The 72,089-nt window shown below is 33.1% G+C and overlaps 1 protein-coding gene across 1 annotated transcript; it reads left to right on the forward strand.

Annotated features, from left to right (window-relative positions):
- Window positions 1–8,224: 8,224 nt before the first annotated feature.
- On the forward strand, window positions 8,225–36,415 carry LOC124365169 (roundabout homolog 1-like). The gene is made up of 10 exons (XM_046821124.1): window positions 8,225–8,333; window positions 13,517–13,717; window positions 15,607–15,728; window positions 17,757–17,895; window positions 21,527–21,624; window positions 25,844–26,018; window positions 30,709–30,836; window positions 31,989–32,202; window positions 33,784–33,892; window positions 36,007–36,415. The coding sequence occupies exons 1-9, from the start codon at window positions 8,291–8,293 to the stop codon at window positions 33,873–33,875; spliced, it is 1,212 nt and encodes a 403-aa protein (XP_046677080.1). The 5' UTR covers window positions 8,225–8,290; the 3' UTR covers window positions 33,876–33,892; window positions 36,007–36,415.
- The last annotated feature ends 35,674 nt before the right edge of the window (window positions 36,416–72,089 follow it).

The raw sequence follows: 72,089 nt of genomic DNA on the forward strand, positions 1-72,089 counted from the left end.
TGCTTTCCTCTACTTTGCATTTCCCTTTTAAGTTAGAGGTCATTAAAATTTATAATAATATATTGTTATTAAATTAATGTATACAATTTTATCGAAACCAGAGTTTATTAGCAGAAGGAAGATTAATTTATAGCTATGAATATCTTGATTATAGGTTTAAAGGGAATGACTGTTTACACTTATAAAAATGTAGCTATTTTTAATATAAATTTTACATATATTTTTACTTACTTATATGATATACCTTAATGGAATCTAATATTCTAACTAATTAAATTCACTTTATGTTTAGATATTAAATACACCATCACGACGTCCATTAAAAAAAATTGTATGATTATGGATAGACGAATTGTTACATTGAATGTTAAAATGCTGCTGATTTAGAGCTACAATTAGATGCCAAAAAGGTCAGTTTAAAAATTGTTATTTTCAATCTATTACTTTTTAATGCAGATCATATAATAAAGTAAAAATATTTTATTTTGATTTTTAGAAGCAACTTCCAAATTGAGCATATGAACTGAGACGAATTCTGAATAACCATAAGTGTTTTTAAAACAGTTAGGGATCCAATCGCTGCACTAATAAATACCAATTGTAAAATTAATTTATAGGTACCAAGTAAAAATAAAATTCCACACAAATATTAAATTTATAACTTGGTTATAATGGGTGTGTGAGATTAAGTACAGGATTGCTATAACAAGTACGCTCGTTTGAAAGTGTCATTAAACAAAGCAGTTTTTAAAGCCTAAAATAGTTATTTTTAAACAATACCATACTATAAAACATTGTAATTGTAGGTTAGCTTGAAATATCTAGTAGGGTAATACTTGTAAAACCTGTAGACCGTATACAGACGAGAAGAAACATTATTAGTTTAAAAAGTAGTTGTAGCTGTAAATGAGTATAATGCAAACTTCAGACATAATTTTCCTTCTTTCAAATTCCTTTTGAGATTACTCCACAAGAAATAGTTTACTATGACTTATAACCTGTATTCAAGTATGCATTTATTAACTCCCAACTTTTATGCACTAGGGTAACAAACAGTACACTATTGAAGTAATTTACTACAATATTATGACGTAATAAGTTCAATATTGGAGGTGGTTTTAAATACTTATCTCTTAAACACTATTGTCAATGATGACAAGATGTGTGTCATAATTATATATATATTATAATATATATATATATATATTAAATTGTATAAATGGCAATAGCCTTATTTAATTTCAATAAAAATTGAATCGCAAAAAGTACTTGCTCCGCCGGGACTCGAACCCGGATCTCTCACTTGCCGGGTGAATGTGCTACCATTACACCACAGAGCGCTTACTTTTTCAGATTCAATTATTTTGTATCTGTCACATATGCGTTTAAATAAGCAAACTAACATATGATCGGAAGACCAAATACCTGTAAAAATGACTTTTATTTACATTAAATTGTATAAATTGCAATACCCTATGTATATTTTGTCAAGACAAAATTGCCAAACAATAATTTGTTAGAGCAACGTGTTTCCAGTAGACTGCCTCAAATGCCAAAACTGCCGTGGAGGGGGGAATGATTTGACGAGATTGTGGAGCAATCTACCGGCAAGCGCAAGAACTCGTGTGTGAAAACACCAACGCACTCTAACCTAAATAACCGCATTGCTTTAGCTTTCACAAACTACGATTAACCAGCCACAACCGAGCGCTTTTCAAAAGTTGCGGTAAACATTGTTATTCATGTGAATGACACTTGTCATAAAAGGATGAATGAAAAGAATAATCCATGGAGAACCGTGAATATACATGTTTACGTACAAGGATATTTTATACATTACTGTCATGCAGAGCGATTGACGCCGCAGCGTAGGAGTATGGCTGAGCTCCCTAACCGAGAGGTCACGGGTTCGAGTCTCGTAAAAGTCAATACATTTTTGTAAGTGGGTTTGGACCGTTTTCCGGTTTAACGTTTAGTATGATAATTTGAAATGCCAATGGATTAGTAATAACACCCTTAAAAAAGAAAAAAGTAATTTAAATAAAAACTGAGAATGGTTCAATACAATAAATCTGACCAATATGAAGTATGAACAGTTACCACTACACGCATATAAAAGAAAAATACAGGCTGTTAAAATGTACTCACCTACACAATAACTTTAGAAATGAAAATAACACATATGATAAGCTGGGGTTTAAAAAAAAAAGAATAGACCATATATTATTTTTTAATCACAACAAGAAATGAGAACATTTACTAAAAAATTCCTTACATCATATGAGGGAATATTAACATATATTTGTAAGACATGATGAATTTTACGTTTTAAAGACAATCAATCATAACTATCACAAACTGGTTTATAGCACGATTCTCGAGGGATTCACTCAAATCTTTACTTTTCATTAATAATAATAACTATAAAACCAATTTGCAGTTGAAAAGTTTACGTACAGGCCTATATATGTCTTGTTAAACACGGTGAATGTATTCCAATAAGGCTTGACGAAATGAAAAATATATGCGATTATGGAGCTGAAATTTCCAACAAATGTGCTCAACTGAATAAACACAATGTTTTATTTTTGTAATATTTCCAAACTAATTAAAAGTATCACTGAAGCGAAACTATAATTTAAGGTTTCAGATTCGTGGAAGTTCTGAGGAAAAGAAGTGGAATTACAGTTTCAGGACAGGTTTGAAAACTATTTCAACAAAATGCAAGTCAAGCTGATGTCGAAAGAGCACGTGGCTCGTAAAAGTTTAATCCCTTGCTTTAACTGCAATTCATTCGTTGATCTGCAACCGATAGATTTGATATTTACTGCGATATATATTTTATATATATATATATATATATATATATATATATATATATATATATATATGGATTTATTATTTATATTACGTCAAAAAAGATCTGGTTGGTAATATAGGTAATACATAAACCTGGTTATATTCTGTAAAAGGTTTTAGAGCCAGTCAAATAAAGCCGATTTACCATTGATGTAATTTATCCATACTGTAATACTGTAGTATTTAAAACTAGTGTAATTATTTAAATAATTCTATTTGAAACATTAATCTTTATTGATAGTGATCATGGCGTAACATTCACACAACGATACATAAAGAATTTTTTGTGATCTTTTAAACAAATCCCATTTTACGACAGCCATAAGAAATGGCTGGGGGTGAGGAGGGGAGCGAAGCTCTTCTGCACGTATTGTCTACAATCACGGAGTTGGAACGTGCTGGAATTTCAAAACATTCCGCTGAGTACTGAAAATCTTTCACTAAATATATTACAGTGCTGCAGATATTTTATTGTTATTGGTACAAGTATTCTCTTTTTTATTTTGGATAGTACTTGTAATTATTACACGTAAATTAGTACTTGTAAATTTTCACGTCCTGGTGAAATGCTTAAGATACTTCGGATATATTCCTCATTATCTCTAAGATGCAATGTGGCTATCGATATTCGTGTCAAGGATTCATGCTCTCAGAAACACACAACTTAATATACTTTGGATATATTACTTATTATCTGTAGGGTTAAATGTGGATGTGGCTCTCGTTATTCGGGTTTTGGATACATGCTTTCAGAAAACACACAACTTAGGATACTTCGGATATATTGTCCATTATTTGTAAGGTTCAATGTGGCTATCGATGAATAATAATAAGGATCCATGTTCAGAAACGATACTTGGTGACTATCGATATTAATATCAAGGATTCATGCTTTCAGAAACACACAACTTAGGATACTTCGGATACATTGCTCATTATTTGTAAGGTTCAATGTGGCTATCACCAATGAATAATAATAGTTCTGTTATCCATCGATGGTGACTATCGATATTAATATCAAGGATTCATGCTTTCAGAAACACACAAGTAAGGATACTTCGGATATATTGCTCATTATCTGTAAGGTTCAATGTGGCTATCACCGATGAATAATAATAGTTCTGTTATCCATCGATGGTGACTATCGATATTAATATCAAGGATTCATGCTTTAAGAAACGCACAAGTAAGGATATTTCGGATATATTGCTCATTATCTGTAAGATTCAATGTGGCTATCGATATTTGTGTCTAGGACTCATTATTCGTGTCTAGGACTGTTTCAGAGTTGATAAGGCAGGAAAGGATAGTTCAGGGACGTTATAAATGAAGTTGGGTATTGGACATTTTCTACAGATACAAATTATTCCGCACCACCCATCTAACACAAATCCGAAGGTTACAGGAGTACAGAAGGCAGGAAAGCAGACGCCGAAGGTCTTGGAAAACGATCAAGCTGTATAGGCTATGCAGATAAACGTGAGTCTTAAGGAAATACATAACTATCAATGGAGAGATTTTAGGATTACAGAATGGGAAAGGAGCCCGAGGAACGTGTAAAAGTATGTACGTATTTTTACTGGTAAATGTCATTATTAGTGTTACTGTAGAGAGAGAGTTGAGGTTCCTGATGCAGGAAAAGTGAATATAAGCTGACATGAGGGAAATGTGACAATAACTTTATTATTTATCATATTATGAATTAGATTTAAAATAATGCCGATAAAGATTACAACAGACAGCTCACACACAATTATCATTGTGCTTTAATTAATCTTTTAATGCGTGTAACAAAGCAGATTTATATAAGCCTATAAGTATGAAATATATTAAAATAAACATATTATTAACGAATGTTTACTAATATTTCATTAAATATGCTGTTAAATAATTATTGATAGAGTATCATAGATAATGTTACTGTGACAAATATGTACCCTATGTTATAATATCCATACCAAAATATAAATAAATTTTCTACTAGCAGTTACTCGCGGCTTCACTCGTAATTTTCAAAATCGAAGGTCACGGTTTATAAAGGTATTTATGATGTAATATTTTGTAGCCCTACAATTTTTTATCATAAGTAGATATATCAGGTATATATTATGTCAGTTGAGAGTTTCTAAACGTAAATGCAATTTTGACTGGTTCTATTTTGAGTTTTTTTTTGTATGAAGACTAATTTTATATCCAAGGTATTTCAAGTGCCATAGTTGAGTTTAACCTTTGCCCCGATCAAGAAAATATATAAAAAATCCGATTAAAAAGCGTCTACTTTCAGCTGTTTTAATTATATTCTGTCTAAGATTTTCAAGTGCCTTAGTGATAGTTTGCTTTTTTGTCCCGATAAAGGATATATATATATATATATAATATATATATATATATATATATATACTAATGTATGACTGAAAAGTTACTGCGGTCACAAAGAGATACGACCAATTAAATTTACTTCCACCCCAATTTATTTACGGCCCCACAGTTGTTTATATTGTTGCACTGAACAAGAAAATAAACAAATATGTGTTTTGGAATCCAACTTACATTTAAATGTGTTTATTTGCGCTCTTTCGATGTTTATACTGCTATAAATAATATTGATTTTTACCACGTTTGTGCATATGTAAGCCTGAAACCACTACTCTAGTCAAAATGCATCTAATTCTGCCGCTTATATTCTGTTTCTGGTGTAGGGGGAAGATTGTACATGCTTTTCCTTTAACTACAGAGTCATTTTTAAGGGAGAACCCCAGTTTCGATAACCTTATTTACAAAACATACACACCTTTGTTCATCAAGGTGGGTTTTAGAACATTGTTTAAATATTATTTTTAATGCTTTAGATAGTTTATTCGTCACTGGTGCAGTCTAAAATACAAAATTAGATAGTAACTTTGTGTTTGAAATCTGCATAGCACTATTGATCAAGCGCTGTTCAATTATGCAATATTTTCTAAAATGTAAATGTAAATAAACGTTTCTGTCAATTTGGTGAACTTTCAACAGCTTCCTTGGTTAACTTTGGATTACGTGTCGTAAACATTATAAATATTTTCCAGAATTATTAAATATTTCGAGAAATTTTCCAATGTTTCTCAATTTTTAAACCTTCCTTGGACTTCTACAAATATTTTAAAACAAAACAAAATTAGCCAGAATGATCCAGCATTTATCGAGTTTTAGTGAGAATAAAAAATATCATTTAATTTTTATATATTAAGATTATTGTCTAAGGCAGTTAATACACTTCGAAAATCATACATTTATAGTTTTTATAAAGAAACAATACTTTTAACCACCGATGATGTGGAATGAAACATATTTACTTGTGTAAGTAGATTAACGCCGTTTATTAGATGAGGATGAAAATATCAATCGCGTTCCTAAACAGTCTCAGTTAAAAATATCATACACATGGAGTATCATTGAAGACATCTAGCTTATGCAATTAAGATAGAAAAATAAATTTCATGGCCAAATTTCTTCTATTGGTAAGAGATGTAGGAGTACAATAATTAAGGTGGTACAGAAGACACAAGAGATGAAACATGGAAAAATTGAAACGAGTTCTAAATCAATTTTACAAAAGTCACTCCTACTAACTGAAACTCCTGTCGATGTGAATTTTAAGGTGGACTACTTTTCAACCGTGGTGGAATTTTAGGTAACTGATAGTAAAGGGAGACTTTAAAATCAACGAGTAGTAAAATAAAAAACCGGATGCAAGGAGTTGAAGTAATAAACTAAATTTCCAGTGCGTGCAGTAAAACTGTAGTGATATTATTTAATAGTAAATAATGGATGTAAATCATAAACATTAAATTTAGTATTTGGGTTTGGTTCGTTTTCTAGACTCTTAAAAAATACACGAATTCTTAAAACATTTCCTTTTCATTTTATTTTCTTCTTTGGGGCAATAGTACTCAGCATAATTTCCAAAATTATGTAGCAGCATATCAAGACACGAATAGGAGATAATTAGGGGTTACGATTTATGTCAACCATTAGCAAACATTTCATTGATATAAAGTTTTGATGGTTAAAACAGTTCCATCAATCTCTGTCAAGAAATTGCATGTCCCTTAAAATACATATGTCTAAATATTACAGCCGTGTATAGTGAACGAATCATCAGTTTGTGAGTAAGGAGTGTTTAGTCTTGGAGACAAGAGGAAATTTGCATTATTCAACCTGGTACTGAAGGAGAAATCCGGTTTCCTTCACAATCCTTTGATCATTAAAAAAATCAAACAAAGAACCTGGTACTTCTTGGAAACGGTGACGAATTTCTCCTAAGAATTAAATCGATCGTCATTAGCTTTGGTGGAAGTCAAAGTGGGTGAGTTTCGGGAGGATTAAAAATATTGAGCATTCATATTTTCTCAGAATACTTCTACCTTGACACGTATAATATTACATAAAATTACATATCAATTTACATAGAGATTGAAAGGAGCTATTTTTACTCAAAGGGTTGGTTTATCTAATTAAATAACACTAATTTAACATATATTTATGTTTCTAACTTCTGATTTCAGTGTATAAAGCTAAGTAAAATATTTACGTCGAAAAATTTTGATTTTATTGTTTTAAACCATTTTGATAGTCCTACATTTCGATCCCCACCAAAAATATTGAGGCTGACGAACAATTTCTTTTTTTTTTGAGAATTTGTTTATTAATTTCAAGAAAAACAAGGTTCTGTGCTTGTAGTTAGTTCTCGGTTGATGGAATAATAGGCTTTCACGCCAGACGCATTAGATTCTTCTGAATATATTGAAATATAATTTCAAACGTTGCATTTTTAAAGTATAAAAGTAGACGATTTTGGAATGAACATAAACCGAAATGTTGCAGGGTTTGCAGAGTGTACAGACACAACTGCAAACTGCGTGACTTGAATGACACGATTATTAGTGTCATAGGAGGAATACAGCATTCTGTAGAACGTATTTGCAGCATAAACTTAAAATGTTATTGAGATACACAGTCTAGGAACATAAACCTGATATTCTTGACTTAAATTCCAGAAGTATTAAAGTGTGGTTGGAGAAATACAGCATTCTGTAGAACGCATTTCAACATAATGCAATATGACCTTAAAACTTTACAGGCATGCGGAATGTAGAACCAGAACCGCCAAGATTCGCTACTAAAATTCCAGGAGTATTAGAGTGTCAAGGGAGAAATACAGTATTCTGAATAATGCACTTTAACTTGAATCTTAAATGTTGCAGGGCTACAGAGTGTAGGAACTGAGCCGCCGAGGTTCGTGACGAAGGGACAGGAGTATCAGGCTGTCATGGTAGAAATACAGTATTCTGTATAATGCACTTTAAATTGAATCTGAAATGTTGCAGGGCTGCAGAGCGTAGGAACCGAGCCGCCGAGGTTCGTGACGAAGGGACAGGAGTATCAGGCTGTCATGGGAGAGACAATAGTGTTACCTTGCTCCGTAGATCACCTTGGTAAGCAATATATATATATATATATATATATATATATATAAAATAAAATAAAAATAACAACATATATATACTAACTTAAAATAATTAAAACTTCACTGACTACATAAATAAACAAAATTTAACAATGTTAACAAGACGACTCAAAGAATACAACTTTTCTGTGTTTGTCTTTTTTATTTTAAATAAACCTTTATCTATTCTGTTATACACAAACTAATGTATGTGTATGTGTTATACTCAATCACGTAAAATCTACTGGATCTATTGTACTGTTAACAAAAATGTCTGTTAAACATTGTTTTATGATAGCAAAACCTTTTGTTTAATTAGTTTAACCACTATTTTAAATTTTGTAACATTTACAGCCTTGGAAGCATACAGTAAGCTTGATAGTATGAACATTTTTTATTTCAACCTTTTCTGCAACCACTGTTGAGCACAAAGTAAGAAAATATCGGGATAAGAAAAATAAAAGACTTTTCCTTAAATATTCTTTTAACTGTACATTTGAGCAAATATGAAGTATGCAGTGCTTGGTCAGTACTGTAATGCAGATATGAAAGACAACGTTACTATCTACTATTTACTATAAATTTAAGACTGTTGGCATAACCCAACTTAGTTGTCTTTTAATATAATTAAGTTTCTCAGACATGTGTATGTATATATATATATTTTTTTCTTCGTCGGGGAAACCAGGCAAACAAAATAAACTATGCCCCCCCCCCAAAAAAGACGTGAATAAATCACAATGGCAATGAATATACATTTTTGACATGTTTTCTTGTTCGCGGCAACAAGGCAAACCCAACATTGGCATCAGAAATACAATTATCTCGAACCAGAAGTGCACATACACGTACAAAGGCTAACAAATTGCGTTAGAAACAGCGGGTAACTGCTATTATTGATTAAAATCATATTTTGTAACGGATCTTTGTTTGTATTACTGATAAATGTCAAGTTGCAGTTCCTTTATGTGTCAATCGGACGGAAAGGGATACAGCTCCAGATTCTTAATACAAGTAGAATTATACATCAATAACCAAGACGACTTGTGTAACATAAATTTCAACAATGATTAGTGGATACGAACTATGGAGCAAATTTTAATTGTTCATGAGTCAAAAGGGTGGGGTGGTACCAGTTCAAAACTATTTTCTATCTTCATTCTGCGTGTATTATAGATGTCTATGGATTTTCATCAAAATTACCTACCCGTGCACTCAGCTTCATGTAAAAAAAGCAATTTCTCTAGATATATTTCTGGGTAATCATCTTTGATTATAGAAAATGTTCTCCACATTTTCCAAACATTTTGTTCAAAGTTTATTATTGACGATTAATAGGATTTCGGACATGTGCCATTACTAAATTATGTTACTACTTCAGAAGTGTTCCACCTTTTCTTGTGCGTGTGTTACGTGTTTTTGTGCTCTTGGCTTCTGTGCAGTGATAAAGCTTGTGTTCATTCTACCCAGTCTGGACTTCTTTCTGTTGGTGTACCAGTCATGTATCACGTGAAGTTTTTAATGGCAGCCAATTGCCAGATTTTTTTTAGTTTCAGGGATTTTTATGCATTACACCTGAAGAAGAGAATAGATTAACCTTGGAAAGGTTGTCTTATTCTATTTGTAACATATAACGATTGTGAGTACCGGAAATATTGTTAAAATTCGTTTATTTGTAATAAATAATATTTGAGTATACCGGATCGATCTACCCCACATCTCATAAAATGTGAATCAGTGGATTGACCCCCCAAACTCATATCCTGCATACGACACTGAGTCACATTAGTTTATAATTCACAATTAATGGAATCAATCTTTTCAGCCTGTTCAAAAGATAAAACTGTACACAAAAATGTATGTACTTTGGATTACATTTAGGGTTATTAATATCATTAACCACATTAAGAAATCCGTGAAATCTGTATTAAAGGTTGTTAAACAAAAAAAATTGCCCTGGATCAAACATAGTTGTATATAATATAACCTCAAAATGTTCCAATAATATTCCAATTATTAATTTCTCGTTGTCTCAATTATTTATAAAACGATGAAATTTTAATGCTATATTTAATATAAATACAATGAAACAAATCATTGGCAAGACAGTAATTCTACATTGGTTACTCAATTTAATCAAATCCACTAAGTTACATTATTGGAAACCCAAAGCGGAGTTTCCGAACTCATCAGACAAGGAAAGTTCAGAGATGCTGTGTCCAGAAGTTGGAGAACTTAAACTCATTTGTAGGTCAAAAATAATTATTAGTGACCAACAGTTCTTTTAGAGGATATAATGAAAATACGATAGGTTTATAGACTAAATACGAGTATATCTGATAATTTAGTTTAGTTATGTAATGTTTTGAAAATAGGATGGATGAAAATTTATTAAAACAGTTTTAGTGTAGCAAAATCTAAAGTTTTGAGTAAAGTCACAATCAAAATAAAGGGGGTTCTATGGAAATGTAGCCCTTATAGAGTTTTTTGACGGAGGGGTGCCAACACCAAAAGGAATGTGAAGGGTTGAATCAAATAATTAATTGGTTCATATAAGATAAATTTGCTAGACTCCATACGAGTACTTACTTATACTGAGCACTCGTTTGAAGATTCCATAAAATATCTTGTTAAGACCTGAGTGGTTCTTCATGTTTCCAGCACCATAGATCTTTCCAATACCATTTATTGGCTGAGCGTCAGCAAAGCCTTTCACTCGAAAAGCATTCATTTTTGTCTGCCTATCAGTCTCTCTGTACCCACGATATCTAGAAAATGATCTATCCTACCTTCATGAAGGTTTAAATGAAGCTTTATTTTTAAATGAGCTTCACTGAACTGTCTCATCATGCCACATCTTGTGATTACGCTGAATTTTATATTGTTTGAAACCTTTTAAATTGTTCTTATGGGTTACCATAATGGCAACTTGAAAGCAGCAGAATAAATTTGTAAAAAGTTGGATAAAGCATATGAGATTTGAATATTTAGAATGTTATTCATATATGAGTAATGAAAATAAAAATGCTGAGTGGGAAGTCAATATTAAAAATTGATGAAAGGACTAGACTTGACTCCAGCGGACTGTTATGTCATCTTTTATAGCGTTATATAATCCTTTCTAGAACACCGAAACTAATATTATTATAACACTGCTATGAAAAAACCTAAATAAAAACCCTTACCTAACTTAATGAACAAAAATGTGAATATATGGTGTGGCAAGATATCCTGAGAAAGGTTTCATTAGTAGACTTTCAATTTTGCATGAAACTTAATTTCTCCATAGAAAATAGTGAATTCTATGATGGTGCACGTCCAATTACGGAAATTGGCTGAGCGTAATTGAAGCCTATATTACTCCTTAAAGGAAGTAACATTTAATTTCTGTATAGTTGTCTGTGTCTAACTGGATATCTCTGGAATGAAATGAGTTATAGCTATAAATTTTAATTTTAGAACTAAGTAAAAAAGTTAGTAAATTTTCAATACCTTAAGGAGCAGGGTCAACGAAGGGACCCGTCTATGTGAACGTAAAAACTGAACCATGTAAAGTACTGGTTTGCATATTATCAAATAAAACTGTCATATTTGCTGCTTTATTGATGCCAAGTGTATACTCGTATCGCCACCAAAGTGTTAACACGTATGAACCGTGCTTCCATATTTTCATCCAAACTCTGCGATCTGAGAGAGTTAAAAAATAACACGAATGTTGAACTTTAAATGGTTCACAAAGAGAGGTCCACTCTGGCCCCAGGAAATCGCTTAATGGCGCGGAATGATTAGAGAAAAACTCATTAAAACGCAAATTGCATTCTTGGACGAATTTATGAATCAATTAATGAGGCGCAGGCAGTTCACTGTGAAATTGCCTGATGGAGCAGATTGGGGGTCGAAATTAGTTGTAATCAAGTGGAGAGGGTTCCGCTCCTCCACAAACTGGGTAACTTCATGAGCGGAGCACGTGATGGAAATAGTGATCATTTATTAAGAATACTTCTCTTGTTTTTCAGTTCATTCTGTCTATTGTTAATAATCAGTGTATTTCATAAATGTGGATCAAAATTTCAATACTCTGTACTATTAAAATAATAGATCCATTAAAATAACAAAGATTACATATAAATTACTGTAAAAGTTATAAAAGTACTATACATTTGTATAAATAATGTAAAATTAGACTTATAACTATCAATACTGTCATTTTCATTAAAAAATTGTGACCTCGCCGAAAAGTACTGTTGAATTGGTAGGTCCATAAAGTTTTGACCAAAGAATAAACCTTTAAACGTTTATATAGTAAACCAGTCTCTTGTTCAGCACCAAGACTGAAATGATTCTGGATGAACATTAAAACTCCAAAGATTACGTATAAATTACTGTAAAAGTCATAAACGTACAATAAGTTTGCACAAATAATGTAAAATGGGTTCATTTTAAATGGTGTAAAAAATATTATTATTATTAATACTTACATGGTAAATGCAAATTTATGACGTCACCAACAAACAGGCTTGATTTGGTACGTCCACAAAAGTTTTTACCAAACAATATACTTTTAAACGGTTATCTAGTAAATATGTTCAGCACCAAGACTGACAGGATTCTAGGACATTAAACACCAAATATTACATATAAATTACTGTAAAAGTCATAAACGTACAATACATTTGTACACATAGTGTAAAATCGATTTATTTTAAACGGTGTGAAAAATATTATTATTATTATTATTAATACTGACATTTTAAATGCAAAATTGTGACGTCACCGACAAATAGGGTTGACTTGGTAGATCAATAAAGTTTTACCAAAGAATAAACTTTTAAACGGTTATGTAGTAAACCAGTCTTTTCTTCAGCACCAAAACGTAAAGGATTCTGGAAGGCCATAACAGATTATTTGCTATATAGACAGTTGCAGTTCTGGTGATATGATTAGAAAACAAGACAGTGAGAGAATAGGAGATTAAATTTTGTTCAAACACTGTACGAATAGGTGACTGCAGCCACAAAGGCACAATATGCTTCGTGGATTAAGATTCCAAATGGTTTTCCTATTTGGAGAGATTCTCTTGAGTACCATTATTATTGAAATCTAATAATAATTTTTAATATAGTGTTAAGCACAATTGTTGAATTACTTATGTATAATTTCCAACTCTGCTAGGTTCCCATGTGTTGTTATGGCGACGGGATAACCTGATACTGACCGCTGCCAAGTTGATGGTTATCCGGGACTCTCGGTTCTCGCTGGAGCACGACTACGACCTCAGGATAGCCAACATCACAACGCGAGATGCAGGAGAGTACGTGTGTCAGATTGCCGACATCTCCACACAGGACCAGGTCCACAAGGTCACGGTCTTAGGTGAGTATGTTTGTTCTAGATTTGCCTAAGCATGTCTTTAAATCCGGAGTAATTTCTTTCCTTACAGGAATTTTAATTTCGCTCTCTGATTGATAGAGTTGGTTCTTTACCAAAATTAAAAATTTCACACTTTGTATTTATTTGTGTATTGAACGGTCTGAAAACCGGAAATATTCTGGATGTGTAAGGTTTGAGGTAGAGGCTACCTCCTGTTAAGATCCTTGAATAAGAATTTTGGGAATTAATCTCAGTCGTGTCTTATCTGCACTAGCTTCTCGAATCAGAGAAGTTGTGGGGGGGGGTGCACCCTTATATCTAGCCTAGAAACAACCCTTAACACTCAGGGAGTCCCACTAACCCCAACAGTCATCTCCCGCAGTAGACTAGACCTATCGATCTACCCTTGCACCTCAATATCTCGAAATTTCCATTTAGTTATGTGCCGCATCCTGGAAAACCGTAAGGTTGCCCAAAATTTAAAAGAACATCGGTCTTTTCTCCTCCTAGTGTAGGTTAAACTGAAAGGCATAGCCCAGCCAGAAGTGAACCCTCCTAGGGGTATATACGAGCATACAGTGATATGTTTTCATTTGAAAAATTCGAACCAGATTAGGTTTGTTTAAAAAAATGCTCAATAAAATAGTTGATCAATCAAATATAAATAGACTTTTCTGTTTGGTACTAAGTACAGACGTTTGTTACCAAGTAGAATGTACGTATGAAGAATGGAAAGGGCTTAAACTATGCTCCGTCCCTGTAACGCCGCAAGGACATGATTAAGAAATCATCAATACCATCATGATCTTCATCTTAGTTTTGAGGTAAAGCTGCGGCCCTCTAACCGAGCGGTCACAGGTTCAATTCGTGGGGTAAGCAGTAAAAATAGCAAATGGGTTTGGGTCGTTTTTTTATTTAAAGTCATTGGTATCTAAAATTAAAAGTCCCTTAGGCTTTCAAAGAACCCATTAAAATACGTCTGAGGCAAATGTTACAAAGATTACATGGTCATTTTGATTTATTAAACGATATTTTATTTTGAAATTTTACTGTCAGGAAAGTTGTTACAGAATTTTACTAAGGTATCATTACTAGATATGTACAATTTATTCATAATATTGTTACAGAATGTTTCTCTGCACAAAAGTCATGACAGGATTGAAATCGTTACATAAGACCTTGGAAAACACTTTTACCCTTTTTAATTCTTTAAATAGGCGAAATGGTCTGTTGTGATGTAATAATTTTTTATCATGACATATGTCTGGTTCCATGGGGACTTACATGACGCTGAACAGCTTCTATACATCAAATCGTAGATAGACATTAGGTAGTAATGAATAGAATGAGTGTGTGCGACCTGTGTAGTCTTGTAAATATGGGAAGTGATTTTTAGAAAGGTACAATAACTTACAGATCAGTCATCAGAGAAACTAGAGTAACTGCAATATGTCGCGAGTGGTCTGATTGCCTGATCTTTGGTTCTTCATGCTTTCGTAGGCCAAAATGCGGATAACGAAACCTAGACGTATGCCGTAATCAGATCAAACCTCCTAAAATATCACAAAACGTTCATTACAACACTTAAATTCACAATACAATCACTGATTGCTGGCAATTTCTGTTATTGGCATCTCAAAAGCATCTATCACGAATTTTACTATAAGTACTATTGGAATTACGTTTAGCCACAAATTTGGCTAAACCGAAAGGACAGAGCAGAAATTCATTAGTAGCAAGGCTGCCCTTCATCAAAAGTACCAACTGTTGTAAAAATGTTCAGTTAGTATTAACGAATTAACTCGTACTATAACATTATAAAATTGTCTATGTTACAGCGTGATAGCTTAAGATAGCTTAAATGTAGTATAACAATTTCGTGCCTTGTCTAGCACCACCTGTGATCCGTTCTTCCGTTGCCAGTGGACAGCTGACTGCAAGGAAAGGAGGTTCTGTCACACTTACGTGTGCTGCTACAGGCAATCCAGATCCTACCATCCTCTGGTCGAAAAAGGTACGGTCTACAAGTTTGGTTGAAGTTTCTTTAACAATTAGAGTTAATATGGAAACAGTATCCATTTCGGTGTATTATTTCCAAAGAAATCGTTGTCTGAAACGTTTTTAAAGATAAAGTACGATGGAAATTCAAAGGTCAGCTCTTTTAAGAAAGCGAGTTAGAAAAGTACCACAATATTGTAATAAAATAAAATTATATTGTGAAATTTAAATCATGAAGTGCAATTTGTAAGATATAAAAATTAATCTTAGTTGGTATACGCCGATGGGTGACAAACACATAAACGACTATAAAGTGTAAGGGATCATTGAAACACTATTCTTAAACAGGGGGAAAAATGGTCTATGTTAAATTATTTTGAAATCACGATTCAACTAAAATTATATTGAAGACTCTTGGAACAATTGGAGAAATTTTAAAATAGTAATAAATGTAAACAAAACAATACTTTTCCGAATGGATTATATTTTCAAGGCCTTTCAAAACCAAAGGTTTCATCATCAGGAGACTCCACAAATACATTTTTGATGTGATTGATATTATTTTACCATCTATTTACTTAACCCTTAACCCCCTCAGGTATGAAGTTAAAGTACCAAATTTAAATATATATAATTTCTTTTCCAACATTTACATACATGTTTACAATAAATAGGAAAGTTACTGACCAAAATCAAGTAGCTGGTCAGTATAACAAATAAACAATAGGCCTATACAAATAAACTGTTTATAGCTTGCTCTCACATAAAACAACTAAAAACTAAAAAGTCAACAGACTGCTTTCCGCGACGTCTGCACAACAGTACAAACAAAACTACAACCAAAAACATACGTATATCAGACGTAGTTATTATTATAATTAATATTAATATAATATTAATATTATAATAATAATTAATATTAATATAATATCAATATTATAATAATAATTAATATTAATATAATATCAATATTATATTAATATTATAATAATAATTAATATTAATATTTAATATTATTAAGTGGTTAATTGGATAAAATTCAATTTCCTTTAATTTTTATTTTTATTGAAAATGGTATAATTAATAAAATTAAAATTGATTGAAAAAATGCCATAACCCCCCCTAATTTATTAAGGATTGACCGTAAAATTGCATATACAAATAAAAAATATCATTCAGGTTGAATGTAGATTGGAGTAACCATAGGGTTTGCTGGAGTTGAAGTTGTCTGGATCTGACAAAATGTAGGGTTCAGTTATATTAATAATTAACAGTATAGTAATAATAATTGAGAATCCTATTAAATTTTCAATTGAGAAGTATGGGTGAAATGGAATTTTATCAATGTTAGATTTAATTCCAATTGGGTTATTTAATCCTGTTATATGAAGGAAAATAAGTGAATAATTGTTATTATGGCAATAATAAATGGTAAAAGAAAATGAAATATAGAGTGATTAGTAGAAACTAATTAGACAATGTAAAGAATTAAAAACGGTTTAGAAAAAAATACAAATATACAATCTTATGTACTAAAATCATAAAAGAATAAAAAAATATATAAACAAATATATTAAAATGATTGAAAATTTAATTAATATATTACATAAAATTACTTAAAAATATCAGAAAAATTACATACATACGATAGAACATCCACCCACTCTAAAACAAACATTCACACGCACACACTACTATGATTATGATAATTTTACACAATCAGGTTAAAAATGATGTAATAATGATGTAAATAACGTAATAAGTGGTTGCATAAAACTTAAATTAATATTGCACGTACTGATGTATCTACATGGCACCACAAGGCGACAGCGGTAACAACGGGTTAAGAAAAGAAACTTGCAACAATAACCAATATTTCAAGAAAATATTTGGTTATTGTTGCAAGTTTTCATGTCTTAACGATACTTAACTAACTTCTTTCCTAATCTAAATGGGATATATGATTCAAGTAAAGATAATATTCTTTGATACTCCTACAAACACTGATGAGAATGAAAGGTTTGTAAGGGTATGATGTTGCTAGGACAGCGGACATCTCTACAAGCCCGGTCTGTCAGTGACGCTGGACCGAGTGGACCGGCACCACGCGGGCATCTACCAGTGTACGGCCACCAACGGTGTTGGACCTCCAGCATCCGTCGAGATCAAACTGGATGTTCTGCGTAAGTTACCTTGACAACATCTAACAGGAATGTGCACTATGTGACCTATGACCACTGTAAATAAAGTAATAAGACTGGTTCGATATTCCTTTTTATTTACAACTAGCGGGCCCGGCGCGCTTTGCTGCGCATTTCAATAATTTTTTGCAAAAGTTGCCCGCGGCTTCGCACGCAATTTCCGTTGAAAACAGTACACTATATTCACTTATTCTTTTTCTATCACATTCTAAACATTGCTGAGATAATTGATAGTCGTTCCATCGTGAGCCTCTTGGGCGTTATTATGAAGGTATGTACCATATTCCTGCCTCTATCTAGCTGTTACCCACGGCTTCGCACGCAAATCTTAAGAACCGAAGTCCTTATATTACTTAGTAAATTTTTTTTTTTTACTATAATAAATTTTAGATTAAATTAGTTATATCTCCGATGCCACGATTGAGCTTGCTTTGTTGTCTCGATCGAGAGAATATGTACACACGGAGTTTTGAGAACCATACTTCTGTCAAAAAAAACAACTAAGGTTGATTTTATAACATTCTTTATATTTGTAGCAAACGTAAGATAGTAATTATGATATCTGCATTACTCTTCTGATCAAGCATGAGCATGGTTTATATTAAATAAATATTGCAGTTAAAGGTGAATTTTTACGTCAAATTTGAATTGTATTATCTGGATAGTAAAGTCTATGTTTAACAGTGATTGCAAAAACAGTTTAAACAAAATTTGTCGTTTCTCCTAAGCTTACTCTATGCTTTAAAACTATAAGTGTAATATATGTTTACAAAGAACAGCTGATTAAAAATTTGAAAAGACGTTAACATATGTTTGCTGCAATGCATTTCTTATGGGGTATTTCTGTAACCAGTGGGGCGGAATCCTGAATCGGGAAAGGGATGGGCATAGCTTATAAAACCTTCTCCGTGGAAAAAATACATATACGTACAAATTTTTCATCATGATCGGTCCAATAGTTCACGATTCCATAAAGGACAAACATACAAACATTCATTTTTATATATATATATATATACTTATATATGAACGCTATCGTCAAAACAAGTTCCCTTGGGAATATACATACCTACTGCTTTAGAGTGTTTTCGTAGCTGTACTGAAAGTCCGAAACTGGAGTGTACTACAGCTGGTCGGTCATATTTGGTTTTCTGTTTTCTACAGCTTAGGGAACAGGAGAAACTCAAAAGAACTCAATTCAGGAGAATAGGGTGATTGAGGTACCACAGGGATATGTTTCTGTTACAAAAACTCAGTAATTGAGAGTGCAGTGTGGCAAGATGCATTGTCATAATTCAGCATCCAGTGGTTGTTGATGAAATTGCTCTTAGTCCTAAAATGACCGTTGCGCTACCACTGGAGTACATGATATGCTGGATGTGTAAGGTTAGAGGTGGGGGGCCGATTCCTGTCAAGATCCTCGTAGAAGGGATATGGGCATTACTTTTAGTCGTGTCTTTTTTGCACTAGCCCCTCCACTCTAAACAGGCAGAGGGTGGCCTGCCCTTATGTGTAGGCTAGCAAAAGCCCTTAACACTCAGGGAGCCCCACTAACTCCAAAAGTCATCCCTCGCAATAGACTAGCCCTATCGATCTACCCTTGCATCCAAATATCTCGAAATTTCCAGTTAGTGATGTTCCGCATCCTGGAAATCCGTGCCCAAATCTAAGTAAAACATCCGTCTTTGCTACTCCCTTTGATGGCTAGTCTCTGACTACTTCATGACTAGCGCATGACTACTTACTGTAGCCTTTCAAGGATTTCACGATAAACTTATTGATTTACATTGTCCTCCAGTCGATGCCCTTGGAATAAAAGAAAGAAATCAGCATGGAAAGATGAAAGAAATTTCACTTTGAATTTGCTCATTCTTGCATTTCCTCCGACGAGGTAAATTGGAAATGTGCCTTCTTCACTATGACGTTTTATTCTGGGTCATACTAAAAAATCCAAGATTTGGACAGAGTGTTTCATAAAATCAGCATATCTTTGAATTTGTCCCAAGAAGATCTTAACAAACTTCAATTATTTTATCTCTCTTATTTTTGGAACGCACAACAAAACTTGTTTTGATAGGAGTTTGTTTACAAGTCAAATGGCAATAATATACTAATGAAATTAATTCTTAATGTTGATCAGCCTTTATGGCTAAAAACATCACTACTTGTAAGAGTTATCAGTGCTAGTTTTGTAGTCAAAGTCTTATTACTTTATTTACAGACCTCGTATGAATTGGAAAATTGTCAGAGAAGATAGAATATACTATCAGCAGGGTTACTTTGGGTTTAGTTTGTAAACCTTTTGCAATAGACACCTAATAATAAGGCAGAATTTCTTTAAGTAGACAATTATAGTTGAATTAAATTCTACATATAGCGTAGCTAAGGTGGGAAGGGTTGATTCAATGTAAATGTTGAGTTTAGCTTAGGAGAGCGTCTAGAATCTGACACTGTCACAGGCTTGAATTCTAGAATCTGGAGTACTTTTTGTCTGAATAGATCAAAACTCGGTTGCTCCAGCATGCCTAGAGATCGCGCCTAAAATATCGTAGTGCACTCAATTGTGTACCTGATGAGACAGTGCGAATACCTCTTCATTTAGTTACACTATATTTTGTAATCTAAAAGGGTCTCTGTCTGATGTAAGGGGTTAATTTTGAGGCTTCTCTGTCGCCAAATTTTTTGGACCTCTTCAGACGAACATAACTCCAGATTCCAGGAGTTAAGTCTGTAACAGCGTCAGATTCTAGAGCCCTAAGACAGTTTCCGCAAGAGCCTAATGTGAAAGTTAAGTGGAGCGAAACTGAACATCCACATTGATTTAAGTTATTAAGTACGACGTTTGGTGTGTGAATTAATGTTTGTAACCAATCGTAAACGTATCCCTGTAGCTAGAAACATTAGTTCAAGATGTGGATTAAGCTTTAGTGGCAATAAAAACAGTTAAAAGTAGTGAATAATAACATATAATTAGGCATGTTTATTAATTCAATGTTAACTGGAATAATTTAATATTACATAAATATGGAAATTGATCAAAATAATCCCGTAATAACAGAAGCAATTTTTGGAGTCACATACGTAATTTTATAAGTTCAATAAAACTATCCCTTGCATGGAAATACATAAAGAATCAAATAAATATCAAAATAAGCTGAAACTGAAGGGAACGGAATAAAATCGTGTTATTAAAGTGTGAGTGACTTCTGAGAACTGTAACATTATTTCTTGGGGAAATTCCTTTCGACGCATCAGTGAATATTTCCAAATAATTTGTAATTCCAATGCTGAGTTTAGCTTCACTACACCTTCCACTCAGTCTAAAAGTCTAAAATCTCAAACTGTCACAAATTTGACTGCTAGAATCTGCAGTCCAGACCCGTCTGAAGATATCCAAAATAGTTGACAACGAAGACGCTCAAGACGAAATTTTGCTTCGTTTCGACGTCAGAGCTCAACTCAACATTTGCATTGAACCAACCCTGCCCGTTATATATATGTTAGGTATAATTTGTCATGTTCTGCTGTAGGCTATACATTCTTAAAATGAAGTAAAAATCTGTTTTCACTTGGAATTGCTGAAAATTCGATAATGTTACCACATCGGTTGCAGATCCGCCTGAGATAGAAGTCGACCAAGGATGGGTGAACGCAGCTGAAGGCAGCCAAGGGAAGCTGATCTGTACAGTATATGGCAACCCTACCCCTAATGTTAGTAGTCACTTGAAATTTACAAATAGCGTTTGATAATTGTTAAGTAGATAGGTTATAAAATGAAATAAATATATTAATCTATAAATTAAACCTCCCACACTAGTGGTCTTGATTTCGAAAATATGATCTGAAAGGTAACAGGTTATGTATATTTATTATCACAGAAACGATTTAATTGCGACGTTTCGTAAACTGACATCTGTTATCTTTTTCGTGGGTAAATTAAGGTTTAAGTATGTTTGGTTAAGACCTTAATTTAAGGTTAAGACGTTATTTAAGATTGTAAGGTTAAGATCGTAAAGAGTAAAAAATTTATTTACGATCTCGAAGACAAATGTAAGAAGTATTTGCATGAAGATAGCCCCAAAATTTGTACAAAAAAGGAAAAAAAATTAAAAAATATAGGTCTTTATGGTGAGTTGTTTCTTGAAATTTTTAAAGGATTTTTTATATTTGAAATATTTTACACATATTAAATTAAGTATTTCAAACATGGATTGTAGAAAACGTTACTGGTTTTCGTGTCAGTTCATCATATTCGTCCAACACTGTCATGTTTTTGTCATGGAATTGCACTTGTTACTTCGTTTTTTTAAAACTTATATACAGAATGTGAATGGAAATTTCGGTATCGGGCTTAAAGATGTGATAGGTTGCATTTTGAGTTTTCTTGATTGGTTACGGATGCTATGTGGAACTATTTCAATCACCAAATTTACAGATCTCAAACTAAATAATAATAAAAAAAAACATAATTCTTAGGATGAAATTGATGGGTGTAATGACAGTTATACTTTGCTATTTGTTGTTTTAGATTGTACTAGTCTAAAATATCTTAAATTTATAATATATATAAAAAAAACTGGAAATGTGCTCAAAAGTGACAACTGTGTCATATTTTCATCAAGAGTACTTCGGTATGTTATATAAAAATGTGGACTTGCATGAACTGTAACGAAGCAACAGTAAATAGATTGTGAAATCATAGAACTTACAACATGCCAAATCAAATACTTTTGATATTAGGAACCGCTTTATGTTTAAAAATCGTTCGAAATGACTCTTAACCTCCCCTCTCCTAAGTGCAATTTTGGGGTATTTTGTATTTTGAAAATTATTTTTCTGAATTATTTGGGGTCAAAATATGGGAATTTTCGTAAGAAGGTAAGTTTCTCGAGTCAGCGGAAGGGTGATCTGCCTCTCAGTGTATTTAAACAATTAAAACCACCATAATAACAATTTTACTGTAATGGTAAAAAGTTCTATTTCTGTCTTAGATTGGTGGTCTACCGTAACCTCTAGGCAACTTATATGAATGTTAGTTAAAAAATATAGAAAAAATGAAATTTATTTACATTCTTCTACAGCTAAATTTTAAGATATACCTGTATGGTAATGCCAATGGCGTTTTAAGTCTCAATAACTAAAAATTAATGTTACATTTAACGAAATATTAAGCGAAAGTATATCGTAAATACATTCTGCCTGAAGGGTCTTCAAAGTTGAAGTCAACGTAGCAAAAGCAACAAGAGACGTCCAGGGCTCATTAAGGGCTCTCGGTGACTTAATACAAGAGAAGGGCTTTTTGCAGCAAAAATAGCGATACAACCAACGGAAATTTTATCTTTCGTGACGTCTTCTAGAATGTTTAGTGCTTTGCCACTCACAGATACATTTTACTCAATCGTTACTACTGTGGGGGATATTTTATAAGGTAAATATATTGTTATTGCTGCACTAACCATTTTTACTGTTGATTTAGTTAGCGTTTGTGTAATAAACATTCCAGTACTGCATTTCTAAATATAAATATTCCAAGTACCGAAAAAGCGAAAATTCGTAAGCATAATCAAACTTTGTATAAGGAAAATAATTTTAAGATTTTACTTACTTTAAATACGCAATGTATTCATTGAATCATAATTTAGGCGATGGAATAAACTCCATCTATAACACTTGTTATCTTCTATTTGGAATATAAAGTGCTTCCAAAGAAACAGTTAACCCTACAAGTGTTGACAATTTCATAAAATAAATTGTTTAACGATGCAATTAGAAATTACAACGAATAGGATTTCAAGTTCCCACCACAATTCCTTAATTTTGGGGAAGAATGTTGATTACTATTTTCATCAAGTTGAATTCCCGTTTTCTTTCTTAAGCATTGTACCTATAAGACTAAATAAACGGTTAAGCTGTAAGTTAATTGTCAGATATTATTTCAAAAACATACTCAACCACTTAACTGAAATCTCATATGTCATCAACATCGATATGTACAAAAGGAGATATCCTTATTGACCGAGTGACTTTTTAACGTCTAGCAGAAACCAAAAAATAGAGACATACAATTTGCATTTATATATATATATATATATATATATATATATATATATATATGTACAGTATATAAATAATAAAGGAAAAAGTGAATGTTAGAACTCTTACATTGGGGTAAGTTTAGTACGCGTTATCAATATTTTATTGAAATAAAGTTTATTTTAACATTACCAGGAGATATCTTAAAAGTTTATGATGTTAAAATATTTTATCATTAAATTGCAAATGAAGGAGGAAATAAAGAAATATACAGTAATAATTGTTAGTATAACACCAACATGTTAGTCGTGCACGCATTTGGTAGAGGGATAATTTTCATGCTTAATCAGAAAAACTAGCTTTTAGTGAAACTGGTAGAATTCCCCTAAGAGAGAAAACAATAAACAACACCTTATACACACTAAAAATGACCATCAAGCACCTAATGGTAGTTACATCAGCCAAAGAGGTAAAGAAAACGAGTCTTCATTTTAAGCTGAATCTCGGTGGCTGACGCCGATTGTACTTTTAGTTGCGTGCTTGATGTTTATTCTCAAGTGCATATAGCTTACAAACAAGGGAAATAAAAATACATAAACCCAATAATTTGATTACCCTTTGAAACTCTTCCATTTCAATACTACTTACCTATAGACCCAATGAAATGCAGAATTTGAGTATTTGCTATACACGTTTGACTATGTGAGTACACATTTGTAATGGACTAAAGAATAAAGTGATATACACTCGAAAGGGTAACAGGATTTCGGACATTTGTCATGTGTTATAAAAGGTATAACATCACGTTTCGAGGATTGGAATATTTCCTCTTCGTCAGGTAGGGAAGGTATTAATACATACAAAAACAACGAACAGAATGATGTAAAGAAGGGAAATAAAAGGGTTCAAATGAGAATAAGACAATAATGATTTATTCCTTCAAATAAATACCAAAACATGACAAAATAAAATCTTAAAAATAGCCTAATCACACTACTGGACGTGTGATTAGGTTTGAACAAAAATAAAATAAACTTGATATAGTACTTTTTTAGTTCAGTTAGATTACATGCTGGCCACTCTCCGAGGTGCCTGAAACTAGAAATGAACTAAAAATAAGAATACAAAAAAATATTACCAATATAAAGGTAATTCTAACTACTTTTTCCATATAATGCCAGGAAAATTATACAATATTAACAGTATAAACGACATAACAATTCATATCCTCCTTATACAATTCGAATAAAAAACAACAATTAAATTAAAAAGCACAGCAAAAATAGTATATTAAAAAACAAATCAACATTATAAACATATAAATAAGTTCTGTAATATACAAAAAGATCATTCACTATTACACTATTGGATACATTCAAATATATCAAAAAGCTGCTTGGAGTCCAATACAAGCGTTGTCACTGATGCAAGTCCCAAGCACAAATCACAAGTACGAGGATCACAATCACACATTACACTAACACAAGCACTAAAACCCAGCACCCCCTGCCTACTTTGACTGGAGAGGCTGGTTCAGAGCTGGCCTCCCCTTCTTCCGGGACGACTTTGAGATGCAGTGCCCTAATTCTTCCTCATGGATCTCGATAGGAGGCGGCCCCTACTCCCTAACCTTACCCATCCTGAATATCCTGTCACTCCGGAAGCAGCGCAAAGGTGCAAGGACTAAGTGCAATTTATAAGCTTCTTGTCCTAAGAGTGAAAAAAATAAAATAAAAAACAGGCACTAACACTACAGTGGGTACGATATCCACTTGATAATCCACGACGATATTCCACAAGTGGATTAGGTATACACTTGTTGGATAGCTAAAGTTTGCTATGTTGATCCCATTACCACGATTGCTCTCTACCTGATTGTGTCCTACTGTTGCTACAGATGATCTGGTACCACGAGGGTGCAATGGTGGTAGCCACCAAACGATATTCCACCGACACCATCGGGAACCGCCACATACTCACCATTCAGCCCGTCCACCGCTCCGACTTCGGCAACTTCAGCTGCGTTGCCGAGAACCCTTTGGGGCGTTCGAAGCACACCATTCAGTTCACAGGTAGGTCATTCATCTGTTCTCAACAACTTTAGTTCAACTTCATAGAGGAGTCTGTGTTACTTGAAATCTTCGAAAGGGATTACTTTTAGCTTCTGACGTCAACCTAACATACTCCCAATAAGAATATTTCGCGATCCGGATGCAAAGCAGAAGACTAATGTTCACGTGATTCGTGATTGCAAGTTACCCCGGTATCATAATTGGTTTATTATAACACATTAAAAGCTATAATGTATGGAATTTACTTGCTGCAACATTAACAAGGGTATTAGGATTTGGCATTAAAGGAGTTATTATGAATTACTGACACTATGATATAATGTAGGTTGTGTTTGACTCGTGCTACAAATACAAAACCACACATTACAGGGACGTGCATTGCTATAACACTAATGGGAGGGATGTTTTAAGGGCAGCACAGCACAGGCTCCGAGATTATGAGGCTCTGCCAGGTGAGGAACACAGGGAAAACAGTTTAAAACGAAATTAAAACTGTTCTAATAGGGGAACATTCTATAGCGTTGCTGAGTTCGCGGACCGTGAGCTCGAACTTTAAGGGACTGTCATATTTTAAGCTTTTAATTATATTTTATAGCGGTTTATTTCGTTTTATTAAGTTTAGTAATCTAAACTTATAATCTAACTATCCTGTTTATAATGTTACAGACCTAAATATATAGTTTATATTTATTTGGTAAATGCTGTAAGTTTAATCTGACTTAACATGTACTGGTTCTGTATAATTCAATTACACATATAATGTTTTATATAAATATCTGCTTAACTGTTATATTAAATTTATTTTTGTGCTCTAACCCATGCCCTTAGTAGGAGGATTAAATTAACCGATGCTATGCAATATAAAAAGTGTTTTTACAGCAATGAATATAATTATTACTTTTAATTATAAAGTAAAGCTAAATAGTATATCAGCCTGTACAAGAAACGATAGAAAAGTTACGATATAGACTAGACGGGCTTAATCTCTTGATTGAGTTTTTTTAAGAGGAGTAAGATGGCACCTTAGAAATACCTTAAGATTTGAAGAGGAAGATAAAAAATTAAGAGAATAATGCCCAACAATCTACAATGCAATAGGGATTTATATAGGGGACACATTTCAAGGATAAGGAAAGCCTGCTTGGAATAAATTGATAGTCTCAAAAGAGCTTCCCTTTTGGGAGGTAAAACAGATTTAGTATGCCAGAAGAGAGTATTACGTATTTTCTAACTTTGAGTATTGATATTGTGAGAAATCTTTGTAAAGTTGGCGCTAAAATCACGGATTAGTGGAAACTCTAATAAGTGGATAATAGATAAAGACCTTGTCTTATTGATAAAAGTGTTAAGTGAAATATGTGTTTTCTATACATCAATAGAGATCCTTGTGGCACTCCCCATTTAGAGTGGTTTTCAGTCAGACCAAATGTTGTCACATACGTTTACCTGGATACGAGATCACACGTACGAGTAAGAACTTAAATAATCGTGTGTATTTTTTTTTTAATTTCAAGTCTTTGCTTTTCTATATAAAAGTGTTTTATTTCATTATTTTCTGGTTTCTTTGCCGATAGTAAAATAATTGTTATAATTAATCTGTAGAGAATCATTTTGTTGACTCTGCCGAAAATAGGTTAATATCTGTTAGCTAAATTTGCGGTATACAGCAATTTACATTCTGTATTCACTATGACGTGGGACTGAAATTATGCTATCTACGAGCATGAACTATTTCACAATGAAATATAGATATCGAATTTCTAGAACAAATATACTTATTCAGTAGGAAAAGAACAAACATTATGAGAGTAAGAGGAAGTAATAGCTAATGTACGTCAAAATACAAATAATAACATATGAATGTTTTATACGTTTTATGCTTTCACAATTTCAAGTTTGGTTTAATTATATGAACTATCAAATATAAATCAATATTGAATTAGCCTAGAAGTGGAATTCTGATACTTTATTCTATACAGATGCGTACAGTATATGTCTACTTGTATTTTAAAATTATAGTAAAATTTGGAAAAAAATCATAGCGATTAAAAAAATGACGACGTTAATTTTGAATAGATTATAATAAAATAAACTGCAGTATAACTATCTGATACTAATATGATAGTTTGTGTTTTTGTGTGGCACTATTTAATGCCTTTGATTAGAAGGTAACTTTAGTAAGGTAACTAAGGTGGCTAAATGCCTTTGATTAGTAAACTAATTAACAGATATGAGAATCAAGTTTACGTGAGTTAAAAAGAGAATAAATAACATGTACAATGTAAATACTTCAGCCACTGAGGAGACTAGACATTCTTTAGTGTCATAAGATAGTGGTAATATAAACAATCGTATATAGACGGAAACGAGCAAACTTTTCAATCCAACTTTTCTACTTCAACGATGGGCCAGGTCGGGCGAAAAATTGCAGGATTGACTCAACAATCCTTTCGATTGCAGGCGCTCCGAGATATTTCGGTGTGGGTGACACACAAGTTCGACAGTAAAATCTCGAGTTCTATCCAACTCGTGATTTGTGCTTAGCAGAAATATTTTAGTTTTCTGTTTTCGCATTCACCAAATACACCAGGTCCTTAGGATGGTGCAATCGGACGGTGACTTTGTGTTTCAACTTGTATTTTTATATTAAATTCACAACCCTTTAGTTAATATTCCTGGGCACAGAAAAAGAAGAAACAATTTTTTACAACTCCGTATGATTAGCAGTATTTAAAGTAGAAATGTTAGGTTTTTATAACAAAATAAAATAAGCTGAAAATAAATTAAATGAATGATGTTACCTTTTTACAATATGTACATGAGATATGTAGAAGGAGACGATTTTTATTTATAAAACTTAATTTCGATATGAAAATATATTTAGAAACATATTGTTTACTTACATTAATAACATATAATTTCTTAATGTTATGAATGAACAAAAAGGGGTTACTCCTTTTTTGTATTCAGGGATTAGCTATAAATTGAACATATAATATTATTTTCCAATCACAAAATCAATTCCAGTAGGACGTACCTGGCCTGAATTATTTACTAAGTATCAAATTAATTTCACTATTACTGAAATGTTTAAGTTTCAACTGGACAATTTGTAAGTGGTAAAAATACAGCCAAATGTGGGGTCACGGAAAAAAGGTGGATCCAGTTAAAATAATAAGTAAGGCTTTAATAAGGATAAATTCTTTGCACCAAAGGTTATACAAAGTATTATATTTTTAAAAATATACTATGATACATCTAAATAATAAACGACTTCCGTTCAGGTCTGCTCATTCATGTAAGGTGTCACAGTTGTGAGTGGAATGTTGATTCGTTGCAGATACCAGGGATCCTTGCTGCGTAGATGATATTTTTTATATAAATCCATAAAAGAAGTCCAAAGATGTATAGGAAAATTTATAATGATCAATTATGAATCTAATAAATTCTTATCACTTCAAAGTTCTCTAGAAATAATTTTTAACTCCGGCAACAAATCAATTAATCGTTCAGTTTAATTTCTTTAAATAACCACTTTGTTTTCCAATTCAATCCGAGGAAATTAAATGTGAGAAGAAAGTGAAGAGTTTCTCTTAATATTTCCTCCAACTTGGCAGAATTGATTGTAATAAACTAAGGAAGATGCAATATTAGGTTGATATTATTGTAACCTTTAAATGTGTACATTACATGTTCTAGGGACTAGGATCAAAGTATTCACCATCATGGCATTGAAAATAAAGCTATTGAAATAGTCCTCATGGTAGCAATTGTCAAGTATTTCTATATAACGTAACCGACCTCTACATCCATATCCAAAAACCACCCTCTGTTCAAAAGTTAGTGTATGAATATGTCGTATATGTTGAAATATGTCGAGTTGTAAAAAAGATAATTGTCCCTAAAAAGACCAAAAAAGTTGAAACTTGGTAAAAAAACGCCCTTCTAAAACTCGGATAAGTCCGCTGGTACGCTTGGTAAGCTATTTAGTTGATTTTTATATACCTAGGGGGGTAACAAAAAGTGTTTGGAATACTCATAAAATCTCCAAAGCATTTTGTAATAAACAATGTTTTATATTCGAATGGGTTTTTAAAAATATTGAGTATTTGAAAATATCATGAAATAAATTAATAAAATTTATGTTTCCACAAATTTTACTTGCTGAGCTAGAAGTCGAAAGATTGATCAAACGATGATTACATGATCTACTCATCTACAGCTTGAATCATAGAATTCATTCATGCAGATAGTTATCACTTGGGGAAGCATGGTATTGCTGCATACCACAGCGCATAACAAAGTAAAACATTTGAAATGAGAAACGAATTAAAAAAAAAAAAATAAAAAATAATTTAGAATAATTCAAAATATACATGCACATATATGTTCAAGATTACAGACATTCATGAATTAGTAACAAATTTGTAAACCGGAGAAGACAATTTTTATCTAACATTTGTTATTTCGTTAATGTTTGGCAGTGAAACAATTTGTAATTTGTCATTTTAATTTGTCACCTAGGGCACTCATATGCGATCTGTTTATTTACTGTTTCATTATGAGCAGATTATGTTTATAACAAACTTCTCCTTCCCAAGAGGGTTTTGCAGATTATCTTATGAAATGACCACTCACATCATCTAGTTCAAGAATATTCAGTCCGTGTTTAACTGATCTTGTGGCACAGGCAAGCCTGGAAAGCTGAGGATCATCAGTTCCCCGTACAGTTCGTCCACCCAAAGCTACAACCTGGTCTGGCAGGTGGACAGTGCCTCCCCTCTCGAGGAGTGCAGAGTCACCTACAGGAAGATCATGGTAAGTCCAACTTTACACTGCATTTAACAAAAGAAAAAGTCACCTATTCACCATTTGCATTCGCCAAGAAATTCAAACGTCGTATTTTATAACGTATTACGTTTTAACACTCATCCAGGGTATGGAATTCTGTCAAACATATAATGGATTGTAAATTATAAAATTAAAATCTTTAGAGAACGTGTTTAAAAAATTGATTTTATTTACGGGAAACATTTTTCAGAAAAATAAACAAACACGTATTTCTGAAATATTATTAATGTTATTATTTTGCTAAATCTTTTAGTTCATTTAAAAAAAATGATCTCCTACAGGAAGATCATGGTAAGTCCAACTTTACACTGCATTTAACAAAAGAAAAAGTCACCTATTCACCATTTGCATTCGCCAAGAAATTCAAACGTCGTATTTTATAACGTATTACGTTTTAACACTCATCCAGGGTATGGAATTCTGTCAAACATATAATGGATTGTAAATTATAAAATTAAAATCTTTAGAGAACGTGTTTTAAAAAATTGATTTTATTTACGGGAAACATTTTTCAGAAAAATAAACAAACACGTATTTCTGAAATATTATTAATGTTATTATTTTGCTAAATCTTTTAGTTCATTTACTCATGGCTGGTTCTTTGTTACCAAAATACATATGCATATACGTATGGATTTACACAATTGTGAAAATAAATTTGTTTGCTTGGGAAATACACAAAGGATATTGCCACTAAAAGCGAAAATTCAATTTTCATGCCCTAAGCCACAAAGCGTTTGAGTAACACTAGTAGAAATTGTATCTTTGGTTTAAACGTGAAAAGATTTTTACAAAGATAAAAGTAAAATGTTATGATTAAATTCTGGAAGGGAGTTTAATACATGGTTCTTAGTGTTCTTAGGCTTGTATAATTATCATTAGAAATGATAAAACTATGTTAATCAAAATGACCTTAAGTTAATCAAAATACCTTAAATATAGAGCAATATAACTACCACAGGGGGTGATATGGTCTAATATTTTCTTGACGTTGCTATGGTAAGGTTCCAATCTACTTGTAGAGGGTGATTGCTCTTTGGGGCTTCTTAGCCCTAACTTTACTTGGTAAAATAAACCTGTCTAGTTCGGGAAGTACAACTGACTTGTTTCTCTGTTCAGATCAATGATTCTCACCAGCAAGTTGGTGCATGGCTGGAGACCACCTTCAAGCCTCCAACCTCGGCGGGCCGCTCCTCCCTCAGCTTCTTGATCTCGGGCCTGGACTCTTCCTCCGTGTTCCAGGCGAAGGTCCAGGTCCGTAACCGCTACGGCTGGAGTGACCTATCCGATCCACATCAGTTCTACACCCGCGGGGCCGACCATGAGCTCTTCGGTGAGTTTCGGGAACGTTATTGTGATTTAGCAATCCTAACTCGAGATCATGATGATGAACCAGGATTACATCCAGGCTCTAAATATTCTGCTTCCTCTTGAGCAAAAGGTATCCTAGGTCAAAGGGGTTTCTATCTGGTAGGTAGTAAAGACTATGGTTAGATTGTTTTTATCTTGGAATTTTAGCTAATTATCGGAAACAATCTCACACCAAAGTCCTAGAGTATCCATCAGCTGAGTCCGAATCTGGGTGATAATATTCCATGAAATTCATTAGAAGGATAAAGCAGATACAAGAGAAGGTGTGGAGGATGGAGAGATCGATGTATAGTATTGTGTTCACTTGTCAGTAGACAGCCTACTTGATATTTCCCACAGCAGTAACACCCGAAAGAGTTTTGAAGATACCCTGACAACATTTCAGTATAATGGAAGTGTGACTAAAGTCTAATTTAGAATTCTTAGGTCCTTGATGGTAAAGTTTTTACAAACTAGACAAGAAAATGTTTATCTGACCCATCAAAATTAATTCACAAGGGCTTCAGGAGTGTGATCACATGATGGACACAACTGTCTAGATGTTAGCCATCCTGTATTATCAAGAACTCAGTGTACTCGCGGCCAACTTGAATGTTAAACTTCATTTTAGGACTTATTTTTAGTCTAATTATGAGAAACGTTTCATTATAAAAATAATTGTATGCATCCAAACGCTTTGTAGTTGTTTAATAAAAAAATACCTTGAATGATTTGTTACTTTGTTGTTTAAATAAAAATTCCAGAATTAACAAGAAATGCTGAAGTACTTTCACGCAATTATTTTGTACTAGGATTATGAGAGAGACATAACTTCTAAGGTTTAATTAATACGCATTAAGATTACTTAATATTTTCCAATATCTTTATCATTGTCCTGAGACAAAAGACCAAAATTAAATAATAGTTTAAATGTAATTAAGAAGTATTCACTTAAACTTTAGGTTAAATGGTTAGGTTATGCTAGGGTAGGTTTAGTTAGGTTATCAAATACAATTTAAACCATATTTTTAAAACGAGACATCCCATTATTCAAGGACCAAAAAAGGGCGTAAATATGTTAGAATATTAACATTTTTGATATGGGATAAACCTCAAGATTGTTGTATAGTATCTATTCTGTGGCTTCCAATACTTTTTAGAATTAAATGTTTAGCCCGGCCAGTTTTTCAAGAATACCAATTAAATTGCTATTTCCACTAAACGTTGATAAATTTTACAAATTTAGAAAGTATTTTATTAACAAAATTAAAATTTGAAATGCAGATTCATCTCGCGTATTATTTTGGATTTCGTTTCTCGGCATAATACGTAATAAAGAAGTCATTAATGAAATAATTTTGAATTATAAATATTGAAATACAATCGATAGATTATTCCAGGAAAGTAAAGAAGAATAAATAATTACTTCCCTTGAGTTATTTCATATATATGTAGCAACTAAGTAATAAGATGCGGTATTTAACTATTTTTATATTTAGAGTAATCATTAAATATTTTGCGTAGTTTTAGATTTTAACTGAAAGTAGTGTTTTTCCCCATTTAGAGAACAACGTTGAACATTTGTCTTCCAAATGTGGAGATCTAGGAAGCAGTTTCCACTTGGTCCTGGCCATCGGTCTCCTTAGAATTCTGTAACAGACAGGATCCATCAGGTATGAAATGTCCTTCGAACTGTGTTTTGGTGTATAACTGTTTTAATACTATTAGTACGTTACGTAAGAGAAATAGAGGATTATAACTTTGCTTTTATTAGGATGATGGTAAATATTCAATATTGCTTTAGTTCAAGTAAAGGAAATGTTTAAAACTGTAAAGGGGATTTAAATACTTTATATGAAAATTGCCCATAAATAATATAGTGAGAATGATAGATAAGGACCTATATGTATTTAAATTTATGTTTGTCGTCATTTACCACTTTTATATGAATGTTTATCTAAATTGTCTGTTTTAAGTAATAAAATTTTAACATGCAAAAGGTGAATTATAGAGGCTTTCCGAAAAAGAATACCGAGATTTCAAACGGCCGCTGCCTAAAAACTATTCAAGGCAACTAAACGTTTTGAAGGTCAAGTTGAAGATAAAAGAAGTTTTATTTTAATCTCTTAATACGTGATGTTCAATAAAAGTCAAGGTCAAAGTCAAGTCTTTTATTGCCGTTGATAATAATACAATTATGTGGCAAAGGTCATACCGAATAAATCTAAAATTTTTACATTCGTTCACAATACCACATTCAGACATACAATCGTTACATTCATCCATACCACTTACTCGCCAATTCTCTCCACCGCCAACACCAGTGTCAGTCTTCTAAATTGGAGGTCTCCCAACTATAATTCAAAAACTCGTCGACGCTATAGAATGCTTTAGATGCTAAAAAGCGCTTCAGACGAGTTTTTAACGCCTTGGGCGTTTGTACTTTTTTCATGGAATCAGGCAAACTGTTGATGAAACGGACACCTGCCTGCGAGGGCAGGTGTTCATAAACCACCGTTCTGTGTCGCCCAGAAAGGTAGTTGTCTCTGCCTCTCGTTTCATATTCATGCACGTCACGGCCCCTAGTCAGGGCACATTTTGACTTACAGAATAAAACTGCCTCCAAGATATAGAGACATGGCAGAGTCAACAGCTGCAATTTTTTGAAAGCAGGTCTGCACGACTCTCTGAAGTTCATGTTGGCGATTGTTCTGATCGCTTTCTTTTGAAGCCTGAAAACTCTCAAAATTTGATTGTTTGAACAAGCTCCCCACAAAATCACTCCGTAGGAAAGGTGTGGGTAAATCAGGCCGTAATACGCCGCCATCAGCACCTGACTTGGGAAGTATTTGGCTAAAGATCTTAAAACATAAACGCCAGATGCTAATTTTGAACAAACTGAATCAATGTGAACATTCCATGTCAAACCTCGATCAAGGTATATACCAAGGAATTTGGAGGAGTAAACTTCTTCTAATGTGGAGTCTCCCAGCATGACGGAAGGTCCACACCCAACGTCCATTGACCGCAGGGCGAAATTCAGAAAATTAGATTTTGTGGAATTTGTTGTCAGGTTGAGGCTATGAAATTGTTGAACGCAGTTGTTAAGGTCAACAAAAGCTTTTTGTTCCAAAACTTCTTTTGATTTTTCGTTAAAACAGAGAGTCATGTCATCAGCATACTGCACGAGATTCCCGTACAGAAGTGATGACTCGATGTCATTGACATAGACCAGAAAAAGGATTGGACTGAGGATGGAGCCATTTGTTGGAGCCAATATAAGGTCCATTTGTTGTTCTGCAAATATCCAAGCAGTATTTGATTACTCGGCTAGTGTTATGAAGTCACGGTTGCGATCGCTTTCGACGTTTGCCTATACAGAAAAGGTAGAGTACATTGCAAGCGAGGTCTGAGGTTCGATAGCTTGGAAATTTTGAAAATGGAATAGAACATTAGATTGATTAACCTGCTGATCAATATGTCACAAAAACAAATTCAATGCTTGTATTGAAATCAATTTAGAGAGCAGCTGTTTATGTTATCAAAGACATATTTCAAGGCTATTCATCAGAACCATTCATTCACTGTCATTTTTAACCAATAATTAATTTCCAAGATTTATCTAATTGCCTTCTAATTATATGGTGACGTTGAAAATCCACTATTTCCATATATGTATATTGCATTATACTTACTATAGTTTGTGGTAGCTACATACATTAGTTTTTAAAGCGAAATTAGTTTTGAATTTAATTGTTTGAAAATTACCAACAATGTTTTGTTTTAGGCTTCCTGCGGACGAGTGATTCGAAAGGCAGGATGCTCATTTTAAATTCAAATGGAAGCAGTTTAAGATTTGCGATCATTTTCCAGTCCACTTTTCAAGTGATGGATTTTGAGAAAAGAGAAGCGTTAGTGTATATAGTAAAATGTCTTCTATAGGACATGAGTAACTATACATCGTGGAAATGCACTTTCCCCTTCTTATTAAATTTGTAAACAATAACAAGTTTTCAGGTTTTATAAAAAACTTATTTTTTTCATTTGGTACTAGTACAATTTGTTACTTTTTTCAAAGCTAAGCATAGTACAAGTGGACAATTCACCCTCCAAAATATTGATGGTGTTTATTATTACAACAAAATTCAATCATTCTCTCTTTTTAATAAAATCAACATCATTATTTTAAAAGTGGCTTAGGACTTTGCTGTAATAATTAGTATTACTTACATTTAAAATGAAAATAGGAAATATTTATTTCTAAACAAAATACTGGAAACAAATATTTTCAATTGGGTACTTTTATTTACAAATACAAGATAAATAATTTATATATTACAATAGGATTTTTACTTTGAAGTGCCCATTGCTACCTACTTCCCAATTTAGGGAAAGGACTAAGGACAACATTTCAATCCATATTTACGTAGTATATTGAATATGTACTAAAAAATTTGATTTATTCTAATTTAAAAAACAAATTTAACAGGTGCAGGTTACTTTAATCATCCACCTTGTACATAATAATAATAAGCTATGTATATATTGTTGAAATAGAATAATATTTGTAGTCTGTGTTATACTTTCTTTGTTACCCCTCCCAGCCAATATTATAAAGCCAAATCGAGTTCTATTGTGGCTTGAGTTTAATGATTTGGACATTAATTAGAATTACCTGAACTTGTAAAGTAAGTTTAGAAATATAGTCGTATAGAACTTTCAAATGGTGGCAGCTTATTTTATTGAACAAAAAGTCGAACAAATTCAGAATGCCTGTTTATTTTAAACTAAATAGATTTGTTTAAAAATTTTAACTTTTAATATCAGTTTTCATGAAAATGTTGTAACGGTTTTCACGGTTCTCTAATGATGAATACAATGATCGATATTTTATGTTTCGATATGTTGTGTCTCTACGGAGTTGACTTAATCGTGTGAACTGCAACTCCTCCAACATTTGATCTAACTATATGAAAGATGGAATGTTCATTTTAAAACCCTTTATTGTCATGAACAGCATAGAGTCAGAAGAACTCTGAAGATAATTCTTATTATTAACATATCTATGAAAATATTCGTTTAATAATATTTATTTGCACTAAATTATACGCTTAAATGTATTTGTAGTTTGTTTTCAAGGTCGAAGGTTAAAATATAATAATAGATTTTCGATCATTATAAAAAATATTTTATGACGAAGAGAGTAGATTTCAATCCTCGAAATCTAGGATAAATTTTATCACATATAACAATGGGAAATGTCGGATATCATAATATCCTTGAATTTATGTTTGATCAAATCGATCATATCCGTTTAATGCTACTGATATGATTCATAGTATTTATAACGTGTTAAGTACATGTCATTATGATGTACACACACACACACACACACACACACACACACACACACACACACACACACACACACACACACACACACACACACACAGTACATAATTAAAACGACTCTTTTGTGAAATATAACATTAACACTGTAATTAACGTTTATCAAAAAAGTAATTTAGTTTATAAACTACCAACTGAATAAAAGCATTACTGAGCAGGATGATCCTTCAGCTAGTACCTACATTTAAAAGTTTCGTTACTTTCTTTATATAATTGAATAGTTCCTGGACAAAGGTGGTTCCAGGATGGAGGACCGCAAGTGCTGAGTCATGTTGGGTTTGCCGCAGATTCACTTTGCTCATTGTACACGTGAGTAGCTAAGTGATCAATCTACTACACATGAATGCTATTTAACTCACACGGGGGGGGGGGAGGGGGGTGGACTTTAAGTGAATAATTAAATCAACCATTCAGATAGTAATATTTATATACAGGTGCTTATATTATATGATGTTATTATACACTAAAGTTTAATTAAGGGACATTTCCCTACTTTTAATTGTCCATAAAAAATATAAATTTCAAAGTTTACCCGCCATTTTTCATCATGGTAGGCTACTTTAAAATTTCTTATGGATCGCTATATACTTTATTGCACTCATATAGAAGTAAAGTGTACGCCTAAATAATTACGGAACTATCCACAAACAATTTACAAGGGAATAACAACGCAAGGGAAGTTCGTTATTAGTAGTTAATTGAACACTAATCCAGTCAGTGTTGGGGTTGTTGGATTAAAAAAATGCTATTAAAATCCATTAGATCAAGTGCAAAACCAATAGAGGCTTTTGACCCAATGAATGTGAGCCCCAGGACTGAAACAAATTTATAAACAACAATCCTAGATGTCGTAGTTTTATTTGGGCTTTTTAACCAAATTTGAGCGGACGATCTAAAGAAACAATTTTAAAAAGAGCCCCTCGTGATATTTTAGGAAACTACTGCACGTACAAAACATTGATTCGGAACAAACTTCGCACGGTTGTGTAATGGAATAAATATAATATAACCGATAATAGTTCGTGAAACCCTTTGTGTCCAAAGAGGGTAGTGAAAATTACAGTACAAGTCACTTAATAATTCTGAATAATATACTGCGGATCTTAAATCTTAACCAAAACTGGTGAGGAGTTTTAAAATACATAGCAATCCAGAAGAGTGCAATTTGAGGTAAGAAGTCAGAGCCTGTTTTCAAATGTAAAATTCACTATCATAATTGCAAAGGTTTTCACTAAAATTAAAATATACGTTATATAAAATAGATTTTAAACAGGGTAGTTGTGGGCCTTTTTAGAGCATCTGGACAAGATCGGTTTGCAACCCTACTATGAATTTATATGCATAAAGGGATTTCTCCATCAATTTAAATAAACATTTCATGAAATATTTTTTAATTAAACATAGTTATTGAGCTCCTGTGTATTAAAAGTGTTTGGTTAGTCGAAAAGGACCAACATGTTTCACAAAGAATGCATATGTTTTCTCAGTCCCTACAATGCATAGATGGTAATATAAATTGGCATAAATAGTTCTCGGAGCAAATATTTTCCAAGTAATGTTGGGAACACTTACGCGTCTAACTGAAGAAAGCTGTAGCGAAAAACCCTATATAAATAACTGACATGGCAAGGAAATCTGGGAGTTCAGGAATAAATAGCAAAATCTCCCAAAGGTAAAAGCTAGCAAAAACCTATAGTAGTGGGAAACATCAAATGACTTGGAGCTTCTATTGGCCTAGATTGACCAGAAGCGCGTTTTATTTTATATTTTATTTTATTTAAAGAAGAAGCCGATCTCCTTTTATGCCTTATTCTGCCCATCCTCATGGGCCACTGGCCTGTGCGAGCATCTTATCAAAGGGGGAGAGTTAATACAGTACAAGGTCGATGGTACTGATGAAAAGTGCAACGGTCACAGACAGGATTCAAACCTGCGCTATCTCTCTAACTCAGACTCAAAGTCCAACGTCTTAGACCACTCGGCCATCGGCACTCCCACTTAGAAGTCGGTAACTCTGCTTGGGCCATTAGAGGTAGGAAATTCCGATTTTTCTTAAGGAAGTACGCAACTAGACACTAAGCCCCACTATTAATTTTTCCCCCTATTAGAATCATACATAAATAAAAGGATTTTAACGTTTTCTCAGTCATTTGGTTTCCACAACTCTAGTCACCAATAGTACAGTTAGATTCCTAATCCTGCAATTGCTTAGACCAACATTTTAAGAAATCCTCACAGACAATTTTGCACGATTGGATCAAAGTAGGAGAAACCCTTCCTGCCAACTTCAAGTCACACGCGCGGACATCGGAGCTGACTGTCGTTACGGGTGTTGCTTTCTGAGGCCTCACCGTGAAACTTCAGCTTCTCACATAAGTACTGTGGTTCGTGATGAATCAGTTCTTTCTGAGTCAAGCAGAATCCTGCAAATGGTGTTTGTTGGGAACTTTTTGTGGCATCTCCATAGTAGGACAAGTGATTATAGCAATGAAAAACAAAAGTGGTTGAATGTGCTTTTATGAAGCGATTTCTTTTAATGGCCTTCCCATAAGTGCTATTCCTACAGGCAACATAGCAATAATAAATTACTCTAATAATAAATTTCTAAACTAGCTGCAGTTATGTTGACTCTGGTAGCAGATCTTTGATTCTATGTCTTCGATATCGTAAGTAAAATGGTTAAGGATAGATAAGTCTTTATCAAAGACAATCCTGAATATCTTTTCTTTGGTGCAAACGTAAAGATTATTCATATCGAAAAGATTATATTAGTTTACATTCTAATGATAAGTCGATTATAATATTATGAAACATCTCTGAAAAGAAAACTTGATTATTCATTTTGATATAATTGTGGAAATGTTTAAAAAAGTCATTTTATTTCGCCAAAAGTGAGATGTTGCTCCCAAACGTGGAAAATGTGATATATGCAAGGAGGATATAAATGTTACAGTTGAAGATGATAACAAACTGTTATTTAGATGTAAGGAAATAAAAAAAAACTCAGTAGTTTTGTCTCTGTCAGGGATAACATCTAGTATTGTCAAGATACCTAACGTGATATCTCTACACAATAAGATACAGTTAGCTCGGGTCCATGTTTTGTATTTTCTTAAAGACGTGTACCCCGGAAAGTAGGAAACTAAATCTGTTCATCCCTAATTCATGTGAATGATTTTGATCAGTTTAATGTTATTTTTCCTCATTTCATGCAACTATTCAATTGTTCTTGATAAAACTAAATGTAAATAATACGTGTATTATTCGAATAATTGATAATTTTGGTTTAATTATTTTATGTGTTTCAATACATCGATAGTTTTAGTTCGATTGCATTAATTGCTCGATACAGAACTGCAGCTCAGCACACGTTTCACTGCGTATGAAAACCGTACCAAAACTAATAAAAGAATTGCTTACTGAACTGTTACAGACACAATAAACGCAAACTGTTACCGAGCACCGCCAATTGTGTTTGCATATGAATGAATTTCATCTCATATTGTCATAACATTCATGTCGAGAACATCTGGGTCACAATCTACTGGCAGTCATAGATTGTGTGACCATATGAGTTGGGAAGAGATTCGGTGAAATGGTATTCGAGAATTCCTTCCATATCATATATGGTAAAGCATTGTTTGTATTTCGTATAATAGCACTTATAAACTACACATAACGTAACTATGGTGGGAAGGATTGATTCAATGCGAATTTTGAGTTTAGTTGGTCTGAAAATTCATGTGTAGAAAACTCGGTTGCTCCACCGTGCTTATATTTCGTGTGTAATGCAACGTACTGCATCTGATGAAATAATGAGAATACATTTTCGCATAAATTACATTATATTTTGTATTCTGGATGTATCTGATGTAAATAACTCATTTGAGCTCCTTTATTTGAGCTTCTCCAGACGAACATGGCTCCAAATTCCAGGACTCAAGTCTGTGACAGCGTCAGATTCCAGAGACTGCACTAATAGGAAGGTGAACTGGAGCTAAATTCAACAGTCTCAGTTGTGATCTTTTTCCTACTCCTAAAGCATATATACGATATAAGAAATACACTCTAGCCAAACAAAGGTCGATCTATACTTATCGTTTAAAAAAAATTCAGTTTTAGTACTCAGGTCTGATATTTTTTTATATATTTTGCCTCATAGCATTACATCATTTCAGAATTATGGTGTTTAAGGAAACTCCTGAAGATGTTAACACCTGGTTGGAAAAGATTTACTATATTATAGGACAGAGTGTACAGGATACCAACATATATTAATATCCTTTCAATATACATGTATTACAATTGTATTGTAAAACCAAATTAATGTAGTCTATATGTATGGATTTATAATTGTAAAAACTTGTTGATGACTCTAAAAAAATACTATTATTGTCATACAGGTATTGCATGAATAAACGAAATTGAATTTGATTACTATATCTGAGCGTTGGTTAACTAAAGTGAACTTGAACATCTTATAATTTTCTTTTCGAATGGCCTTCCACCACTTATAACTTTGCATTTATGGTTTTGTATTGGAAAGTAAATAGAAGGCATTGACCTTTATCTCAACTCTACGTATTTAATGGCACCTCTGATTCAACTACTAAAAGTTTTAATGATCAAGAGACAACGTTAACTTTCGAGACAGTCCACGTCAGTCATTGATTATCACGTCACAACCACTTCTGTAACTTGCAAATAACTGCTGAAACTCGCAGAAACTGCTCTCTCTGCTTGCATATTAATAACAGAGGTCGTCACCTCCTATATACAATGTGTCGCGAGTGTGAATGTGTAGACTCGGTGACTAGACGTTAAACTTTCGAGACAGTCTACATCAGTCATTGATTATCACGTTACAGACACTTATGTAACTTGCAAATAATTCGCAGAAACTGCTCTCACTACTGCATATTAATAATAGAGGTCGTCGCCTTTTCTACAAAATGTGTCGCGAGTGTGAATGTGTAGACTCGGTGACTCCATCTTCCCTATTTCTCTCTAAACATAAATAGCGTTGAACTGTCATAAAACAGAATAACAATCCTATTCTATTATTTACAGATTAGACGACCAATCTGTAAATAATAAATTATCCATATTCTCTTCAACTACTCCATTTCTCTCAATATACGAGAGAAATTTCTCGTAAATATCGTTCAATGTTTATCAATACAATAACACTCCTATGGACAAAGAAGACTAATCTCAAAAATATTAAATGATCTATATTCTTGCTTAAAAATTCAAAATTTTATACATATAGGATTCGTTTTTTAAAACTTTAATAAGAAAATTTCATTACTATACTATTTGTAGGGAAATTAAATTCTCAAAGATAATTTGAACTGTAACGCTTAAATTATGACATCAAGTGGGTCAAATTAAAACTCTATCTTTTTCGCAGTAACAAATAATTCATTTTCATAACTAAAACGGTTTTAATTTAGCTGAATTAAATTTTGAAATAACGTACGATTCCATTTGATTATGAAATAAATCATTTATGTATCAATTTAGATTTTTTAAACATTTTTAAATGTTATCGAGAAATAAAATTAGCTGTTAGGATATGCTAAAGTGATAATACGTTATTTAAACATTAAAGTTATTGCAAATTAGGTTACAACTCAAATAAAAATGGAAGAATATTATTTTCGGAATAAAGTACCACTATAGCTTAAAATGTGAGAAAAATAATTTTGTAGAATTTCAAGTCGTTACAATGTTATATGACTGTATTCAGTTCGTAAAAATATTGATTATGCTGAGATGTTCTCATTGCCATCATGAGTAGCAATAATACGAATGTAAAAGTAATAAATCCCATGGAATGACACGAAACATAACCTAACTCGATGCTACTTATGTTTGTTCGTTCTCAAAATATCGTACAGGCAGACATACGGACCGAAAAACAAACAGCAAAGACATTTTCCCAGCCCCTTGAGTGATATGCTTCGCTAACGATCAGGCAACATAGAATTGTTTACGAGTATTACATATATAGCTTTTAACTAGTATGTTTCACTCATCTCTGTATATATACAGTATATATATATATATATATATATATATATATATATATATATATATATATATATATATAAAATACATAAGATGAAATAAAATGCATAAGGGTTTTACATTAAGACGACATTAACAATATTATGAGCCTTGTGTAAACTGGTGTTTTACTGGTGCGTGTACCTTGTCGGTAGAGAAAACAATAATAATTATATTCTTAAAGTTTCACTGTCCCAGAGAGTGAAAGTTAAATTTAAACAGGTCTTATTTCAATGTTGTACTTCTGGTGTAAAGCTCTTGTATTACAGACACACCGTAGCAGTACAGGTAAGCACAAGTTGTACAAAGATTAATGTTTACCTTTAATTTATTTAGCTCTCTTGAATAACACGCACGAGGATGGAAAACAAATTAACCGTCTGCCTCTACCAGTTAGTGGGCGCACAACAGCTGTGTGTATGGAATGTGGGATAATGCAATATTATAGTCAGACGAGGGTCACAATATCGTTCTTAAAAGCGAACAAATTTAATAAAGCCCTGACAATGTTGGTACAACACAGAATTTTTCATGACAAACTTGTCAGTTCATACGATTGTGTTTATCTTAAACTCGTTATTTTTCAACAGATGTTATTCAAAGTTGCATACATTTTCCTTTTTGATTTGTTTGACGAGTTTGTCAATAAGCGCAATGAAATTAGGATATGAAATTCTTATGAATGAAATTTCTAGAGTTTGATTATTACAAATACGTTACACTTATTAAAATACCATGAAACTTGTGATAGTTAACTCTACCTTTGACCATCATAAACTCGTGTTCCATATTATCCGATTATATTCCGTAAGTCTGTATGCATTTTTATGTTTAGTGGAAGTTACGCAAGTCACGCAAGCAATATTAGCTAAAATATAATAATAATCAATTTTTACAAATCAAATTCTCATCCATGAATCTGTAGAAGCATTATTTCGGTTTTAGGGACAATTTTGTATTGTTTATTATACAAGGTGATGTTTAGCCGACGTAAAATATAATTCATGGCAATATACTATATTATTTGTCAGACAAATTATCAAAATATTATCTTTTATTGGCCCATGAGGATAAATTTAGACAAAAATTGACGTGGAGCCTGAAAATTTGGGGCTGAGGTCATTTAGGGAGCTTCTAGAGCTATTGATTTTTCCTCTACAGTTTTCCATATGCAGAACAATTGGAAAAACCTATTACATGCAATCTATTGCCTTTCAATGAAACAACACGAAGGGTGCCAAGAATTGTGTTGGGGGCGGGGTAAGGTTGACATAGAGGAGGTTTCGTTGTTTAAGTGCTACGGAGTACAAAAGGTCCGTCTTTAGACCGAAGCGACAGGTCATTGCACATAGAGTAATATCAGATACCTTATCTGTTCTCTCAACTATATTGCTCCCTCTTTTCTAAGAGTCCTGCAATTTAGATTTATTATATTTGTGGCACGTGATAAAATATTTAAGATACAATGATTCATTAGTTTTTTTAGTCTTGCATAACAGTATCAATATCTGTCTATAATATATTATAGTAATACTATATGCCTGCTACATATTTGGTTGCCAGGGGTAAATAATGTACCTTTGATTTACTATACAACCTCTTTTAACAAGTATTTAGTACAAAGTACGAGTAAAAGTAAAATGCAGGCTGGAGGTGGAGAACTGTCGACAAATCAAGTAATATCACAAACACACAACACTGAGGTTTACTTCCTTTGTCAGTTACATTTGTCAAAACAGCTGATATAAGTATTTTGTCTCTTCATTTTCTTGAATAATATCAGCATGTTTCAGTTGTTATTTTCCTTTGACGTAAAAGTTGAATACTGTTTTCAGTATCATAGAATATTTTCTTTGTCTATATGTTATATAAAACAGTTTCCTATAGTTAAATATTTTTAAATTTATATTTTCAAATTGCAATATTATTTACAGATCACATTAGTTATACACAGGAATGAAGAAGTTTAATAAGACAGTAGATATAAGCTATAACGATTGATATATCCAGGCGTTGTGGATATATGTTAAATCATTATGTATACACAGTAAAAATATTTATACACACGATCTCTGGATACATACTAGAACGATGGACGAAGATACGAACTACGGTTATACCTTGAAACATAAAGTATACAGAGGAACGATGTATATTCGAATGAACCGTGGATATATAGTAGAATGATGGATATATACAAGGATCTGTGGATATTCACTGAAACATTATGTACAGCATCGATGTATATGTTACACTGAAACTCCGAATTATGTTAAATACGGTTTTCAATAATAAATTGTTTTATTTTTCTTTATGTTACATAAAAAACTGTTTTCTATAGTTAAACCATTATACATTTCTATTTTAAAATTATATTATCTTATAAAAAACATTTGTTTCATAAAGTATCAAAATATGTGTGTTTTTATATTTTGTAAAATGTTGAAATTTTACATATACATTTATAAATCTTGCAGCGAAATATTATCGGAAATTGAAAAGCAAATATATTTTTTTTTTTAAATTGGAAATAATTAGTTTCATTAAAAATATGTATATTTTATTTTCTTTCTATATGTTTACATAAAACACTTTTTGATATAAATTAATAATTCAAACTTATTTTTATTGATAGGTTTTTTTACAAAAGTTACGTAAAACTTGATTTTATAAAAAAATCATTTAAGTCACAACGTATTGTTAGGGCAACAATTAGGCTTATTTTTTAGCCGTAAAAGTATTATGGGCGGTTTTACCTTACGTTTATTTTCAAGGTTATTAAATATAGTTACCTTATACATTTAACAAATAAAAAGCTTAAAAATACCAATTGTCTGCTTTTTATTAACGATCTGGAGGTACCTTATTGAAATTGTATCGTTATAGGCCAATAAGAACCATTTACGCGATTACTATCGCTAGAAAAGGCCTAAAGACATGAAACTTGATACATACATTCCTGTTGGTCGAACAATGAAAGCTACTGATTTTGGGATAAAAAAAAGTCAAAGATTCGTCTTCCGTATAGTCGGTACAATAATAAATGCCGTAGGAACTTGAAACTTCATACATAGGTTCTTCTTGGTCCAAAGAAATGTTTGTGTGGGTTTGACTTTGAATTGCGCTTTATACAGGTGAAGAATAAAACTTTGTTTATTCATTTGTTATTTGTCAGATACGTCGGAAGGACAGCGAGTAGGAAGTAATGACATGAAAAGTATTATTATTATATTTTCTATACAATCATTGATAGGTTTTTATTATAAGCACTTACATATTTGTGGCCAGAATCGCCACCACTAATAAGGGCGAGTAAAATAATATAATAAATACATATAATTTTCCCTGACTTTTTTATATTAGTTTACATTCCAATGATAAGTCCAATACAAGTATTAATATTGTCTGTAGAGAAAACTTTATTATTTATTGCGATATACTTGTGAAAATGTTTCAAAATGTACATTTTATTTACCAAAAGTAAGATGTTGCTCCCAAATGTATAAAATGTAATGTATGTTAGTAGGATATGGAGGTTACAATTGGGTATGAAAGCAAACTGCTATTTTCGGTAAAGTGGCATTTGAGAATTCCTTCCATATTAAATATAATATAGCATTGTTTGTATGTTGTATACATCACTTATAATATTCACTTAACGAAGCTATGGTGGGAAGGATTGAATCGATGCGAATGTTAAGTTTAGCTTGTCTAGGAATTTATGTGTAGAAACCTCGGTTGCCCCTCGTTCTTAGATTTCGTGTCTAATGCAACGTAGTACACCTTGTGAAATAATGAGAACATGTTTTCACCTAAATAAAAATATAGTTTTTATTATAAATTTCTCTGACGTAAAGTGTTTATTTGAGCTAAAAATATCGTTGACTTTTTTTGGATATTTTCAGACGAACACGACTCCAGATTCCAGGAGTAATATTTTCCCCACTCCTAAAGAATACCTATAATAGAATAAATACACTCTAGCCAAAGACAGGTCCACACTTATACATCATTTTAAAAATTCAGTTTTTACTCAGGTCTGATAATGTTTTACATATTGCCTCATAATATTACATTAGCCCCGAATTATGGTTGGAACATCTGGCTGGAAAAGGTTTACTATAGTATGGAAGGGAGTATACCAACAATCCAATTCCAAACCATTTATTATCATATATCCTTACATACATTAATATCCTTTCAATGTATCTATTTACATGTATTACAATTAGAATGCAAAACAAAAAAATCTATTCTATATTTAGGTATTTGGCAACATTATCATAGTAAAAATAAACTTGTCGCTGACAATATAAAAATACTATAGTTATATTGTATGAATAAACGAAATTACATTTGACTAATGTATCTGAGCGTTTATTCAGTAAAGTGAAATTGAGCAGCTTATAATTTTCTTTTTTAATGAATGGCCTTCGACCACTTATAACTTTGCATCTATGGTTTTGTATTGGAAAGTAAATAGAAGGCATTGACCTGTATCCTGACTCTACGTATTTAATGGCACCTCCTATTCAACTGCTAAAAGTTTTAATGATCAAGAGACGACGTTAACTTTGAGACAGTCTGCGTCAATCATTGATTATCACGTGACAGCCACTTCTGTAACTTGCAAATAACTCGTAGAAACTTCTATCACTACTTGCATATTAATAACAGAGGTCGTCACCTCTTCTGCAGAATGTGTCGCGATTGTCAATGTGTAGACTCGGTGACTAGATGTAAACTTTCGAGACAATCAGAAAAATATTACATTATCTATATTCTTGCTTAAAAATTCGAAATCTTATCATAAAATTCAAATCAAGGATTCATTTCGTAAAACTTTAGTAAGAAACTTTCATTAATATACTATTTGTATGTAAATTGCATTCTCCGAGATAATTTGAATTGTAAATTTTCAATGGTTTTATACTAAGAAACTGTAACGCTTACATTATTGACATTAAGTAGGTCAAATTATAGCTCTATCTTTTTCGTGGTAACGAATAATTAATTTGCATAATTTAAACGGTTTTAATTTAGCTGAATTAAACGATTTGAAATAACTTTGGAAATTTTTGAAACAATAAATTTATTACATATTTGGTTATAACTCAACTAAAAATGGAAGAATGGACTTTGGGGCTTAAAATGTGGGACGAATAAATTTTTGTATGTGACTGTCAATTTGACCTATAACCCTAATGCGAGCTCGCTACAATCTTACATTCTTAGTCTTAGTTCCGGCACACCCCACAGCACCCCGTGTGTGTCTGTTTTATGCAGTGGTGTATCCTCTAACCCTGCGCACAGGCATCATAAATATTTGTACTTTATTGGTTAAATTTGAAGAAAAGGGCAGATAACCATTCTCAAAATATATTCTTTTACGTTTTTAAATATGTAACGATGCTTGTAATGATGCAATGATTCATTTCTACTCTCGAGTCATTTCCCAAGTACTAAATCGTATGAAATTTACTAAGCAAAGTATGAGTACATCACAGAATGTATTGCGTGTTGAATGCACAATTTCAAGTATATTAGTATAGGCACGTGTGCTACTATGATTATACTCAGCTTGTTTAACAAATTATTGTTCTGGGATGTTCCCATTGCAAAAATGTTCACTAAATCCCATTAAGTGAACTTGCATCATAATCTAATTCGATGCTATTTATTTGTTCACTCTCGAGATATCATACATACATATAGACCGACAGACAGACAGACATAAACTACATTTTCCAGCCCCTCGAGTGATATGCTTCGGTAACGCTTAGGCAACTCAGAATTGGTTACGAGTATTATATATATATATATATATATTTTTATGTTTCAATCGTCTATTGTGTGTGTATATATATATAATATATATTTACAATAAAAAAGACAAAATAAAATGCAAAACGGTTATCCATTAAACCAACATTAACAGTGTTATGCGCCTTGTGTAAACATAGCGTGTTTTACTGGTGCATATACCTTATCTGTAGAGAAAACAATAACAATTATATTCTTGAAATTTCACTGTTCTAGAGAGTGAAAGTTAAATATAAAAAGGTCTTCTACCTATGTTGTATTTATGGTGTAAAACTCTTGTATTACAGAAACGCCGTAACAGTACAGGTAAGCACAAGTTGTACAAAGATTAATGTTTACCTTTCATTTATTTAGATCTCTTGAATAATACGCACGAGGATGGAAAACAAATTAAACCGTCTGCCTCTAAAGTAGTGGCCGCACAGCAGTGTGTATGGAATGTGGGATGATGCAATATTTACAGTCAGGCGAGGCTTCACAATATCGCTCTTAAAAGCGATCACAATTTTAATAGCCCTGAAACACATAATTTTTTATAAACAGTTTTCTTAAAATTTCACGACAAACCTGTCAAAGACCACGTTATTTTTTGTATTTTTATTCAGAAAAGCATTTCATGATTCCTTCTTGATTTGTTTGATGAGTTTGCCTGGCGAAAATGTAATTAGGGATTTCTAGAGGTGTTTAGATTTTGAAGCTAAGTTTTTACTATTCCCCGTACATTACCAAATCCAAATAAAAGTTAAGCTTGTGATATTTAACTCTACCTTTGACTATTAAACACTCGTGTTTTCCATATTATCCAGATTATATTCCGTAAGGTCGGTATGCATTTTTTTAAATTTTAGTGGAAGTTTTTTAATTGAAAATGTAATTTATGCTCAGCTAAAATACAATAATAATCAAATTTCACAAATCAAATTATCTTCCATGTATATCTGTAGAAGCATTATTATGTTTTTAGGGACAATTTTGAATGTTTATTATACAAGATAATGTTTAGCAGACTAATAAATATAATTCATGGAATAAGCTGTATTATTTGTCTCATTATCAATCTATGAATGAATACACGAGGATAAATTTAGTTCCAGGAAAAAATTGACGCGGAAAGCTGGAAATTCAGGGCTGAGGCCATTTAGGGAGCTTCTGGTACCTTAAGAACTTTCTTCTACAGTTTTCCAAATGCAGAACAATGGGAAAAACCTATTAAATGCAACCTATTGCCTTCCAATGAAACAACACGAAGGTGGGTAAGATTGAAGAGCAGGTTTCGTAGTTGATTAAAGTGCTACGGAGTACAAAAGGTCCGTCTTTAGACCGAAGCAACAGGTCATTGCACATAGAGTAATATCAGATACCGTATCTGGTCTCTCAACTATATTGTTCCCTCTTTTCTAAGAGTCCCTTTTTTGTATTTTTAGCACGTGATAAAACATAAAAAGATACAATGATTTATAAGTTTTTAGCCTTGTATTAACAGTACAATATCATCCTATAATATATTATAAATTGATACTATATGCCTTCTATATATTTATTGGTCAGGTGTAAATAATGTACCTTTGATTTACTGTACAACCTCTTTTGACAAGTATTTAATACAAAGTTCGAGTAAAAGTAAAATTGCAGGCTGGAAGTGGAAGAGTGGCTGACGTCAAAACAAGTAATATTACAAACACACAACACTGAGGTTTACTTCCTTTGTCAGTTACATTTGTCAAAACAGCTGATATAAGTCTATTGTCTCTTCATTTTCTTGAATAACATCAGCAGGTTTCAGTTGTTATTTTCCTTTGATGTACATGTTGAATACTGTTTTCAGTATCATAACATTTCTTCTTTGTCTATATGTTACATAAAACAGTTTCCTATAGTTAAATATTTTTAAATTTATATTTTAAAATTGTAATATTATATACAAAACACATTAGGTATACACAGAATTGAAGAATTTTTATAAGACAGTAGATATAAGCTGTAACGATTGGACATATCCAGGAGTTGTGGATATATGTTAAATCATTATTTACACACAGTGACAATATTTATACACAAGATCTATGGATACATACTAGAACGATGGACGAAGATACGAACTAAGGATATACCTTGAAACATAATGTATACAGAGGAACGATGTATATTCGAAAGAACCGTGGATATACACTAGATTGATTGATATATACAAGGACCTGTGGGAATACCCACAGGTGTTGGCACAATTCTAGCATAATGTTTCAGCGAATACGCTGAAACATTATGTATACACAGGCTCAATGTCCAGGGGTGTAATTTGAGCATATTGTCCGGATTCGGAGTTTGAATGTAACATATATACACAAGACTCGTGGATACACACTACAAATACGTACGAGAGATAGGAACTGTGTATATACGAAGAACTATTAGGTATAGACAGGAATTTAGGATATACCGTAGTGGGGATATTGAGTATACAACATTGCTCATTGTTGAGGTTATTGTATAGCAATGCTTAATTACGAGGAGGACTATCATTCCTCCAATTCCCAGAACTACATTGCTGGGTAAATGAAATCATCTACCTCAAGAACGTTATAACGTGGTGGTGGTAGGAGTGTGCACCAGTAAAATAATCACAGCCTTCAGCCCTGAACATAATTTTATTGTAACACCATGATGATATTATGAACTGACTTTTGTCTGGAACTAATCGCTGACTGAATTTAAAATTAAAAAGCTTTAAAACAGTCGTATATCCTTGAATACAACGGAAAATTACCAATAAATGTAAAAAAATACTTCTCTGTAACCGGAATATCGCAAAAGTTGGCTGCATGAAGAAGGAACGATTTTCATGAATGTTGACGACCACAAAATAATGTTAACTATTCAATTAGGTTATTTATTCACGATTAATTTAATGTAATATTCATTATTTCATGAGTATATTTATATATAGAGCTAAAAGTAAGAAATAAAACGATTCCACTAAATAAACTATTAATTGACAACTGTGGGTTTTGCTATCTTGAAATAAAATATGGGTAGACTCTAAAGTTGTAGTAAATTTAGTTCTAATGCTATGAAGGTATTAGAAAGTATCTCCAAGTAGCATATTGACAGTGAATTGCACATAGTTAGTTCTCTGTAATCAAGGAACAATGTATTTATAGGTTTTTGTAATGGGAAACATTTTTTAATGTGGGATGGTAGCAGTATGTAATTAAATTGGGCTTACGATAACTGAGCAAACTTGATCAGAAATAATTCTTAACTCACGTTTGTAACAGTTATTTTGTGCTAAAACGGAACATAGTGCCATAAAAAATGTACCGCTTCTATGACAGACGCAAGATGTCCAACATTCTGAGCAAAAAATTGAAAGAATCGTCTACATACTCATTATGAGGTCTTGGCGACTTAATTAGAACCAATTTGAATGGAAATTACAATAAACTATCCCTTTCAATAACTAATTTTTTTAACTTCAATTTTACTTAGTATAAAATTTCAAGACAGTTGATAGTCCGCGTCAGTAACTGATTACCAAGTGACAACCACGTCTGTAACTTACAAATAACTCGCAGAAACTTCTCTCACTACTCGAATATTAATAGCAGAGGTCGTCACCTCTTCTACACAATGTGCAGCAGGGGTGAATGTGTAGACTCGGTGACTAGACGTTAACTTTCGAGACAGAATCTGCGTCAGTCATTGATTTATCACGTTACAACCACTTCAGTAACTTGCAAATAAACTAGCATAAACTCCTCTCGCTACTTGCATATTAATTACAGAGGTCGTCACCTCTTCTACACAATGTGTCGCGAGTGTGACAATGTGTAGACTCGGTGACTAGACGTTAACTTCCGAGACAGAGCCCGTGTCAATCAATGTAGAAGACGAATTTGAAAAATCATAAAATATCCATATTCTCGCTTAAAACGTTCCACATTTTTTTCATACAATTCTTTTTGAAAAACGTAATAAGATGCTTTCATTACTATACTATTTGTATGAAAATTGCATACTCTAAGATGATTTGAATTGTAAATTTTAAATGGTTTCATACCAAGAAACTATAACGCTTAAATTATTACATCAACATTTGGATAGAAACACTCCTGTCACAAGTGGGTCAAATTAAAGCTCTATCTTTTCGTGGTAACGAATAATTAATTTCACAATTGAAACGGTTTTAATTTAGCTGAAGTAAATTTGAAACGACTGTGGATATCCTTAAAAAAGGAATAATCAAATAAAATTTGATTTTATTCGTTTATGATTGAAATCATTTATGTAATAAGTTTGATTTTCAAAACATATAAAAATGATCCAAAAATAAAATTGGCAGTTAGGAAATGTTTTAATTAAAACATTGATTTTAAAGGCAAGGGTGTGTGCGATAGAGAGTTCCTATACAATTTAATCTTGGTACATAGATTCCACTGGGTCTAAGGAAGGCCTTGTATGGGATTGATTATGAATTGCTCTTTGTATTGTAACAAGTGAATGCTTTGTTTATTAATTTATTATATTCCAGATTTGTCAAAAAAGCAGCAATTGGGGTTTAAAGACATACAAAATTATGTATGACGTAAAATGATTATTTTATTTTTCAAATTTGGGACTGGAAAACTCATGGTACTAGAAATATTTCATTTCTGTCTGCCTGTTTGTTTACAATCCAACTGACGGCATAAAAATATGTTTTGCAGAGTTAAATAAGAGGCAAACTTCGGAACTGTCTTATGTTGGTCTTGAATAGCACAATTTAGAGTAGTTTTACCACACCATTCCGACAGGGTAAACGACACACAGTACAAAATGGGTGTTTAAACTAGGATGGTCTCTTATTGCCATACAAACTAATCAAGGCTCCCACTAATCAAGTGAATAAAAAAGGTTTGAGGCAAGATAAATGTTAAGCAAGTGCGAACCGCGGCGAAAGCGAGTTGAAAAAAACGCCACCCACCTCGATAGAGATCAGACTAACCATCCATTACAAAGGTCAGAACGATAGAGAAGGCTAAGCAACAATGCAGGTCAGCCTAGTGGGCAGGTCAGGGACACTATAAGCTAGAATAAAAACCGACAGGGGTTCGGCTCTTTGCCCGTTTTAAAACAGCACAACCGCCGACTAATCTAATACAAGAGAAGTTATCAGGCAATCTCTAAAATTATACGTGCGTACCCAGTTACTGCATCTCATTGGTGTTATATAAAAAGTAGACATTACCATGTGCTCACAAAATATATTAGGTTATATTATATATTGCTATAAATCCATACAGATATTGCAATGATATTACCATTTTCAAAATAATTTTTTAAAGATAGTATAAGCTCGAGGACAAGTACTACTTTAAAAATGTTTGGAATTGTGTCCAATCAATTTTTTAGAGAAAAGTTTGATTATATTTTCTCGAATGTCAATAGTGAAATCGTTCCCCTAAGCCAACCTCTCCATATCCATACAATGAGATAAGGACACCGGTCTTTCAATCAGCCAATGTAAGGAGATTGGTAGCTTTTGCATGTTTTGAAGATATGTTCGTATCTTCATATGGCAATATATGATTGCGTCTGCTATTATTATAGGTTGGTCACGAAAAACTTAGAATTATGTAAAACGGTTTTATTCTATCCTAATTTGTTATGGGATTGAATTATTTATTGGAATAGTTTTTTATAGATAACCACAGTACATTACATCAGGGCAAATTGATATAAAATATGACTTAACATATAGATAGTACATAAACAGTTTAAATTTGTATTACTGTTACGTATTTATGTTAATTTTTACACATTGATTGACGTATTCCATATTTCATGTGGTTAGGATTTTATACTTAACTAAACTAATAATTTTCACTAATAAATAAATAAAAACTTTATTACTATACCTTCTCAACGTTTAGTTTGTAGACAAAAGTTTTAATATAATCATTTATAAATAGTTATAATAATTACATATCCAGCTCAATACTCTTCCAATGAATTGAAAGTTTAAATGTTATAAATAAAATCAAATATTAAATGATTTTCTGTATATAGCCTGTATATAGGTTAGGTTCTGTATATAGCCTGTACCACCGAATGGTACATTTTTTGACACCAGTACGATTTAAGTTATTTTAAATTTTCGGTATTTTCACTCTTTGTCACGGAATTCAATCGAGTGTTTAAAATTTGTCCCTTTGTTAAAAGTTACTGTAAAAATTGTAAAATATCAAATTAGTCAACAATACATGTTATACAACAAAGTATAACGTAAATTTTGCTAATCTAAAGACTCCAATGTAGGTTTACAGTAAGATAAGGTCGAGGATGTGGTGATTTAGTGTTTTTGACTAGTAGATGGTTGTAGTATTTTTTATTTATTACTACATCCACTTTAAATACAATAAATAATAATTTAATTGATACACATTCTATCAAATTCCAATATTTTTCTACATAATGGATTCAAGGTAAAACTACGAATGTAATTAAACGTTGTTCTTGAAGTGTCTTGTTTTACCCTTGGAATTGTCATACATGTAAGAAGATTGTGTAGAGCCTGTTATATACGTAGCTGGTACCTTAGTCAATTACAAAGAAGATCGTAACGAGGCGCTAACAAGCACAATATTTTAAGGAACTGATGTGATGTGAGAGGGCAAATAAACAATTCTCGCTCCTGATAAATCTCTAGACCACCTTTCCTTGCACGTTTACTGATCTTTCTCTCGTTAATTTCTTAGGTCACTCTGAGCCAAATTCTGATTTAACAATTAATTATATTGCACAGCGGGTGCTGCTCTTTACTCGGGACTAAATCTAGATTAATGTGATTTGCTAGGTTTCATAATCTTCCCTTCGACCCGCTAGAACTTGCTATTATAACAAGTTGGTTAATTCATATATTTGTCAAACATAAATAATTGTTGAATATTTGTTCAAAAACCGTTATTGACACAGGTAATGGTGAAATCTGTTCTGAAGATATAAAATTATAAACTACCGAGTTAGGAAAGGAGAGAACAACTTTTACAAATATAAAGGAATTATGGAGCTGCTTCTGACAGTCGTTATAGAGACAAACAGGTCCCGTGGAACAATCTTGTACAGTGCAGTGTGGCCGCAGTGTGCTGAGATAATATCTTTAGAATGTGTCTTCTGACAGTCGTTATAGAGACAAACAGGTCCCGTGGAACATACTTGTACCGTGCAGAGTGGCCGCAGTGAGCTGAGATAATATATTTAGAACGTGTCTTCTGAACTTTTCTGAGAAATATAATGAGAATTAATTATAACTATAAGTTATAAATGAGTAAATAGACAAGCAGCAACTTAAGGTTACGGAAAAATAGAGGGAAATGGATGTGGAAATATTTAAGCGTCCATCTGGTAAAAAGTACTATTGTGAAAACTAAAGCGTTTACGCAGTACGTTTAATCGGTATGAAATTTGGAAAAGAAGGCAGAAGTGACAATTTTTTTTATGGACTGAAAGTTTTTCGAAAAACAACAGCTTTTTCAGTAAAAGGATATAACGAATCCTTTCACCAAGATATGTGTGAAGCTGGAAAAAAGAAACACATTAAGACATCACATAAAATGAAAAATGTATTTAAGGAGTTACGCCTTTTCTGCACAATGTGTCAGGTTAATAATGGAGTATGGCAATACGTAGACTCGGTGATTACAACTACTCAATTTCTCTCTCAATATAAATAACTTTGAATTGTCATACAATAGAATAACAATCCTATGTATATAGATGATTCGTCTGACAAAAATAATAAATTATCTAAATTTAAAAATTGTAAATTTTATAATACGGATTAGGATTCATTTCGTTAAATTCCTGAGTCAGAAAAACAGAATTGTGATAAATTTACGTTTATGTCAATCCCTTATGTGTCAGGATTATCGGAGAGAAAATTAGAAGAGTAGGTAGAAAGTACATCATTAGAACCGCGTTTAAAACACACAATACTCTTAGACAAAGTCTCGTAGAAACAAAAACAAAAAATGGCACACAGGATTAGAAAACTGTGTTTACAGTATATAAATGTAGTTGCAATAGGGAAATACATAGGCGAGACAAAAAAGCCCACTAAACATAAGGATAAAAGAGCACAAACAAAACACAAGAAAGGGTCTCACAGAAAAGTCAAATATTGCACACCATTGTTGGTCCGAAGACGATCATATGAATTGGGATGAAGCCGACATAATACATCGAGAACCACATTTCTTCAAAAGGAAATTAATTGAGGCAACATACATTAAATTGGCAGACAGACCAATAAATTAGTCAACCATCAGTCGAGATCAGCCCGCTTTGTTTGCCAATTCTAAAAAATGAACTACAAAGAAAACCAAAAGTATCAAACGGATCAGATATTTGTAATTAACCAATGCGGAGTCACAATATGGTTTTAAGAAGTTCATCTAGTATGAACCAATAATAATAAAAGGGCCCATTCCTGTCCCCCTTCTTTTTTATTTCCGCCATCTTGTTTTTGTCTGCCGTGACGATTGCCATTGGCTAGTGCCCTCTGGTCAGTCGTAGGTTGTTGGTAGACGAATGCAGACGTATTGTGACCAGTATTTCAGTTTTGTTTATTAGTGTTGTGTATAGTTTTTTTATTAAGTGCATGTTTTTAGAGTTAGTGAAGTTGACAAACAACATGGTAGCTGTGATTCCTGACTTAGGCGTGCCTCAAACGCTTTGGTATGATTTGTTTATACTAACCTATTTTGTAATTATGTATTAGGTTAGTTATTACCTGAAGAAGAGATCAGATTCCAGATCTCGAAACGTAGTGTTACTGATTTATTGTTTTACTGAACGATGGCAAATGTCCTTCACAATCCTTTCATCGTCAAAAATAACAAACAAAGAATTCTCATTACCATTATTAGTAGCCGTAACAAAAATATAAAAATTTCACTAAATCCTGTGAAAGTGACATGTAATATAATCTAACTTGATGCTACTTATGTTTGTTGTTCTCGACATATCTTACAGACAAACAAGCAGAGAGAAAGTCAGAAACATCTTACCAGCCACCCAGTGATATACTTCTCAAACGCTCAGCCAACAAAAATCCTTTTCATCAGTATTTATTTCCATTCAAAATAAAAAAGATAAAATAAAATACCGGAGGGTTTTCTATTAAAACAACATTAACAACTGTATGTACCTCTTGTAAATATAGTTTGTTTTAAGGGCACCCGTACTTTGTCGATAGTGAAAACAATAACAATTATATTGCTAACGTTTCACGTAGCAAGAAAGTGCAAGTAAAGTATTCACAAATACCTCACCACTGTATTGCTAGGGTAAAGCTTTTGTATTACACACAGGTAAGCACAAGTTGTGCAAAGATTAATGTTTACTTTTCATTTATTTAGACCTCTTGTATAACACGCACGAGGATGGAAAACGAATTAATCCGCCTCTACTAGTAGCGCCGCACAGCAGCTGTGTGTATGGAATGTGGGATGATGCAATATTATAGTCAGACGAGTTTCACAATATCACCCTTAAAAGCGAACAAGCTTAATAAAACCCTGACAATTTACCTACAAAAAAGATTTTTTTCCTAACAAAATCGCCAGATAACACGTTGAGGTTCACATTGAAATCTTTATTTATCAAAAGGGTTTCTTCAAATTTGCTCAACCTTTCTTTCTTGATAAGTTTAATAAGTAGCGCAGTGTGATTATTGTTTTTAAGATAGTTTTAACATTGAGGCTATTTTTTAAAATAAAAAACTCCTTTAAATAAAATTTAAACGATGATATTAACGCTACCTTTGTCCAACAAACACTCGTGTTCCACATAATCGGATTACAATTCGTAAGTCTGTGGATTAATTCATTTTTAGAGTTCGAGTTTATTTACTAATATCCGTAGGTATTATTTCTGTTTTAGGGACAATTTTTAAATATTTATTATACTAAGGTATGTTTACTAGATGGAAATAAAATAAAAGGCAGTAATCTGTACTGTCTTAACATCATACTTTTTGTGTCCGACACTATCAGGTTTTGGATTTCTTTGGCCCATACTCATGAATTGAGTTCCATGACAAAAAGTAATACGGGAGCTGGAAATTCGGGACCGAGGCCATTTAGGAAGCTGGTAGTCCTTATAGTCTCTGCTGTACAGTTTTCAAGATGGCTGAACAATACAAGAACTTATTAAATGCAACCCATTGTCTTGAAATGACACAACACGAAGAGTGCCAAGAATGAAGATATGGTTGACATAGAGCAAGTTTCGTTGATTAAAGTGCTTCGGAGTACAAAAGGTCTGTCTTTAGACTGAAGCGACAGGTCATTGCACTGCACATACTAGAGTAATATCAGATACTTTATATGTTCTCTCAACTATATAGTTCCCTCTTTTCTAAGAGTCCCTTTATTGTATTTGTAGCACGTGATATAAAATAAAAGATGCCTCTTTTCATCAGTTTGTTATACTTGTATAGTGTAAATAAACTTCACAGGAAGTTACCTCAATCGCAACAGGAGGTCTCGGAAGCGCGCCCCTCCCAAACTCGGAGCAACGCATAAAAAAAACAAAAAACAATCACATGCCACTAGTGGGAAGAGACACAAAGAGAGGCAAAATATCCAGTACATAGTTAGGTGGCAAACATTTTTACACAAAATACAATTACTGCAGCACCACGGTGCACCGCGTAACTTACAAACTAAATAACAATAGATAAAACTCCAAATATTGACAATAACATAATAAATAGAAATTTGACAAATAAATAACATTATAAAATATAGAAATTTGATATATAAATAACATAATAAATAGAAATTTGGTATATAAATAACATAATTTCAGGTACGGCAGTAGTAAAACTTTTAAACTGGTAATATTTTATGAACTGAGGGGAGGGAAAAGGTTGTAGAATTTCTAGGCCCACTATTTTTAAAAAGTAATTTTGTTTCAAGTTTGTAGCCGAAAAATTAAAAAAAAAATATTTAAAGCCAATTTTCGAAGGAGGCGGGGGTTTAGTTGCCTCCACGAATCCGAATTAAATATGAAATCCTCCCCTTCAGGTCATGTAACTAAACTAAATAACTACTAGCTAATATACTGGCCCTCCTCCAGATATAATATCTGGCAGCGCTCCATACAACCAAATCCTCTCAAGTTCAGTATAAGAAGAAGGAAAAAACATTTTGGATCCAACCTTGTTCAAGACGAATAGTAGCACAGACACTCCAGTTGGATGCCGGTACAGTAGCGCTGGCAGGTCGCGGGCATTCAATTTTGTTTCAGTGCTGTTTGGGCAGACTCGCCGCACCAGTCCCGTTGACGGCACTCACGGGGACCCTATTGAATCCCAACATAACCAGTAAATATTCAGAACAATTTGACTATAACCCGAGAAATAATAAAAACTTAATTATGTTTGCCACAAAGTATATATATATATATATATATATATATATATATATATATATATATATATATATATATAAAATATTTAAATTTTACAATTAAAAATAACCATCTGTAACTAACAGTACCTTTTAAGTATCAAAAGACTATTTCCCAAAAAATAACTCAAGACACCAAGTATTGTAAAATACACTACTTGGTGACAATATTAAATATTACGTACAAAACAAATTTTCAAATATTTAAACTTATAGGCAAGAACAGCCATACTAAATTATTCAGCTTGATAACATTTACTTGTAACAATAATTCACTGGATTTTAATCATTCTATAATATTAATTGTAAGGTAGGCCTAATAATAATTATATAATTTACAAATAATAACAGTACATTATTTCCCAAATAACAATAATTAAATTATAATCCGTTCACGCTACTATAAAGCCAATAATTAAACAATAAAATGGAAATCATGAATGTTGCCACCCAATTTTGCAACGCAACACAAAACACGAGGTAACAAAATTTGCAAAGTCTGTACCGTCTCGCTTACACTAAATAAAAACAAAGTGTGTACACGGAATAAATCATTTCCGTTCGCCGAACGGATCAGTTAGAACGCACTAGTGCAAAAATATAATAAAATTTAACTGGCATAGTTAATAAATAAACAAATTAGAACGTACGAAAGACAGGATAGAACACTTAGCGACACGAACATGTACACAAGGAACACAAAATACAAGATAATAAATCTACTTTTAACTAAACTACGAAAATATGTGTCTGGGTGGGAAAGAAAAACCGCCAACTATATTAAGTTAAGAGAGTGAGAGAGAAAAACATTTACCTGCCGAAAGTAGTAGAGTTAGCCAGCCATGGGCATCAGGACGAGCAGTGAACAGCCAGATAATCAAGTCGCTTCTGCCGAACGTGTCCGACCGTTCCGAACAGTAGCCGCTGCCGGTAAACAGCTGGTCAGTAAACAGTCAAGGTCAACCACCTGACCTTGACCAATCAGTCCATCCAGGCAGAAAATAATCAATACTTTGACGGAGTGACTCCCCCCACCGACTGACAAAAGTGGCCGAGGTGAGAAAGGTAAAAGACAAAAAATGTCCAAACTGAGCCCCGGCTCAATAGCAGCACCAATGCAAGCCAATAGTATATCATTAAGCAATATTATAGGCCCTCTGGTTATTTAATTGGCAGGTGTAAATATACTGTAACATTGATTTAGGACAACCTCTTTTGACCTCTACAATGTTATAAATAAGTATTAGCGAAGCCTATTGCTCGAGAAGCTTGCCAAATTTCTTGTCTTTCTGTCTGTGTCTATGTCTGTCTTCCCGTACGATACATTGATAACTACAGTTTAAATATATGATAGCAATATCATATGATATACATAAAAGTGTAGTGCGAGTTGATTAATCTGTGATCCTGACATGTAACATGTTTTGTAGCATTAAGGTTACCTCACCGTTACGTCAATTCCCATTCAGACGATTCAGGAATTAGTGAATATTTACTGAATGGGACAAAATACAAGAATTATAGTTAGGTGTGGAGTTATTCTAAAATAAGGAGCTAAATGTCAGGTTGTTATGTAGAAAGTGTAGCACAAATTTAAACCTAGTTTACTGTATATCCTTCTATTGTTTTTATATCGTAGTGTTTTGTAATCGAATCTAAAAATTTAAATTGTAAACATATTCCAACCTATGTGAAATAACAATTCTTTTTTTTATAAAAAAGCCAAAAGTGACGGCTTGTTAAAAACCTTAAAATTGTAATGAAAATCCTGAAGCATGCATATAAATATTTCAGTTGAATATTAAGTAGTGATTCACATTTCAAATACTGGTGGTGAAAAACTTGGTGAACGATTATGTATCTTTACTTCTTAACTTAGCATTCGCTCTAGGATTACCTCAGGTGTAGTCGGCTTTCGACTACACGGGAGGCCTCCCCTTTCTTCTGGGAGGCTGGCGACCCCGGGGCTACCTGAGCCTAGCTGTGAGACTCTCCTCACAGTCCTTATAGAGCTAAGGTCTTTTTTCTCTTTTTCGGATCTTAGCTCGACATCTTTTAACTTTTTGGGCAAATCTCGCCCACCTCTTATTTTCTTCGGCCCCACGTGGGTGTCACTTCCTCCTTCTTTTCGACCGGCGCATACCGGAGAACCCGGGGAGTGTCCCTGAATTGTCGCAGGGACTGATGTGTACTTTGCACTGCCGATGGTGTTTTCTTTGGTATGACGCCAGGAGCCAGCCCCTTCGGGCCCTAGTCAGGAAGTGCGCCATGGATGCAGAGGTCGGACTCTGCATTGCTACGGTCGGCGCCTGGTGCGTATGGTTTCCGGTGCTGGGAGTACGGAGGTCGGGCCCCAGGGAACTGGGGTAGAGGCTCAGTCCTCGAGGGTACACCCGTTCCCGATTTTTCCGGGCCGCCCTTGTCGCACGATGCGCTGGTAAACTTAAAGTATGGAATCGGAAAAACCCATCGACAACGATACAGAGAGGTTGAGGAAGGAATTCCCCCTTTCCCTTCGTCTACTTCAGACCCGTCTACTAAGAGTAGTCGTTGAGGGAGTAGTCCCCTCCTTCGCGACCTCATAGCGAGACTCCGCCTTCGGCATCTCTGCAGGCCATGGCTTCCTGTGCCCCACAAGAGACGGATACACCGGTTGTCTCTGATGAGATTCTGACGAGACACCAGTCAGAGGTCAGGAAATGACTTTTCCCTTGGTTTCCCCCGATGGGAAGAACATGGAGTATGCGGTGGACACCATCTTTACGGAGGTAAAGAGAATGAAAGACGTTCTTCTCGCAATGCGAGCAGTTACGTCGAGACAGAAGAGCCTAAGCACGGCAGTTAGGAACGGAATGATCTTTCTGGAGTCGACTCTGGATCTGATCGATACATTTTGGCAGGTCTGGAAGATATCGATGAGAGACTGCAGAGAGAAAGGTGCGAAAAAGAGACTCAGGCCCCATCACCATCTATGGTGGCAGCAGCCTCTACCACGGCTGGGAAACGAACGGCCGGAAGTCCCCCTAAACATCCGAGGGAGAAAAGGCGGCAGAGAGGCTCCGGAGAGCCTGCTTCTGTTGACGCGACAGCGGAGAGCGAGTTTCGCCCGGTAGTCTCATAAAAGAAAAAAAAGAAAAGCGAAGGCCGTAGATAAGAGAGGGAAGAGGCGAGACCTACCTCCACCTCCTCCCCCACAAGTAAAGAAGCCGGAGAAACTCCCGCGTTCCAGGCCTGGGAGGCAGGTGGTGATTGTCAAGCCTAAAGCTGGCAAGTCATACGCCGAGATTCTTGGTGCAATGAGGGCTGGAGTTACTCCCGATGAGTCGGGCACCGTGGTACGTCACATAAGAAAGACTGTCACTGGAGGAGTATTACTGGAACTTGAAAAATGCGACGACAGAAGGAAACTCCAGGAGGCGATACAGAAGGCGGTGGGTGATAGGGGCGATGTTCGCTCCATTGTTCCTAAGGCAAGGCTAGAGATCCTAGATCTGGACGCCTTGACCACCGAAGCTGACATCTCGGACGCCCTAAGGAGGGAGTTTCCTGTCCTTGGTGGCGAAATTATGGTTTCCAATCTTCAAGCCAAACCGGCAAGAACAGAGGAAGGCCGTGGTTGAGCTGCTCGAGAGTGACTCCTTGACAGTACTCCGAAAGGGGAAGACCAAGGTCGGGTGGGTCGTCTGTGGGATTTGGGGCCGTGTGGAGGTAGACAGATGCTTCCGCTGTCTCGGCTACGGTCACACCAGGAGGAACTGTTAAGGACCCGATAGGAGCAGTAACTGCTGGAAATGCGGCAGCGCCGAACACAAGGCGGCGGTTTGCACGGGGGCTCCTTCTTGCGTCTTATGTACCGGGAAAACCTGGAGCAAAGACGGATCATGTTCCAGAATAAGGTGCCTGCGGGGTTTTCAAGAAAGTCCTGGACGACAGGAAGGCCCGTGCTAGGCCACGAAAATGATCCGGTTTATCCAGGCCAATCTGGAGAGATGTCACGCTGCGGACGCAATCCTTGAACAGCTGGCCTGTGAGACCAAAGCCCAGATAGTGATCGTCAGTGAACCCGTCCGAACCAAAACCAGCTCATCTTGGTTTTACGATGGACTCGGCACTGCGGCTGTTTGGATCTCAGACAGTCGTGGGGTCCGAGTACTGATTCATGGTTCCGGTGACGGTTATGCCTGGGTTAAGTTGAACAGCGTTACCATTTACAGTGTGTACCTCTACCCCAATTATTCCGTGCGAGAGTATCTGGAAAGGTTGGAAGCGCTGGAAGTCTCCGAAACGTCCCTGGGCGTGTTATAGTGGCGGGCCGAAACAAGTAGTTTTGTCCTGGATGGGAGATAAGACACAGGGAACAGGCAAGATTTCATCCGAAAGGGTTCCGGCTTGGGCCCTCCGTGGACCGTAGGGGGTTTAGTGGGTAGTCCGCAAGGGAGTCCCACACTCCGTGTGCAAATGCATTCCCCCTACGTAAAAAAATTGCTCCTGGATTATTGAACATTTTAGAAAAAGGTTCGACATTCCAACTAATTATATTCCAAGGGATTTCTATAAATCACACTAACACTAATTGAAGAATTAACCAACTACAAAGCGCCTTTAAAATAAAATATAAAAATAGTTAAAAGGTGCAGATTTATTACTTATCAATATTTAATAGGTACATAAAACAAAATTGCAGAACAGTTAATATATCACATGTCACCGTCAACGTGGTATACAGAGAACGTATTATCTACATTGTCAGGTACAGCTCTATTAAACTCTTCCATCTTTGAGAGAGAAATGACACGAGAGAAGAACAGACAATATGTCAAATGTCACCGTGAACACAGTATACAGTGAGTTTTAATACTGTAACATATTCTATCGACACTAATACAGTTTTCATACCCTCTAATATCATTTTAAGTTGATCCATCTGTGAAAGGAAACAGATATGAATAAAATTCGTTAGAATGGATAAGCAAAGGAAGTGTCAAGTTCCGAATGTTCTAGTGGTTATGCACTCTCTATAAATATCACAAAATACATAAATGTTACTTCCTTAGTCAGTTGCATTAGTCAAAAAAGCTCATATAATAATGTTTATGTTCTGTTAGTTTTCTGGAATAACATCAGTAGGTTTCAATTGTTATTTTCCTTTGATGTAACAAGTTCAATGCTGATTTCAGGATCATATCATTTCTTCTTTTTATATACTTTACATAAACCGCTGTTTATTATTGTTAAATAATTAAAAATGTACATTTTAAATCATAATTTTATATACAAAACAATTTGTTCATAAAGTATCACAATCTGCGTGTCTTTAGATTTTATAAAATATTAAAAATTTAAATATGTTTTTATACATTGATGATTTACAGTATGAATAGTTTGCATTTTCAACATAAATTTCTTTAAAAACTGTTGAGAATAAAAGTAACCCTAAACTGAGGATGTTTTTTGGAAAGTTTCAAACGAGAAAATATTTAATTTTCAATATAATATCACAACAATAATTTCTCTTAGCCACATAAACTGGTGTTTTTTGGTGTAGTTTAGTACTATTTATAAGCCTAAAATTAATATATTCTAATTCAGCAGGAACTTAAGGATACGGAAAGGACAGAAAATTGGAAATGGACATTTCTGGTAAAGAAGGACAATGGTTTGAACTGAAAACTTTATACGCAGCACTTTTAAAATATTATGTAATTTCGAATAATAGGGAGCTGTGATGATTTTTTGTAAATAAATTATAGTTTATGGAAAAGAAGGACTTTCTGAGAAATAGAAAATAGCGAATTTGTTCACGAACATATGTGGGAGGCTTTGTAAAAGAACACATCAAGATGTCATACAAAATTAAAAACAATGTGTTTAGGGAGTTATATTTCTTCTACACAATACGTCAGCTTCTTCAGGGAGTGTAGCGATATGTATACTTGGTAACTAAAACTACTTCATTTCTCTCTCAATATAAAAACTTTCATAAATTAGAATAATAGTCCTATGGAAATAGAAGACTGATCTAAAGAATAATAATAAATCTAAATTCTTTAGCTGAAAACTCTACATTCTATCATAATATTATTATTTTTTCATAAAATCTTACTAAAAACTCTCATCACTATGCTGTTAGTATGGAAATTGCAAGCTCCGAGATATTTTGAAATGTGATGTTTAAAATGGTTTCATACTAAGAGACTATAACGCTTCAATTTTGACTTAAAATAGGTGAAATTAATCTTTTGCCTGGTAACGAATAATGAATCTGCACAATTTAAAGAGTTTTGATTTTGCTGAACTAATTTGAAATAACTTTGCACATCTTTAAAAATTAATACTGTCATAGTAATTAATTTAACCATTTTATCATAAAAATAAGTTGTTTAATAGTTTTGATTTAAAAATAAAATTAGTGGTTAGGAAACGTTTAACTTAAAACATTGTTCATGAACCACCATATACATTCATAATGTTTTATTGAAAAAATAACATTATTATAATTTAGGTTATAACTCAAATAAAAAAAAAGGAATTTTTAATTTGGAAAAAATTTATAGCTTAACATGCCAGGTAAACATTTTTCATATGACAGTCATTGTACGCTATAATCCCAGCTCACTAAGATTTAAAAGCCCTAGTTCATCCTAAGCCCTAGTTCCGGCACATTGCACGGGATCTTATTTGTGTCTATGTTATTCAATAGTCAATCTTTTTAATCCTCAACACACAAATCATAATTGTTTGTTCTGTAGGTCTTAAATTTGACGTATACAGGAACTCTGGATATACGCTGAAACAGTTTTACACAAGGACGATGTTTATACACAATAACCGTAGATGTACACTAGAAGGATAGACAAGAAACGTATATATATATACTAGAATGTTAGACAAGAACCGTTGACATACATTAGAATGATAGACACAGATACAAACTGTAGATATACAATGAAAATATTAGGTATACAAAGGAGCCGTGGATATAGCCTACACTAAAACCTTGGGCATCGATAGCAACTGTGGATATATGCTGAAACATGAAGTATACACAAGAATATTGAATTTATAAAAGAACCATATAGAACACTAAAACGTTGAACGTAGACAGTAACTCTGGATATACGCTGAACCATTAAGTATAATCAGGGACGGGGTATAAAAAGAAGAACCTTGGATATATACTAGAACGATGGATATCCATACAGGAACCGTATTTATACGCTGAACTTTTAGGTATACACAGGAAATGTGTATATAGCATGAAAGGAGTATTGCGTTAATGAATTGCTAGCCCCGTAACAATGATTACTTATCATGAAAACTGTCATTTGAGGCTTCCGATGTGCCAGAATTACATTGCTGGGCAAATAGACTCGTCTACCTCAAGAACGTTATAGCGAAGTGTAGGGGTGTGCATTAGTAAATAAATCTTAGCCTTTAGATAGTTTTAATGTAATACCCTGATGATGTTATGAACTAACGGTTACCTGGGACGAATAGCGGACTAACCTTAAAATTACACAGCTTTAAAAGACAGTTGTATATCCCTAAAGACAACACAGAGTTCCTAAATAAATTTCAAAAAATACTTCTCTATAATGGAAGTAACGTAAATGTTGGTTGCACGAAGTAAAAATGATTTCCGTGAATGTTAATACCATCAAAATAATGCTACCTTGGACTCTTTGGCCACGAATGCTGACTACGAACCAGTCTAAAACAACAACACAAAAATGTTTCTAAATAGTTTTTCAAAAAGTACTTCTCTAAAACGGGACTCGCAAATTTTGGTTCCACGAAGTAAGAACGATATCAATAAAATGTTGATAACAAAATAATAATACCTTGGAATCCTTGGCCACAAATATTGACCACGATACCGCCTTAAACAGCAAAAAACTATTTAAAGTCTGGCCAAGACGTTAATTAATAAAATAATTATATACGATTTACAGTAATATTAATAATAATTAATGATCAGAAATGGTATAGGGTCACAGATATATTGGCCAGTATCATGAATGTCTCTTTGAATTCTGTCGTTCAATACATTGTATCTTTTTTACCTATTTATACCAAATAATTTATAATGCAGTTTTTTTTAATGGTTTTATGTTATGTTATTTCCACTACGAACAGAAATTATTTTTAAGAACGTGTAATTACGAGTAATTAAATGTACAGCATTATAAATTATGTACAGCATTATGTTTGGAATTGTGTCCAATCGGTTTTGTAGAGAAAAGTTAGATTACATTTTTATCGACAGTTGACTGAACACAAGTCAATAGAGGAACCGCGAACCTGCAGCAACATCTCTATATCCCTGCAATGAGATAGGGACACCTGTCTTTCAATCAGCCAGTGTAAGGAGATTGGTTCCTTGTGTAGGTGTTTTTGTATCTTATTTTCTAACCCGTGTTCGTACCTGCATTTTGAAATATAAAATTGAGTCTTATGCAGTATTACGACTTAGTAAAAAAACTTCTTTAATATTCGTGGGTTTCCTTATTCGAAGTAAATATTTTGTATAACCACCGTATTGCAAATGGATCGATATGAAAATATACGAGATATCCATGATACATTTTTTTATCAATATTATTTATTGAAACACAGCACATAGAATATTAACAGAAAAATTAATATTAAAATGGTAATAAAATAATACTAAATATGTCACAATTCGAGACAATATCACATATATATTGTTGAAATTATCGATCAATATTTACACATTCAGTTTTCCACAAATAGAGCAAATCAGAATTTTGATACTCTACTAAAATAACTGCTGCTAACTTTTGAATAAAAAAAGCTATTACTGTACCTGTATCCACAGACACTTTGCATCCCAAAATTAAACAATAAAAAGTTCATAATAATATTATTAATTTAAAATTATAACCCATCTCAATTTAGTAAAAAGTTTCTAACTAACAGTTTTAACTTAGCACGTTTAAAAAAGTACATATGTACTTGGTCCGTGCACTATTATTTCTGTTATGTTATTAATTAACCTATAGCTGTGGTTTTAAAAATGTTTCATTTTAAAACTTCGTCAAAAATAATTCCGACAAAGAAACGCTTCTGAAACTAATTTATTTAAATAGCTTAGTTTATACTTGTACGACAATGTAATGTGTCAGATTTAGAAATATTTCATTAATTTTGTACCTAATATTAAAACACAATACATAGTTGAATTATTAATAATTAATATTGAAATATAAGTAATATTGTACATAAAATTTTGTATTACAATATTTAAACAAATTTTTAGGCTTTCCAGGACCCAAAATAAACATTTTCCTAATTACTAAAACTAAACTTAATCATTCATCGTGTAAATGCAATTCATTTGTAAAACAAATACGTGTAAAAAGTAAGTTACGAAATGCTTTAATATATTGTAAAAATTTAACAAACGTAATAAGTTCTCAAATTGTGAAACCCGAAACGCTATAGATATAATATAGTAATATTTTGTATTTTTATTTCGGTAATATTCATAAGGGATCTTAAATTGCTGAATAGTAATCTCCATCTGATCACTTAAATTCAATTTGGTTATTTGTTCATCATTAATTCACTTTCATTCTCATTATTTATTCACTCTATAAAGCTAAAACTGAGGAATGAAACCGTTCCACTAAATTGAACTTTCCATGTCAAACTGGGGTTTTACTAGCTTAGATAAAAATACAGGTAAACTGTAAAGTTTTAGGAGATTTAGTTCCAATGCCACTAAGGTATTAGAAAGTATCTAAAACTAAAGAAATACTCGTTAATTAAACAAGTTCATAGTTCCCGCGAATCATAGAGCAAAATTATTTAGTTTTGATTATAATTAATTTGATGTAGTAGGCTACATGTTTCTTTTTTATAAAATAAATATTAGGCGTTATTTAATTTATATGGTTTATGCACTCTAAATTGTCCACTTATTACGTAATTTAGTTAATATTTAAATTCCATTTGTATTACATCATAAACAAATCTTTCGAGAGTTAAATAATTAAAATATGTTGATAATAGTATGTAATTACAATAGATCTGTGATACCTTAGCAAACCAGATCTGAAAGGTTCTAATTTCGATTTTGTAACATTTAATTTTTGCTAAAACGGAACATAGTTTCATAAAATATTCAGCGTGTCTTTGACAACAAGACTAACGTTCCGAACCAAACGCTACAAGAAACGTTACAGACTCATTAAGAGGTCTTGGCGACTTAATTAGAACCACTTGGAATGAAAGGCACGGAGAACCAAAACTACGCCCTCCCTTTAATAATTTAATTTACTGTAATTGTATGTGGTATTAAAGTAAATGTGAATGATTAAATGAAACGCTATCTGTATTAACTCTCTATATAAACACGCCTAATAATAATAATAATAATCTTCAACATTATTTTTACATTTAACAAATTTAATGAACTCATATAATATAGTCCTTATCAGAACAAGTTTCATCTCTTCTAAATAATGTTCATGTTATACAAGTAATCAAAATCGTCTAATATAATTGTTGATTAAAAATGTGAATTCTGACATAAGTATGTTATTTATGCACTCTCACACACCTATCTAGTTTTCAGTTATCACAGTTAAATATAATTAAAAAAAAAATAATGTACCAAGTTCGAAATAAATATTTTAATCATAAGCACTTAGAAATTAATAATAGAGTATCAAATGCTTTTCAATATGCAGATTTATAAGTGTATCGAATCTTCCCCGAATGGTAAAACAGTATGAAACAGATTTAGCGAAACTAGTTCATTTTAACTTTACGACATTTTCACGTTTTGTAGCGGAATTTAATAGTGTTGAAAATCTGTTCCATTGTTAAAAAGTTATTGTGCGAAGAGTAAAATAACAAATTATTTTCCCACCAACAAATTATGCATCTAGTATTTTCAAGATACCTAACGTGATATATCTACACAATGAAGTTCAGTTAGCTCGGGTCCAAGTTTTGTATTTTTTTAAAGACATGTATCCCGGAAAATGGGAAAATAAATATGTTCATCCCTAATTCATGTGAATGTATTTTTATATGTTTTAATTTAATTACGTACCTAATAGAGTACCTTATTTATTTCATACAATTA

This window comes from Homalodisca vitripennis, chromosome 6, assembly GCF_021130785.1.
Source record: "Homalodisca vitripennis isolate AUS2020 chromosome 6, UT_GWSS_2.1, whole genome shotgun sequence".
Taxonomy (NCBI): Eukaryota; Metazoa; Arthropoda; class Insecta; order Hemiptera; family Cicadellidae; genus Homalodisca; species Homalodisca vitripennis.

Coding starts and splice junctions, on each gene's coding strand:
- LOC124365169 (XM_046821124.1), top strand. CDS start 8,291: ATGGGAGAGACAATAGTGTTACCTTGCTCCGTAGATCACCTTG. Junction 8,334..13,516: donor TTGCTCCGTAGATCACCTTG/GTAAGCAATATA, acceptor CAACTCTGCTAG/GTTCCCATGTGTTGTTATGG. Junction 30,837..31,988: donor TCACCTACAGGAAGATCATG/GTAAGTCCAACT, acceptor TTCTCTGTTCAG/ATCAATGATTCTCACCAGCA.